General features: G+C 43.8%; 2 protein-coding genes across 3 annotated transcripts; one reads left to right on the forward strand and one right to left on the reverse strand.

The window, feature by feature from the left end:
- Positions 1–15,351: 15,351 nt before the first annotated feature.
- On the reverse strand, positions 15,352–20,771 carry LOC146202554 (defensin-1-like). Of its 2 annotated transcripts, none has more exons than XM_084588225.1 (4): positions 20,695–20,771; positions 17,301–17,380; positions 16,404–16,460; positions 15,352–15,701 (listed from the first exon to the last, which is right to left on the reverse strand). In XM_084588225.1, the coding sequence occupies exons 2-4, from the start codon at positions 17,341–17,343 to the stop codon at positions 15,583–15,585; spliced, it is 219 nt and encodes a 72-aa protein (XP_084444351.1). In that variant the 5' UTR covers positions 17,344–17,380; positions 20,695–20,771; the 3' UTR covers positions 15,352–15,582. The 2 variants fall into 2 exon arrangements, with proteins under 2 accessions (XP_084444351.1, XP_084444352.1); XM_084588226.1 differs by having other exon boundaries at positions 17,301–17,385; positions 20,695–20,767.
- Positions 20,772–41,003: 20,232 nt separating this feature from the next.
- LOC146202555 (defensin-1-like) lies at positions 41,004–50,663 on the forward strand. Its single transcript, XM_084588227.1, has 4 exons — positions 41,004–41,077; positions 48,587–48,664; positions 49,486–49,542; positions 50,320–50,663. The coding sequence occupies exons 2-4, from the start codon at positions 48,622–48,624 to the stop codon at positions 50,436–50,438; spliced, it is 219 nt and encodes a 72-aa protein (XP_084444353.1). The 5' UTR covers positions 41,004–41,077; positions 48,587–48,621; the 3' UTR covers positions 50,439–50,663.
- Positions 50,664–72,089: the final 21,426 nt, after the last annotated feature.

A 72,089-nucleotide genomic window follows, 5' to 3' on the forward strand; every position in this document is an offset into this window, starting at 1 on the left:
ATGTCCCTGTGCATCTTAGTAACCTTTGTAGGCGACACACTTTCGCCGTCACACTTCAGAAAATATTCGTCGCATATATAGAACGACAGTTAGGTGGAGTACCTATGGTAGTAAAATTTCGTATCACAATATTTTGTATTCTTCAACGGATCTACTGGGCTAAAGGCGTGGACTAGTAAGCCTCTACGACGCAGAATTTAACAAACAGATCAAGTGTCGTCAGCTGATTTCAACGACTTCGTATGAGGCACATAGTTGTGACACGATTTTGAATCTATCTGAACAGCTGCTGAGCACTTCAATAATACTGGTGTTTTCCAGTGGAAAATGGTAATTCGATTGTAAATTTCATACAGTACTAAGCGACCGAAAAATTCCGCACTCTCATAGCGGAGATATTTCACAGTACTGGAAAGGAAGCGCTCATACGGCGATGTACTTGTAACTTACGCAACTTTAAAATTAATTATTTGTACCACCATCCCCGTCACGTGATGAAATGGAGAGAATAATTACAGAGCAATTAGAGCGACAATTCAAGCACCCCCGTTGAGGGTGTGACGCGACAGCGTTTCAGACAAGGAAGATATTGTTAACTTTTTTAATTTGCAATTTTGTGTCATATATATGCCGATATTTAACATCTCCTATAATTAGTTTTTCATTCCCAGCATTTTGAAAACCTTGATCTACTTTTCGAAACTTTCTCTTAACTAACTGATCATTTACACACTCTAAATCTGTTCAATTAGCATCACCAAGCACTATCTTTTCCTTCTAAGACCTTTGAATATATTAGCATTTTTTAATTCGTTAATTAGCCCATTACGCACCCTGAATCTTCTAAAGTAGCATCATCAAGAATTGGCTTTTCATTCTGAGAACTTTGATACCTTTGAACAACAAGTTAACAATTACTTCTGTTTATATTTGAATAATTACGCACTCTATTATTGGCTTTCATCCTAATCTCTTTTCACACCCTTGAACACCCCTTTTGTAATTTTTCAGTTATTTAATATGTTCTATAACTCACTCCAAACGTTCTAAATTAGCACCATCAAACATGGGTTTTTCATTCCGATTATTTTGACACCTTTGAGCCCTGTTTTACAAATTATTTCAATAAATAATGCATTAACTACACTCTAAACTCTTTTAGTTAGCATCTTCAAGCATTGCGTTTTCATTCTGAGCATTTGGACACCTGTGAAACCCCTTTATCTAATTAATTGATCAATTACACACTAAACGTTCTTAATTAGCATCGTTTGCGTTTTTAGCATTTTGAAACCTTTAAGACTTATGTTCCAATCTGTTAATTTCTTTAACGCATCAATTATATGCAACAATTTCATTAATTTCATTAATTCGACATAGCCAATGACATACCAATCAACCATATTGTAACGTAACGTTACACAGAAGGCACTCTGGCACTCTGGCACCGAAGAACACCAACAACCAGTCAGGGCAGCACGAAAGCGGAGCACCGTTTCGCTTCGTCGTCTTCTCCGAATCGCCCGTTCAAATCTTCGTCGTCTATGAATGGCATGTGTCAGTGCCCCCCCCCCCCACACACACACACACACTTCTTGGCAGCATCGCGTCGATGCTACAAATGCTGCTTGATGGGATGAGCTGACAGATAGTATGCTAGGTTGGTATGGGATACCACAACACCAAACGGGGCGCCATCAGTCTCAAGATTAGTCAGCAGGGCGATCGTGGTAGGATTTCATCCGGACGACGTGTACAACTTCAGTGAACTTACGTCATCTGCGGCTTGAGGGATCTTGAGTCACGGATTAAACTTCAGGTCCTTGCGTTGAAGGTCAGCCTAATGGGATTGGGTAATGGCCCCAATAAAGGAAAAATCGTCGGCGTTTTCCACTGCAGTGGACTCCAATGGCGCGCGTGACAAGCAATCCGCATATTGGTGTTTATGTCCCGGCTTATAGACAACAATAACGTCATACTCTTGAAGACGGAGGCTCCAACGAGCTAAGCGTCCAGACGGGTCTTTAAGGCTTGCCAGCCAGCACAAGGAATGATGGTCGCTGACAATACGGAAGGGTCGTGCATACAAATATGGTCGAAACTTGCTGAAGGCCCAGATTTCCGCAAAGCACTCCTTCTCCGTTGTCGAATAGTTCGCCTCCGATCGTGAGAGTGTTCGGCTCGCATAGGCGATAATCTGTTCTACTCCACCTTGCCACTGAATGAGTACCGCGCCGAGGCCAACGTTGGTGGCATCAGTATGTACGTCGGTTGCGGCGTCTTCATCGAAATGGGCGAATATGGGGGGTCCGTGTGGCGGCCTCTAAGCTCCTGGAAGGCTTGTTCTTGATCGTCTCCTCAAAGGAAGGGTATGTCAATTCTCTGGTTAGTGCTGTCAGTGGTTCAGCTATCTTAGAAAAATCTTGGACGAAGCGTCGGTAGTATGAATAACGACCTAGAAATCGTCGAAGTGCCTTTTTTGTCGGTGGGGCGTGGAAATTTTGACACTGCTGTAGTCTTCTCGGGATCAGGGAGAACACCCTGTGCACTGACAACATGGCCGAGAAAGCGTATAGTCCCTTGAAAGCAAAGTGGCATTTCTCAGGCTTGATTGCCTTTGAGTGGTTGAAGCACGATGCGCAACCGGTCCAAGTGTTGCTCGAAAGTAGGCGAGAAAATAAATCATCTAAGTATACCAAGCACGACTGCCACTTCAGACCTGACAAAACCGTGTCCATCATACATTGGAAAGTGGCCGGTGCAGAGCAAACACGAAACGGAAGCACCTTAAACTCGTATAGGCCGTCGGGCGTCACAAAGGCAGTCTTCTCTTGGTTTCTCTGATCCACCTCGATTTGCCAGTATCCGCTTTTGAGGTCTAATGAGGAGACATACCTGGCGTCGCGTAGTCGGTCGAGGGCATCATCAATCCTGGGCAGCGGATAGACGTCCTTTTTGGTCACGTTATTTAACTTTTGGTAATCGACACAGAATCTCAAGGTGCCATCTTTCTTTTTGACAAGGACCACTGGCGACGCCCATGGGTTCGTCGAAGGCTGGATCACGCCGTCCGCAAGCATTTCATCCACTTGCATTTAAATGGCGTCACGTTCCTTAGGAGAAACCTGGTACGGGCGCTGGCATATCGGTAACGTGGTCTGATCGATGATGATGCGGTGCTTGGCGACAGGAGTACGACCGACCTTAGAGCCTGTGGCGAAGCAGTCTGCGAAATCGCTCAGAAGAGCCGAAAGAAGATTCCTCTGATCGGGCCTCAAGTCGGGGCTAACTTTAACGGTTTGCAGAGCATGACAAGGTGCGGCCTCTTCTTTAGGGTTCGCTCCGGCGGTGCATAAACGAGGCAAGGCAGTAACATCGTGAAGGACGGCAACAGCCATATCCTTGGCAAGATGCCGCATCTCCTTAGCAAACTTTGTCAGGAGGACAGTAGCGCACCTGTTCTGGAGTTGTATGAGTCCTCGAGCAACGGCTAATTCCTTCTAGAGTAGTAGCGGAAGGTGCTCATCCGCGATGCCCTCGTAATCGTGGAACAAGTCGTGCTTTACATGAACCAGCACACTAGACCGTGCCGGAACCCTCACGTCATCGTCGACTATACGCAAAACGTTCAGACCCGGATGTTCGTTTTCAATGCGCGCCACGGCTCGTTTCGTCGAAAAAAAAACACGCGCTCCTTTCAGGTCAATGACAGCGCCGTTCGTCTGCAGGAAGTCTAGACCAAGGATCAAGTCTTTCGAACACTCAGGAAGCACGATAAATTCTCCGACATACACAAAACCACGGATGCCGACCCGCGTTGTGCACTTGCCTGCAGGTTCAATCAAGTGACTTCCCACCGTGCGAAATTTCTTGCAGGACCAATGTGTCAAAACTTTCCTCAATTCTCGGGCGAGACCACGGCTCATTACTGAATAATCGGCACCAGTGTCGAGTAACGCGGTGACATCCACTCCATCAATCGTTACACACAAATCGGAGGTAGTATGCCGGATGCTGTCGCTACCTGACACAAGCGAAATCTCGTCGGGTCGGCCTGACGATGACGGAGGATCTTCACATATTTCCCGACATCAGCGACCCTGTCTCCGAAGGCCGCTGGTATTAGTTTTCCCGGCTAGGGCTGGGAGAGCGGCGTCAAGAAGAGTTGGGACTTGTCGAACGGTAGCTCGTCGGGGACGTAGACCGACGCTCTTGGTAACCGGACGTGATGGGATACTGTCGCGCTGCAAGGTCGCTTGCAATCTCAGTAGGCCGTTCGGCATTCCGAGGGTAGAGGTCCTCCGAGGCGAAACCCCACATCTTGACGCGGCGGTACGGGCACGCCCGGTAAAGGTGACTGGCTTCACCGCAATGATAGCACAGGGGCCGACGTTCCTGGGGCCGCCATACTTGACTTTTACGGGGGTCGCTGGCAGATTGGCGGAGGGGAGCAGCAAAGCTCCATGCGGCTCCATGCGAGGACCCTGCGGCTCCATTGCTGGAGCTGCGGCGTTGATACTATGGTCCGGCGGGGGAGCCTTACGCAGGACGGACGCGTAGGTGGGTCTCGCGTCGAACGTCTGGTGGCGAACGCGCTGCTGGCGAACGTCAGCAACTTGCCCAGCTGCCATACGCACCTCGTCTCGGACGACTTCAGCCAGTAAAGGAAAAGATGTTGTGTTGCAAGGCATCCGGAGCGCTTGCAGTTCCTCCCGCACGACAGAACGGATGAGATTGCGTAATACGTTCATGTCGCTGCCGACATGCACAGGGGGTGCGTCGGACCCAATGATGTTCACGTAACGGTTGTACTGACGGGCTCGGTGTTGCAGCGTTGTCTCCATGGTCGCTGGCTCGCTGTGAAACTCCTCCACAGTGCGCGGTGGACTGCGCACCAGACCCGCAAAAACTTCTTGTTTAAAGCCTCGCATCAGGTGACGCAGCTTCTTATGTTCTGGCATTTGTGAGTCTGCACGCTTAAAAAGGCGTGTCATGTCCTCAAAGAACATACGCAGGCTCTCGTTCTGGCGCTGACTGCGCGAGTGTAGCGCAGCTTCTGCTCACTCCCGGCGGTCGGCGCTAGGAAAAGTGGCTTTCAAATCACGAGAGAAGGCTGCCCAGGATGGGAAGGAAGCCTCATGGTTTTCAAACCATGTCCGTGCAGACTCTTCAAGAGCGAAGTACACGTTGTGGAGCTTACGCTCATCAGTCCACCCGTTGTAACGAGCGACTCGCTCGTAGGTCTCAAGCCAGTCCTCGGCGTCCCCGAACATGTCGCCATGAAAAGAGGGGGGTTTTCGCGGCTGGTGACACAGGATGTGGGTGGGAAGCCTGCTCTCAGAAGTCATTGCAGTAGGTTCTACGGTCGTCTGAGGATGCGTCGTCCTGGTAGAGGCCGGAAGGGGTCCGAATTCATGAGGCTCTCCACGTAGGCGGCGGCCGAGGCGTTGATGTACAGGGGTAAGCTCCGTAGTGACAGGTTGACTATGCAGGACTGGATCGCAACCCAGCACCTCCACCTGATTTGTAACGTAATGTTACACAGAAGGCGCTCTGGCACTCTGGCACCGAAGAACACTAACAACCAGTCAGATCAGCACGAAAGCGGGACACTGTTTCGCTTCGTCGTCTTCTCCGAATCGCCTGTTCAAATCTTCGTCGTCTATGAATGGCATGTGTCAATATTCTACTAAAATCACAAATTACCATGAACCGACTTTTTTTTTTTAACGCAGCTCCCTGTTATGCCCGACGCCTATGTGAACAAGGATATATAATGGCGCGATCTGAACTGATATTTAACAGGCCTCCTTTATGTAGGCTGCTGAAGGAGCCCAAAAATAATAAAGTTGTGCGCGAAGTATGATGGAGAGAAACTGGAGTCCTGCCTTCCGCTTATTCTCATGTTTTGCACCTGCATACACGACCCCAGTATGGTGAACTTGAAAAGAAAATTACTGTCGTCGACATTTTAGTAAAGACTTCATGCAGAAGAAAAAAAAAATTGTGAGCGCCCAATAAATTAGGCCATGTGGATAAACTGAAAGTCTTCCTGCTTGCGTTTTGGTTCTTTTCGACTTTAACTTGACATAATACATGTAGAGAGCTGTTGCATCAAATGAGAATAGTCCTTAGAACGATAGCCATTTGCCCTCAGCGTCAAGTCAAACTCTTATAAGAAAACTGAACCTTAGAAAAACACTTTTTTTTTTTCAGACGAACTGAATACGACATTAGATCAATTTTGCTGTGAATGGGGTCCTTGAATGGCCTAACAGCTTCTTAGTTCCTGTCTTTTTTACGCCCCAGCTTTTACTTTTGTGTGCGTTGGCTTCGCGTTTCGGGTATCTTCTCCGCATTTCATTTTTCGCTTATCGCAAATGGTTCGTTGCTGCGATAACTGGACCTACGTTGATCACCGTTACGATTGCAGTATATTTATTTTGTTCGCCTCGGTTCTACTACATATCTGCTGCTTGAGGAGCATTTCATTACACAGTTTTGAGTTGCCCCCCCATTCTCTCTGGCACAAAGTAGCGGGATTTCCAGCTTTTTTCTTTTATTATTTTTTACCACTGTGGTCCCCTTCAGTTAGGAAACTTTCGCGTCACGAGCTGCCGTCAGGAGCTTTCTGCGAAAAAATTCCGGCTTGCGAGAAGAATCAAGTTTCTCTTCCCTGTCGCTCAGAGATAAACGAGAGGCGTATCTAACGATGTGAGTAAGGTGATTCCAAAAGCAGCTGCAGGCTTCAAGAAATTCACCGCAGGAAATGAGGGCATCGTTTTCCTTTTCGCTACTTAGGTGATTTACCAAAGTTCGCCACAATGTTGAAAATATTATGGAAATGACATGACACAAAATTTAGGGCCTCCGCCGAGTACTTAAATTTCTTCCAGTAAAAGATGAGAGCCGTTAAGGTGGTTTGTAAGATCATTTTTTAAGACATGACTCAAAAAGCCTTACCCCATTCCCACCTAAATATGAAAGTTTTCTTGTGTTACGAGTGGGGCAGGACTTGACTCAGCTGTGTGCAACCGTTGGTTCATCAAAAGAATTGTTCTTCTAGCATAGGATCTCTGTGCGTGCTGGCACCTAATATTTTCAGCGTCTCATCTTTTCTGTACTCAATATTGGAACAAAACACCCAATCAGTATTTGACTTTATACCTAGGTCCCTGTTATGTAAGCTCCGTCCCCCGGAAATTATGCGCACATAAAGAATTCTGCATAGAAAGACAAACCGTCGACATCTTAATATGTTGAGAAAGTACCATTAATACTCGATTCTGAGCCCCTTCATTTTTTCATTGCGGTGCCTAAAGTGAGGCGCAGTGCTTAGATTCGAAAAATCTAAACTACCTCTGTTTTCGTGTCGATATCTTGACGAGCAAACATCTGGCAAACATATTCCGTAAGTGCGATTGAAGTGCGCCTGAAGTTTAAGCTGTGAGAGCCCTTCTCAAACACATTTTGACTTCCGTTACGAATGCCTAAGAGCTGATACAGCTCTTAGGCACAAGATACTTTCCGTTCTTATACAACCAAATCAGCACGGGCCCACGATGTCTGCGAAATATGCTGAGATCCGCTGAATGGCCGCTGATTCCAGGTCCACGTGACAATAGAACACGCTGATAGAGTAATCGGGGTCGCTTTCGCCCGGCTTTTGGCGTTCAGCGCCGCCAGCTTTCGTGGAGCGTCGACACGCAGCAACAAAAGAAACTCGAGATTAGGCCGCACCTCAGTTCTGCAACGGCTGCGGTTCGACTGAGTGAGTAAGCGCGCAAGCAGCGTTGCCCACGCCCTCTTCCTCAAAGGGAAACTGATGTGATATTCTTCGATTATTCGAAGGCTTTTCATTGTGCCACACATGCGAAACTGAACTTCAAACTAAACAAGATACTTGGCGACGGCCCCGTTACGAGGTGGATCATCATCATCATCATCATCATCATCATCATCATCATCATCATCATCATCATCATCATCATCATCATCATCATCATCAGCCTGATTATACCCACTGCAGGGCGAAGGCCTCTCCCATATTTCTCCACTTAACCCGGTTCTGTGCTAGCTGCATCCACTTGACCCCTGCGAACTTCTTAATCTCACCCGCCCACCTAACTTTCTGCCGCCCCCTGCTACGCTTTCCTTCCCTTGGAATCCAGTTTGTTACCCTCAGCGACCATCGGTTATCCTCTCTTCGCACTACATGTCCTGCCCATGTCCATTTCTTCTTAATTTCCGCTAGAATGGCGGTAACTTGAGTTGTTTCTCTGACCCACTCTGCACGCTTTCTATCTCTTAATGTTACCCCTACCATTTTTCGTTCCATAGCCTCTGGGTTGTCCTCAACTTAAGTAGAACTCTCTTGGTCAGCCTCCGCGTTTCAGCCCCATAGGTGAGTACAGGCAAGATGCAACTGTTGTATACCTTCCTCTTGAGCGATACCGGTATGCTGCTAGTCATAATCTGCGAATGCTTGCCAAATGCGCTCCATCCCAATCTTATTCTTCTTGTTATGTCCTTTTCATGGTCCGGATCTGAGGTTACTACCTGCCTAAGTAGACATATTCGCCTAATGCTTCCAGTACTTCGCTACCTAACGTAAACTGCTGTTCCTTCCCGAGGCTGTTGAACATTACCTTAGTCTTCTGCATATTGATTTTTAAGCCTACCTTTCTACTTTTCCTGTCTAGGTCATCAATCATTATTTGCGGTTCATTCTCCGAGTTACTTAGCAAGGCAATGTCATCAGCAAATCGCAAATTACCGAGGTATTCTCCATCTACCCTTATCCCTAACTTCTCCCATTCCAAGTCTCTGAATACTTCCTCTAAGCATGCTGTGAATAGTACTGGGGAGATCGTGTCTCCTTGCCTAACACCTTTCCTTATGGGAATTTTGTTACTTTCTTTATGCAGAACTATGGTTGCTATGCAACCACTATATATATCTTCCAGCACTTTCATGTACCGCTCGTCTACCCCCCAATTTCGCAATGCCTGCATCACCGCCGAGGTTTCAACTGAGTCAAATGCTTTTTCGTAATCAATGAATGCCATGTATAAGGATTGGTTATATTCCGAGCATTTTTCTATCATCTGGTTGATGGTATGGATATGATCGATACAAGAGTATAGTTTCTGAAAACATGTTTGATCCTTTGCTTGATTGCAGTCTCAAGGTTGTCCTTATTCTATTAGCGATTACCTTAGTAAATACCTTATACGTAACAGACAGTAAACTGATGGTCTGTAATTTTTAAGGTACTTAGAGTCCCCTTTCTTATGAATGAGGATAATGTTTGCATTCTTCCATGGTTCCGATACCGTCAGTGACACCAGGCACTGCGTTTTTCTAGCACGATATCTAGCACGAATTTCAGAGATATTATTACTGACTGCGCTGTAGAAGTAGGCGGCATAGGATAGTTAGAGAGGATACCGGTAAGCTGTCTAAGGAGACGAAAGATTTGATTAAGAAACGCCAGAGTATGAAAGCTTCCAATCCAACAGACACGATAGAATTGGCCGAGATATCATACCTAATCAATTAGCGCAAGGTGGCCAATATAAGGCAGTATAACATGGAGCAAATTGAGCATGCTGTAAAGAACGGCGAAAGTCAGCGGTAAAGAAATTGGGCATAGGTAAAAACCAGATGTATGCGACAAGGGACAAGGCGGGCAACGTCATCATGAATATGGACAAGATAGTCAAAGTAGCCGAGGAGGTCTATGCAGATCTCTACAGCAGCCAAAGTAGTCAGGACCGTAATGAGATTGGCGGTAGGGAAAAATAGTTAGACGTTCCACCAGTGACGAATGACGAGGTCAAGAAAGCATTAGAAAATATGAAAAGGGGGAAATCAGCTGGAGAGAATCAGATAACTACAGATTTGTTAAAGGACGGGGGGGATATCGTGCTAGACTAGATTATACACTTCCTTAAACGCGCCTGATGCTTTGCTACTTCATATACAAAGTTACTAGTGTATAAGGGTCATGATCCGTCCAATCTTAGATTATGCAAATTTGGTTTGGTTTGGTTTTGAGGTCTAACGTCCCAAAGCGACTCAGGCCGAGTCGCTTTGAAGAAGAGACGCCGTAGTGAAGGACTCCAGAAATTTCGTCTACCTGAGGTTCTTTTACGTGCACTGACATCGCACAGCACACGGGCGCCCAGCTTTTCGCCTCCATCGAAAAGCAGCTGCCGAGGCCGGGATTCGATCCCGCGTTCTTGGGCACTATGGTCGAGCGCTCTAACCCCTGCGTCACCCCGGCGGGCAGATTATGCAAATGTCGTCTAATTTGTGTATATTCAAAAAAGTGTACACATGCTCGAATCGGTTCAACGAAAAGCGGTTCGCTTTATCTACCGCCGGTACCGGCGCTCTGACTCTCCCACGGGGCTGCTTTCCCGCACAGGCCTAGACACATTATCAAGTCGCGTAACGCTCTATAGACTCAAGTTTATATAAATTATTTCATAATTCATTCAACATGAATCCTGCTACTTACATTAGTTTTAACCGCTCTAGAGAAATACGTCACAAGCATGATTTTACGAATAATGAATACTCCTGTGCTAACAACACATATTTTCTCTTCCCCCGAGCAGTAATAGAATGGAACGCCCTAGATGAGTCTATAACTGTGCAGCGTTCCTTGGAAAAGTTCATTGAGCTTGCAATCTCATCATTCCTGTCATCAAACCAGACTTGATGACCATCTGCAGTCTATGTTGATCTTATGTTGTTCGCTCGATCGTGTACCCGGTGTATGACAGTATTAGGGAATACTTTAAGACGTGTTTGAATGCATGCTTTGAAGGCCAGAGCTGTTGACTATCTTCCGCCTTCGAATGTTTCGAGCTCGATGTGTCCGCTTATGAATGCTTTAGTTTCTTGTATTTCTTGTCTTTTTAAACCTGATTTCTGGCTCTTGTATTATTGTTTGTTACTTCGCATCTTTCTTGTCTATAAATCCACTCCTGTAACAGTCCCAAGAGGGTTCTAATGGTACGTTCAAATAAAATACAAAATAAAAATGTTTTAAATGATGCAGGTCGTCAAAAGTACGAGTAAAAAGTGCATTGTCAGGTCACTAGAAGGATGATAAAATATCGACCGAGCTGACAAAAAAGTACACTTTCAGCGTCTGCCGCAGCCACCGGTCATTCTGGGTGCAAGATTTCTTTTCACTCTGCATGTGCACGTTTGTAACGAGGAGTCCTCAGACTTGTTATTTAAGAATGCTCCATATTCTGCCAATATAAAGCTGAGAGAGCTTCTCAAGACCGCTTTGTCAGCACTAAATGTTGCTAAGCAGACCTGACATGCGATCTTCCCCGAATAGAGCGAACATTTCGCACTATTGGTCAATGATCATAGCAAGGAATATTTAGCGCGAAACCAAAGGGAAATCCGCGCACCTTTTTGGTTTTCTCTCGTAAGGGCCGTTGCTTTCACCAGACATTTTTTTTTGCAGGGACCCGTCTCTGATGGCTCAAGATTGCTCGGTGTGCGCACTCAGTTATGGGGCGCACGCTGCATGAGGTCCTAGTACTTTGGGAGCAACTTTTATATAGAACTCGACAGGATGCAAAAAGCAAATGCACCGATTGTGTTACATTTTTGAAGGCGAACCGAGTTCGTGCCGTATTGCGTAGCTTCCAGGTCTGGCCTAAACTTGCCTTTCTATGTAAACTAACCTTGTTCGTGCAGCAACTCCAGAGCCTCGCTTTCAAAAGCCATGAAAAGTAATGAAGGGCCTCGTGCACACTACTGAGTTTCGGATGGCTCACGGAAGTTACAAAATTCTGGCATTAATGAGCAAATATAAAGGGATTGATTTGTAATTCGAGCGATTGTTTTTATTGCCTTTTTATTTCCTACAACAAGGCACTGGCACAAGACGTGTGCAGACGTCAGGGAGAAGTTTTCCAAATTTAATTAGATATGGCGAAATTATTACCCTCAACAACCATCGGTTATCTCACCTTCTCCTTATACCCGGCCAATGCTCGCATGCTTCTGCACTATAAACGGTACAATGTAGAAGATAAACTGGCGCAGATTAGCGCAAAATACTGTAAGAAATGGTAAGAAATCAATTAGCAGAATCGACATCGTTGTTAGTGCGAATCGGCTACGTCAATTAGAACCAGGTCCTGTCAAGCCTACAGTCTGTGTCCTCCATAGGGAAGACACGTTGCACATCTATGTCATAGTCGTGACTCATGAGCCATGGTTGTGAAGTTCATCCACTATACTTCCTAGAAGGGGATTGGGTTTCCAGAGCTATTGGTCAGAAGAAAAGATGTAGGAAAGCTCTCAGATATTTAGTATTGTAAAATGGAGTTTTTTAGTGTCGGCGTTACAAATGCCTTGCATTGGCTCATATTCTAGGGTTATCGCTCATATCATAAACTAGTGATTTCCACCAACTTGGTGGCAATCATTACAATCATTACAAATTACAACGCTCTGAGAGCGTTGTAATTTGCTCAACATTCAGGTCATACAATAAAGCCTTTTATTCGATTAAAATGTTCGGGCAGGGTCACTCAAAAATAACTTACCTGCTGATTATAGGTATATGCGTTGCCTAACACTATACCCTCTAACTTGCCTGGCAGTTTTCAATTGCTATTTTTGTTTTAATTAGCTAGGTTGCCAAATCTGAACATTGAAGAAAAAAAATGTAAAGGTTCAACTATCCTTGAATCCAGTTTCTCCAGCTCTAATCACCGGCCGCAGTCACAGTAGCTGCTACCGCTTTAATCATGGCTCGCTTCCGGGCTTAGTAATCTTCGGGGAAAAGAGCTAGTTTGGCTTCTCGTTGTTCGATGGTCTCAGCAGCCTCTCTAGCAGGGCTGCGCTCTCTTTCGTTAACGACATGGCGTATGTGTATGGTGCATTTACCTGTGTTAAATGAACGAGTGGCGCAGATATGGAACTTCACGAAGACGACGATGTTCAATGCACAGCGCGAGAGTGTGCTGAGGTTTTACACGAGGCGTGATCGGCTTTGGCGATAGCATAGTGCTCTCGTGCCTGGCCAGAGCAATGAGGAGAACAGTGTTTGCTGCCAAGCGCGAGATGAAACATTATGCATAGTACGAGTACGTTGTACCATCTCTGGAATGCATGAGGTACTAAGTACAGGAATAATACTTAATAACACGAAACTTGCAAATGAACAGAGTGGAGCTAACGCTTCTAAAGTTTGCGAGTCAGTTGCTTGCAGACACGTAAATCGGTCACCACACAGGCCCTACCTTTCGCTTACGTACAGGGCTCGAGGCGATAACTGATGTTCGAGCTGCAATGAGTGCACGAGAGCATTCGTCATTAGGCGCTTTCGAGACGCGCGTCATGCATGCACCATTTTGTCTGTACCGGCTCAACCATTCGTACGCCCCTTTGGAAATCACAAACAAGAAATTCGACCCGTAAATCTAAACATGCTTATCGTTGATTGGCATTGACGCGCGAATAGCATGCGCTTGCTATGAAGCATGAATGCGACGGGCCGTTTAACTGCACTCGAACTGAAGTCAAATCATGCCGAAAAACTGGCGTCCCGCTTTCTGCCACACCTCCTGCCATCTGCCAACCATATCGGGTGGCAAAGCTGAAAGCGGCAAATCTCCCTTCCCATCTGAGAGGACAGGAGGGAGAGACAGGAAGGCGGCAACCACGAGAAGGTCCAAAAATAAAGATGACTATAGAGTGACCAGCAAATTAAAAAAAGCAAATAAAATCAAGGACACCCACTGATAACGCATTATCATCGCTTAAGGATTCTTAAAATAAAAAGTAACATTTTCTGCAAACACACCCTCTTTGCTATCCACCTGACACAATGTGTGACATTGTGTCAGGTGGATATTGTGTAACGTACATTGTGTAACGTAAATTAGGATGCTTTACGCAGAATAGTTTAAGCCTCTGGTAACGTGCGGGTTAGGTAGACCGACCACCGCCGTCATTCTGCAAACTATATCTCCAGAGATAGCTGAGCAAGTGGCTTTAGGCTTAGCATGTGCCCAGACGAAGACGCGTTTTTTGGTCTGCGACAGCAAAACTGCCATACGAAATTACGATCGTGGGTTGATTGCCCACAGGAGAATCGAATATTTCACCAATCTCCAATCTCACGGACTGTATAGTTGATTTGGACTCCGGCGCACACTGACCTTCCCGGCAACGAATCCGCCCATGGCCTGGCTCGAGAGATCTAGCACAGAGACAGCGGCCGAGCGGGAGGGCGGGGGTTTGGAGCGGGGAACGCAATATATGTCAAACCTTGCAGTACGCAGGTGGCTACTGCGCCAGCCCCTACCCTAAACTGCAGGCAGGCCATCGCCTGGCGCCGCCCCAAGGCTGGGCCATTTCTACGCCTCCTCATGGTGAGCCATATCCTCTCAGGAGAAATTGCAGAATTTTGTATTAATTGTAACTCGAGAGCAACCCTAGAGCATATCATCTCGGACTGCCCCTTTTTTCCTGGGAGGAGCCTAAATCTGGAGCCTCAGCTCGGGAGACCATGCCGCGCTGAACGGACCCTGGGCTCCTGCTAGCCGCCGTCCGATTGGCCTGGAAAACCGCCAGTCAACGTCTCCTGGCCTGCGTCTGAGGCGGGGCCTCCCCCACCCGTTCCAAGGGACGCAGGGCCGGAGCTCCTTCATCCGGTGGCCTAAATAAACAGTTATACTCTATCTCTCTATAGTACAGACGGGTACGAATGTCCAAAGTTGAATTTTTTATATTCTGTTTTGTTTTACGGAATCCATCGGGGGATACTGTTAAAGGCAGGGGGATCTATCGTTGTTTCCTTACTTCTTCCGTTATCAAATAAGACTATGCCTGACGAAAGCGTATGCCCCGATATTGTCGAAATTAGGTTGTAGTGAAAAATTTGCATTAGCTGATAAACCTGGTAGCGTCAACCATGCGCATTTATGAGTAAGGCAGGAAACCAGCTCCGGTTGCCGATTTAGCATTGCCCCATTCCAGTTGCCCTACGTAAGGCGCCAAGAGCAGGAAGGAATGCCAGTTTCCACGAACGTTCCTTCGTCTACACTCATTTGCTAACGCTAGACCACACTACAAGGGTGCCAGCTAATGCAGTGCACTAGCAATAATCCCGCACAGCGTCGTCTTCTAGTGCAAGTACATATTTTGTATTAATATGTGAAACAATATCGCAAGTCTTTCAACATCAGTTTAGATTACTGAGGATTTAGTGACTTTACTAAAGCAAGAGAATTTCATGAACATAATCGGTAGATAATGACGCAGGCCGCGATGGTGTTGGGAAAAAGCATGCACACTCAAGACTGCGAATTAAAAAAAATGAGGCAACTTTTATTTCATTGAGCACCCTAGTTACCTTCACAAACTGTACCAATTTCACCATCTCTCTTCGCGGCGTTCAGTACATGAAAATGCCTCATGGTGAATGCTATTGCATCAAGGGCATCCTTACATTGCGACAGTGACTTAATTGGTCTATTTCCGACAAGCCAAAGTTATAATGAGAGAACGAAGAAACGCATTGTTCTTTGCTTTTTAGTTGTAGCAAGTGCAGGTCAACTTGAAGGGTCCACCACAATATCCTCCGCGGCGGCCGATGCTCTTGCAATGGCTGTGGCATTGATATTGGTTGATGGGACAGCCAAATCCACGGCCTGCAGTAGAAAACGAAAATTCTTACATGAACTTCAACGTTGATTAGAATTTTAATGAGAGCACACGAAGCAACAGACGCATTTGAGATGACGCAGAAATGAAAACATGGGTATTTACAGCGGGTATACAGCCTGCTTCGACCAAACGTTAAACGTTTGATGATTTATTTCGCCCGTAAGCAAGTTATCTTTGTAACCTCTGAGTCTATCAAATACACTCTTTTATTATTAACAAAGTCGTCACTTTGTTCATATGACAATAAATTTTTCACCATAAGAAATACTTTGAAACCGCCGAGGAATACAGTCGCCTTTAATAGTAACAAAAGAAAGATATAAAGCAGGTTCCATCATTTTCAGCAACATTTTTCTTCTTCTTTTTTCCGTTACTGAGCCGCGAACCCGAAATCCACTAAGGGACCTCCAACTGCTTCCGCTCTCGCGAACTATCACTCGTGAGCTGTGGATGCTTCAGTTGGCGGGACAGGGCAGAAATCCTAAATCACCAAGTATGTATGTATATCGGCATATGTATAAGTAATCAGCAGCAATGACACCTCTTCTGGCGGCACAACATTGAAAAAAAAAAAAAAAAAAAGCATATATGCAACGAACTCATTTTTCATACAACACAGTAACTATATGATGAAAACAGGATATATAGGTTTTACGCGACAATTTGACAAAACCAGCGCTGCTTACGGACTCTGACGAGAGCTGCTTGAGAGTTGTCCTCTTCGTCGGCAGTGCTGACGAGTCCTGAGAAGAGTGGTGAGATAGTAAAGTTTTGTCGCGCATCAAGAAAAAACCGTGAAATAAATCTTTTCTTTTTTTTTTTTTTTTGTGCAGCGCCCTTGGGAAAAATCATCTTTTGTGAAATTCTAGTTTAGGTACCCTGCAACATCGAGTTAACGAGTGTTCTTTCGGGACAAATATTTGATGGGTGAAATTGGTTGGAAATTAGCATTGCGATTATCATCTTTGCGTAAGACAAATTTCTGGTTAGGACTCCCGTCAACTTTGGTCGTCGCTTCCTGCTGGCGGCTACTATAACTTTAAACTGCATTACGAGAATGCTATAAATATAAGATGAAACTGCAGAGCGTGTAATGGCGTTTCGTGTTGACAGTCACAGAAGCGACGGCCCACACTATCTAGTGAACAAAACTCACACCAATATGAATTTTAGGCAGGAAGGAATTTGAGCATCTAAAATATTTCATGAATGCCACTTTCTATGGTGAATAATCTCTGTGGGTTCCCCAAGGTACTTCTTGTTTTCATATTTGTGGGCATTCGCTTTGAGCAAGAAGTAATTGTTGATGGGATTTTATACCTTGGTATACTGTCTTGTCAGTGGCGCTGGTGAAATTTCAGTCATTCCTCGTATCGCGTAGCTAAAAGTAATTGTATGCACTGACATGATTTTCTAGTTTCTTTAGCGCAGCGTGGTTGAACTGTACAAGGTAGTTTTTGTTTCCTTGAGCAATGCGCCTCCGGATAGACTGCTAGCAGTTCATACTCCAGCTCTTTTCCTTGGCTTCCGAAAAAGTAGTAATGCAACCTACAGATATGGTATAAAATGCCAAAGAAACTCACCGGCGACAAGCACAACAACGAACGCAATGGCCAGGACTTTCATATTGGCTGATTTGCAGTTTGGGTCGATCGATGAAGATCTACGCTAGAGAATGAGAAAAAAAAAAGTTTCAGGCTTATAAACAGCCACTACATTTTGCAGTATTTATTCTGGGTACCAATAATCCGCTTCTAACCGAACAGAGGTAACGCTAAGCACTTATTCAGGCAACTATAACTGAAAGCTCAACTCAACTTCAGAGCACTGCTTGCGAATGAAGCTTACTATTGTCCCTGAAGACACCTGAAGTTTCCTTTCTTGCTGAGAACAAATGTCAGCAAATGCTTGGGAACGTTTCTGGGTGATTTTTGAAAGCAATGCTTAGATGAGCTATTTACAGCAATGGCCATCAAATAAGAAAATTTCCCTCTATCGTAAAACTGTGCAAAAATATAAAGATGCGATAGGATTTCATGATGATGTTTCTTGACGAGGCACCCGAGTACCTATAGATCTTCCTGATATCACGGTTTCACAAGCGTGGTATATTTAAAGCGAAAAAGGCATCTACGAGTGGGCATACAATAGCTCCCTCGGTTGTACTCAACCGCATCGTTATTTGCTAGATATTTGTGTACTGTGGTCTGCATAACAATGTTTGTACGCTTATAAAAAGGTCGGTGATTAACTTCCCTCCACAACTCTACATGCGTTGCTGAAGACTGTCGTGAGTCTTGTCGTTCTCTCAACGTCGTGTGCGCTACCGAAGCCTGTCCTTTGAAAACCAGTGCTGAATTTAATGTAACAAATGGGGACGATAAAAAAACCTTACCTGCCATTTATGAAAGCGGGATGAACCAAGGTCAATAAATATCAAATCATCGCCGTCAACATGGGTCGAATGGTTACCGAGAGACCTATAGTTTTTCTGGCTGGGTTAGTAGCTTAGTACATTTTTGTAGCTGTCTCAAAACTAAGCCCTCTTGGAAGAGAAAAAAGAAGCAGTAAAAAATTTCAGGGTACATTTCTGTTTCATAAAGCCACGTTTGCTAGTTAGACGCTTTGCTCCTTTTGATGATATCGAGCGGATTAAAGTGGACCTGTTCATTCTGGGTAGGCCCATGAACCTTCTTGAACAGGAATGTGTTGTGTGCATGAGTGCTTCAAATGTCCACACTCTGCCGCGATGGTTCAGCAATAAGCGCCGCCAGCTGCTGAATTAGAGGGCTCAGGATCAAATGCCGGCCGCAATGGCCGCTGAAGGCGGAAACAAGACCCTGTGTACTGTGTGTTTTCAGTGCAAGTTAAAAATCCCCAAAGTGTCAAATTTTCGGGAGCCCTCCGCTGCGGCGTCCCGCATAAAATCAGTCGCTGTGGGACGTCAAGCCATACAAACCACACCAAACTGCATATGCTCGCATTCACAAAAGGAGGAAGCACATGATAGTTGTGATGACATATAATCAGTACACCGAATACATCATTGCCCTATAAGGGAGTAAAAATAGACTAACGTGTCCTCTTCCGGAGTCCCTATCAAGGCAGCGAATTTTTTCACGCTCTGGGGAAGTTTCTTGCCACTACATATGCGGAATGCCACAGCGTTAGCAACATAGGCATAATCTCACTACAACCGGGCTGATTGTAGTGAATGCTGGTAATATGAATGCTGGTTGAACCAGCATTCATTTTATGTAATTCAGATTTGCAGAAGTCAAATATTCGTGGTACTAGAAGTCTTAAGGTTGGCAATTTAGAGGAAACTGTAACATATTTTATAATCTTGGTAACTGGGAGAGCTTTGAATGTTTTGAAGTGAGAACCTACTTCCATGGCTGATCATTTGTATTTCGCATGTTTAGCAATGAAAACATATCCCAGGGCATGAACAATGTGCTGTGTTATTGAGAGGGAGTGGGCTGGAGGACCTGTTACTAACTTCTCACTGCTTTATATTGTTAATCTTGTTTAGAACGTACATTTGAGGGAAGCTAGACTGTCAACTAGAGATACAATACGTGAAGGTTACTTTATTACGACATTAAGGCCTCACGCTATAGTACACAGTTTTGCTTTCAAACTTTGTACTATAGCCAGAACTGGAATATATTATCAATTGAACAGATTCAATTTACACGCGTGCTCACTTCAAAAGTAACTTTTTTTCGCAGTAATTTCTGGTATGGAGCTCCAAAAACCAAGAAAAGCTCAGTATTGATTGCACCACAAACGACGCAAAGGAGAGAGAACTGGCAATTATTTTTCAACTACAAAATGGGCTGAACTAAGGGCTCGTCGGAAGATGCAGTGTATTATCTGTAAGTTCTAATAGGAACCGTGTTACCTCGAAAAGTACACTGGAATAAGAAACTATGCATGTAATAATAAGACAATTCGAGGGATTTTTCTTGCAATGTGCTATCCTCCTCTCCGGCGAGCGAAGTGTTTTAGTCTGCTTATTGGCGGTGGGCATGGCTGCTCCTTAAACAGCCATGCCCACCAGTGGCGCTAGAGCTCTTCGTTTAGGGAAACAATCCGTTGCTATTACAGGTCTGTGAGCGCAGTTTTAAGTAAAGTGGCTTACTGTTGTTTATGAGTTAACGCCAGAATTTGTTTAACGGTCGTTTGACCTACTCGGAAACAATTCACAAGACTCCGCCTGACAACATTCAAAACCAAGGCCAAATTGTCGCAGCATGCAGAGATTGGTTATGACCTAAATAATATTAATAATAAAAGCACCGAGTGTCTTTCATTCTATATACTAACATCCCAGTAATCACTGTTGCCTCAGGGTCTCATAATCTTGAACACCTGACTCTCTTGGACACGTGCACCATCTCCGGCACAAATGTTTAGTCTTTTCAGCGGGTCAGGAGGCTAAAACTTTACCAAACACTTAGGGGGAAAGAAAAGAAGAGCAATAAAAAAAGTCAAGCGTACTTGAAACATTCCTGTGGCGTAGAGTGTTTAAAGAAAGCACCGTGAGGGCCACTGCCCATAGAGCATAGTGCAGGAAATAGCATTTGGCTTATCATTACGAGCACGACTGGAAGCGCCTCCCCAACTTCTGATGTTGCGAATTTAAAGGTTGCCCCTTCCCCCCCCCCCCCTTTTGTTTTCGCGCCAGCTCATAAGTTAATATTGCACCCTATTTATGAACTAGAAAAGCATATATTCATTGGCCAGTTTCCCTATACGAAATTTTGCGTCGCACTTTCCAAAAAACTGTGGGTTAAAGTTTGCCTAATTTAGCAGGTCCCCTCTCAGTCTCCAGCTAGTTACCAACAAAAAATATAGTTAGGCTCCACTTCAATAATGAAATTTCCTAGCTGCCACTAGCGGCAATTGGAAGGTGCCCCTCCAAAAAAAAGGGGCTATAGCCCCGTAAAGTTGATCAAGATCTTAACTTGCCGTGTGCTGCGGTAGTTAGCCGTGGAGGTTCGTTTTTAGCCTAGCAGACGAGCGCTTTTATACTGAAACTGTACGGCGGGCGAAAATGGCTTGGTAGAGGAGATACGCCGAGGTTTTCCCAGCACAATGCTGCTGTTTAATCTGTGGCATTGAACGATATCATGATATCAGAGCACAATGCGAATGCGTGCAAGCCCTACGCTGTGGCTATCAACGAATGCCATTGGTGTGCCGAGGAAGGCCTCTCAAAACATTTTTATGTCTGTGGCGCAAAAATCGTTCGCTGTAATTGAATTCCAGTGAAGTTTTATGCGACAGGTCATACGTTTGGCCGCAGCAGTACGAGCGCTGGAAAAAGATGTTATTGTATTTCGGCATGCCCACAGACATCTTCAAGCGACCTCATAACCACACCTTCAGGCCCCTGCTGTTTGAAGTTAGGTAATATGTTCAAAGGGACTTCGGCAGGGCTGACGACTGGTAGAGTTGGTACTGATTCATCTTAATACCAGCGAAAAAATAAACGCAACACAGTGAACAAGAAATAGAGAACGACGACTGTCCGTTGTGCTGTTTGCTCCTCGTTTCTTGTGTTGCATTTTTCGGGTGGTTTGAAGATGACTCAAAGGGAAGGCTGAATTTATTTACGAAATATTACTGCACATTCATGTTTTCAAATAATCCATTAAATCTATCTAAAAAGCGTCGATAAATTTTCTCCATGGCTAGAGATCAGACTCGCGAACATGCTACCAAATAGAGAAAGCAGCATATGGCATTCTGAATAAACAAAATACGGTGAAAGTCATCGTTTAATTAAAAAGGAAACTATAAATTCCTCGCCGCTTCTCTTTTTTTCAGGGTTCTGCTCATTGTCTTCGTAAACTGCAAATATTAGATGCCGGTTGATATTGCTGTATGGTAAAGTGCTGGGCGACTAAGTAACACACGCCTTCCCTACGCACCATTGTTTAGAGTCATGAAGCTGTCCTGAAGGTCGCAAAATCCCGCCGCTTGTCTTCCAAAAACTCGCATTAGCCCTGCAAAAACATTCACTGCACATTTTGGTCCCCACTTTGCGGTCGCACTACTTCCTAACTCACTTTGCTAAAGCTGTCTTTGTTAAAGCTGCCGTCACAAGACCATAGCGTTTCTGGCGGTGCTGATCGAGGAGCACAGCAGAAAACAAGGCGCCTTAGCTGAGCGCTTCAGGTGACTTATGGCCCCTGTGGGTCTTCAACTGACGCGCTCAGAAATATCTACACATGCTCAATCTTAATGAGTGTTTATTGATTTTGCCTCCATCGAAATACCAAAAAAAAAATGCATTCATAATCTCTTCCAGCCATCCCAAGTGCAGTTTAGGAAGGGGGAAAGAAACTTGTAGAGATACATGCGGCACATATTAGTGTGGCGTAAAACCAATTGGCTTTGCTTTTAAGGCGATAGCCTTTATGACTCGTGACTTGCCGGTGTGTCCTTGCGTGCATCCGTGCGTCCGTGGCAGCGGTCAATCCTCTTTAGAAAGTTTACGATGGTTTCAGCACTGATAGTTAATCAATCAATGATGTAGTAGCAGGTGTGTGAGCATTAGTAAACGAGAATTAGTTAATTAGTGAATAGTAATTAGTTAAATAATGATAACTAGTCAACTAGTCAATTAAAGTTAGTTAATTATTAGGCCTTGAGACATCTTAAACGCACGCATCCCTCATGCGCCGTGTCCTCGTGCGCAAACCTCAATAGACACCTAGTAGCCACCCCAACTGCGCACGCGCAATGACGTCACAAATGACGGTCAGCAGCAAGAGTCACCAAACGAAACCGAGCAGTGGCCAAACAGAGGGCAGCGACAGTGGTGGTTAAAGGCTTTCGCCTCTGCAGCTCTGGTCAAATTGTCCCCTAATGTTTTTTTGTTTAAAGTCAGCCTCTTGCAGACGTACATCTGTATTTCAAATCGCTGCATCTATAAGCCCGATGTTTGTTTAATATCCGAAGTATAAAGTGACTAAATGCCTGCTTGCAGTGTTGGCTAAAATAAATTTAACCTTCGTGGAAGCCGTGCATGTGGTAACATTGCGGATTGAATTTCTCAAGCGAAAAATTATGTCGTGCAGATATGTCAAGGTATATTTAGAAACATGTGAACAAAAATGCACAGGGACAGAACAAGGAACAAGCAAGGACACACTTTGATCCTTGTTCTGTCCCTGCTCTATTTTTGTTTACATGTGTTACTAACAAGCTCATACTACCTCCTTAATATATTTAGAAAGCGCGAAGCTGAATTGCAAAGGTAAACATGAAGATGTTCCTTTATTTTTGCGCTCGATCCCTCCACTGCCGGATATAGGTGCGAACCATTCATTATGAATAATCGATCCCTGTGCCGCTGTCCTTTCATAATACGAAAATAATACAAACATCACTTCGTACCGAAATATTCTTTCTAGATCGTTGTTTCTGGAATAAGTACAGGAAGGAGAATACGCCTTTCCTTCTCATAGAACACAACACGGATAAATGAACATTTGGGCTTATTTCTACAGAAGACAAGGTTAGGACAGCGTTTGAGTTCCATAGCTATTTCTATTCCGCCAGGAGCGCAATAACAGTGTTGGTTAAATATATCCTTCATCACTCACGGTGTCTTCGCCGTTTAGGTATTTTCTCTGGGTGAGACTGGGATAGCTATGCTTATATTTTGTGGGAAAACCGACTGGTCGTAATGGCACTTGCGGATCGGCGTCTTGAATTTCGTCAACTTAATCCCCGCTTTAGCGTCACAAACGGCAATAGCTTTCAAACTAGGGTAAGAAATCGAGAGGAAATATATTTATGGAACGAAGAAAAAGAAAACTGACCTAAATGCGAACGAATATATTATTGGAGATTTTTGGGGCCGATTTCTTAATTACGGGCTCCCATTAGATGCGAAATGTAAGATAGTATCTATAATTATTCTAGCTCGCAGCATCCGAATACTGCGTCAGAAACCGCATAAACGAGCCGGAGTATTGCTCATGCTGAAGGAATTAAAAGTTGGTGATCAGGCTTGTCTCAAAGATTGGAAGACCTGATCACAGTAACCATACCGCTAGTCGCGTGAGGACACTTCACGTACAAAATGATGAAATGAATGGCCGTTGAGTGGAGTTTCCACATTACAGAGAGGAGAGTTCGTATATTCTGACGCATCCTTCAATCGAGGGTGCCTGTGTGACTGAGAAGGGTGCACAGTATACAAAGCGCTTTAATAGGCCCGAACGAAAAGGCTCATTGTACTAGAACTTATTTGCAACAAAATAGAAAATTTAGTTAATTGAAAATCGCTGATTGTGAACAAAAATAACAGGTCTTACGAATGACTACATTCAAGATGACAAGTGCTTGCTCAGCAACAAATTGCAACAGAGCAGATATTTGTGCGAATTGGTAAGCGCAGAATGTGACAATATTTAGGCATTATCAAACAACACGGGATAAGAGACACAGCGCTTAAAAGACGTAAGTTTAAAGAGGGCAGTTCATTGAACAACTTATTAATCATTCTGTACGATGTTCCCTTGTGTGCCATTGTTTGCTAGCCCTTAAACGTTGCCACAATGAACGTTTACCAACATCTTCTGTTATTTGCTCGGCTACAACTGGGGAGACATGTTCCAGTGACTGGTGGTAAACAATAAGGTACAAGTTTAGGAGCGCTTTGTATTTTCTTGAAAGTTGCCTCTCTTTGCCGGAGGTGCGTGGATCATTTTGTTCGTACTTTGTTCGCAATACGGTTAGCGTGGGTTGAGAGACTGCATCACCCTTAAGGGAGGAAGGAGCATTACCGAGATCACAAATTTCATGCGCTCGCGAGGTAAAGTAACCAGCGAACTCTTATGAGAAGGGGTCGTCATCTGCTTTGCTTGCACGTAATTACACTTCAGCAGCCATGCTGTTCAGTTATTTTGGAGGATTGCGCACCACTCGAAATAGGCAGGTACAGTTTTTGCAGCATGTAAACGGACCGAGTGGTCTGCCTGCAGGCCATGATGTGCCAACCGTTATTCATATCTAGCATTCGAAAGAAAGAAAGAAAACTTTATTTCCACTGAAAAGGAGCCCTTCATCTCCCGCCCCCGGCACGTAGGTCGGGGAGCGGGTCAGGAGGGTCCCGCAGGCTGAGGTCAGGTGAGGTTACAAGCACTCTTCACGGACTCAGCCGCCAGGCGGGTCGCGTACGTGCCGCTGCCGCTTGATTTTCCTTCGAAACCAAAAAGATAATTTCTTCGCGCTGCCACTCAGTATCTAGGCTCGACGCACTTGGCCCCTTGGTTGGCCACAACTAAGCCAATATGGCACGGCATGAGAGCCACAGCTTTCTACAAGGAGGTAGCGCAGTCCCTGGCGCTACTGCAATGGCTTTTTTCCTGAAAGTACCTGCTCGCAGTAAACCCGAGAAAGCTTTACTGGGACTTGCTGGCACAATTTGTACAACCTCCAGTATATCGACAACCACCTATAGGGGTGGGCAAGGCTGATGTCCTCAAGCGAGTCAGGAGGCTGCCCGTTCCAACAGGTTCCAAGGATTTCTTCTTCCGCTTCCACACAGGAGTTTTGCCCGTGAAAGCCCGTCAGGAAGAGCGGGGTTTCTTCCTAACATGGGGCGCAAACTGTCTCCTGTGTGGCTGGCGGGGGATCGCTCAACATGTCTTTATGGAATGCAACACGACGCACATCTTCTGGGACGAAGTACGGTTATTTTTCGCCGCGGATTTGGAAGTCACATGGCCAGGCCTCTTGTGTTTCGACGCGCCTTGTGATTGTCCAGAGCTTCGAGACGTTGAGATAGCGCTTGCGTTGCATGCCCTCTGGCGTGCGCGCGTGGATGTGGTGGAGTGTGTGCGTTGGCCGAAACCAGCGTGGCGGCACCTGGTGGACAAAACAGAGTGGACAGTGAGCGCACTAGAGTCCTCTGGCTCCGACGAAAGCCTGCAGGAGGAACTACAGCGGGGCTGCCGCGCATTGATGGTCTTCAAGACACGCCAGTACGAACGGTTTGGGTGCCGTTGATGCTGCACGCAACGTTGCCCAAGTGTTTTTTTTTTTTCTCTCCTCTGTTTTTCCCCTTTGGCTTTCAGTGGCGCATTTCAGGCTTATATGTTAAACTTTTTCTGACCCTTTCTTACCAGACCCCTCGATATAATTCTTTATTGCACATTAATCTCCACTCATGTTTCTTATGGCCGACGTTAACGCGAGAAGCAATGAATGCACTCGGCTATTGGTTGAGTTGCAGACTTGTACATATATATGTAAATAAAGGTTTTATTTTGTTACTGGAAAAGAAAAAAGGCGCGGCGTAGCCGAGTACATTCATCACGTACCACACTTTAGCAGTAAGGAACAGATTACATATAGTGGCACGCGAGAACATGGACAACTGCCTTCCTTGCCACGCATCACTTTTTTCCTAGGCCCTCGATGCTTGGTCATGCCAGTATGGATCTGGGTCCCGGTAAGAATCAAGAGGCACTCCTAGATACAATGCTGGAGTGGTTGACCAGCGCATCCGAGAATAGTGTTCGGGTGTGACCTCCCAGCTACCATGCCAGAAACCGCAACTTTTTTCCCAGTTTATCTGGGCACCTGTGCAGCTGCAAAATTTCTGTACTACATTCGTCACCTCACAAATACTTTCTATATTTGCACAAAAGACAGCGATGTCGTCGGCATAAGCCAGGATTTTCACATGTACTGATTGTAGCGTGAAGCCCGTTATGCATTCATTATTCCGGATGGCCAAGCAAAGCGGTTCAAGGTAGGCTGCAAATAACAATGGCGACAGTGGACAACCCTGCCTCACAGAAGATCGCACTTGGAGGCTTTCAGTGAGTTCTCCATTCACAACAATCCGTGTGGTACAGTTTTTGTATGCCATTCTAACGCCCTCTAATATTATTCGGCCGACATTTGCATGATCTATAACGGCAAACAGAACATCGTGAGAAACGCGGTCAAAGGCTTTTGCCAGGTCTAGTTGTATCATCGCCACTCGGTCATCAAATGAGTCACAGCATTCTAGTATGGATCGTGCCACGTGTATGTTAGTAGCGATACTTCGCCCTTTTATGCCGCATGTTTGGTGCGTGCCTACGAGCATTGTTATAACACCCTGCAATCTTTTCGCTAGCACCTTCATGAAAATTTGGTAGTCGACGTTGGTGAGGCTTATCGGGCGATAAGATCCCACCAACAGGCGCTTATCAGGGTCATCGATTTTAGGAATTAGCACTATGTGGGATGTTGTGAAAGAGAGCGGAACACGTTTTTTCTCATAGCTTTCGTCAACAACCTTCAGCAGAGCCTGGGCTATTGCCGGTTTGAGCACTTTGTAGAAAGCTGCACCCAGTCCGTCAGGGCCAGGGGCTTTGCCTGCTGGCAGAGCATCTATTGCATCCTCAATTTCTTTCACGGAAATCGGCTGCTCAAGCCGTGTTTTAACTTCTTCCTCAAGTTTCGGCATAAGTGGAAGGAATTCACTATAGAAGCCCCGTTCAGTTTTTCGCGACTGACAAAGCATATCTGCGAAATGATCACAGATTGCGTTCTTGATTACACTACTGCCGGCCGAAATACCTGTGCTAGTTCTTATTTCTCGTATTTCCTTTCGGCACGAGTATCGTTTCTCATCTGATAACGCACGCTTTGTTGGGCTTGGTCTGGCGCATTTATTTTTGCGACAAGTTGTCTCGCGTTTCATGTACCTTCGTGACCAAAATGATGTCTTCCTCAGAACAGTAATCCAAGTTCGGCTTGGTCGACTCCTTCCTAATTTTCTTGTCAGTTCGTGTCTCAATGTAGGTGGTACAGTAAGAGGGTATTTGCGAGAAGTGGTGCTCGCGTACAGATTGCTGCATGTGCGCTTTTTCATGGAGTATTTGTGCAATGTTAAGCGGAAAAAATTGTATGCGGACCTAGTGGACACAATGCTTCCTGTACCGATATACCGTTTGTCGCACTGTCCAGGCCCAGGAGATGATGTACTTAAGAGAGTTAAGAAGATGCCAATATCACCACCAGACAAATCATTTTTCTTTAAACTCCACACTAGCACATTATCAGTCAAAACATGGATGCACGCTAAAGGCCTGTTCGTCCCTTGGTCAACAAACTGTTTCTTGTGTAAAAGACCAGAGACGATAGAACACGTGTTTTTGGACTGTTGGGATGCCATTTTTTTCCGGGATGTGCTTCAGAGAACTTTAAAAAAAGAGCTACCTCTAGATGCATATGGCATACGATTTTTACCTTTTCCTAATACAGAGGAGTTTTCCTTTGATACAATAATGCTCCTGGACCTCCACAGCTTGTGGAAAACCAGAATGCAGTTTAACAATGCAGATATACAAGTCAATCCTGTACGAGAACATTTCATACACAGTGTTGTGCGGTTCAAGGAAGTGCATATGACACTCCCCGAGCAGCCACAATGGATTCATGCGCTTGACAGTTTGGTAAAACTGAAAAAGTTTTAACCTGCCGTGTCACACGAAAGTGTGCTGGCACGTTTTATTGCTCATCGTCTTGTTTTGAATGTCCAAGTCGGCAATAAAGAAAAAAAAAAAAAAAGCGGCGTAGCCGAGTGGTTAGCGCCAAACGTTACGGAGCAAGCAGTGACGAGTTCGAATCTAACTGCTACTGGTGTTTCTTTTTTTTTCTGCAATCGGTTTTTTTTTTTTTACCTTTTGTAATGTATTGGTGGTGCTTCGTTATTTTTAGTTTTTACTTTTTACTCGAGGCCCTTTTCTTTGCCGGGCGACCAGCGCAATATATCGACGCTCTCCTTGGTATGAGCGGCAAGTATGCCCTTTTGTTTACGATGCCTGCTAATAGCACGTTGGAGTTCTTGTTGCCGCAGTATGTTGGTCAGATGTGCCATGATTTAGGGAACAATTGAATGATAATGCGTTTTTCCTTAGGCACTTAGCATATATATGTTTTTCGTGGCGTACGTAGCTGCAGTCGAGCGGTCCGGTCAGCGTTAACGGGAGCTCGCAGTCAAAGCGGCGACGGCGGCGATATGCTGGCTCAGAAGTGTGAACGAAGGAGCGTGTCGGCGGCAGCGGATTTCGCTCGCTCGCGCCTCCGAATGCTCAAATGTGAACGAGCCAGGCGCATCTGCTGCTCCAAGCTCGCAATTCAGGCGCTGCAGGTCCAAACTTGAAACTATCCAAGCACGCACGAAAAGCCTGAGCTTGAACATAATCGAAACTGAAGTGGGCGCCTGTGGCGCCTCCAAGTATATTTTTGTATTTGCCTTCAACGTTTAAGTTGTCTTTTCGCAGTCGTTTACGTATGATAAAAGCGTATTATTATATTCGAGACAAAACCTACGACCGCATTCAAGCGGGCAACGTGATTCGCATTTGTCAGCCTCCGGGATCCCTAGCGCGTCACGTGATTTGTAGTTGCAAGTTTCGGCTGTGGCGGTGATACCCGTATTTCTGTTCTTCCTCTTTACTACCTTATAACAGCTCTGTTTTCAGTAAGAGCGGAATTTTTGTAATCAGGAATTGGCATTCTATCTATGCAAGCCCACTTCAGTTTTCTCTTTATATATAGTGTTCCTTTAACACCTGCTGTCAGGTAATGGTCGTCTGGTCCTCAGTCAAACTGCCGAAAAAGCCTTTAACCTAGGAGGTCATCCAGGTTTGCTTAGAAAATTGGAAAATAAACATCGTTGAATTGCATATGAAGGATTTCAATAGGCCACAATTTTTGTTATTGGCATTGGCAATGTTTGCATCTATGGCATAAAGAGGAATTCGCGTTTTCTTTTGGAATGCTGAAAGGAGAGATCTATATTTTTGAGGGTTCGATACGTAACGTCTCGATCTCTGCAATTTTCTACCGCGAGCGACTATTTTCCTTCTTCCACAATGTGGCATAACTAGTTGTTCCATTCCTTTGAGATCTATTGTTTATGCTCGAGACATATAGCTCCGGCCTTCTAGCATCGGCATTGTACAGAAGAATATGTCTAAATACATTCCCCACTCTTCGCACCATCTTCGTATGCTTTATTTCTGACCTCAGCGGCCGCTTTTCGGTGGAGGCGAGAAGCTAGGTGTCAGTGTGCTGTGCGATGCGAGTGAACATTAAAGAACCCGAAGTAGTCGAAATTCTGGAGCCCTCTACTACGGCGTCTCATAGGCTGAGTCGTTTTGGGACGTTAAGCTCCATAAACTAAACTCATTTGCTTCAACTATTTGTATTTTCGCTAGTTTCTGACTATCCTGTATGAATGTTGACCAACCCTTGTAGCGTCATCTGTTGTCAGCGTGGATGGATGCCAGCATATACGAGGTATTCAAGGGACGTCACTGACGCTATTATGCGTTGCAGTGTGCAGCTTCAGCAGTACAATCCGAAGCAGTTCACGATAAGGAGATTAGATATGCCTTCGGCCGTGCTACCTGCAGCACAAGATTGCGGTCAATGTGACATAGGTACATATTCCCTATACCAAATGCGATTTATGTATACAACGATGCATCTAATATTGCTACGTGCCGAGTAGTCAAAGGCTTCAGACGCGTTCACAAATGGCGTTCGCACCCTGAACTCTAAGCAAGAAAGCAAATATTGCCCTCAGCGCTGTAGAGAGCGTATACAGTCACGCCCATGTCTCTGGAAGGTGGTAAGTGGCAGCAGACATGGCGTAGTACAGATTGGCTGACAGGTCTCGTGCCGCCGCGAAGCCACACGATACGGCCAGATTTAGGCGAAGAACGTGAATTCTCCCGCACTATGTAGCGTCTTTTTTTGTTAGCTGTTTTTATCTTGGATCATGAATCAATTAGGTTTGAAACAAGTCGTTCTCAAGCACAGGAGTTCTCTGAAGACGGGTGTCGAACCCAAGACGTTTTGATCGCGAGCCTGTTGCTCTACCTCTAGGCGACGCACGCACATTCGTACGACTTGGTTAAAGCGGGGCTATATCTACTTTCATTATTAATTTAAACAGCCCGAACAAGAAGGAAAAGGACAAGATAAAAGAAAGCCACAGTACAAGCGCTGACTCACAACTATGCCTTTACTCCAAGGCCCAGATAAAAACAAACATGACGAAAACGAAACAATCACCTGAAACAACCCTTGGGTTCATCTGCTGCACAAAAAGCCACTCAAAAAAGACATTTGCTTGAAAGAGCAAGTGAAGTCTTGCTGACACACTTATTGTCTGTTGAAATAAAATATGATTCAACTATTTCTCCAGTCATCTTTTCTTTGTGGCGATACAAAATCCTAACCTGGTCAAACATAGGAGTGCACTTCTTCTCCTTCTTCATTCTTTCACATGAATAGCAATATGACACCAGAAATGATTTGTCCTTGCCACTTTCCAAGTTGTTCCGGTGTTTCAGTAGTCTCTTGTTAATACAGCGTCCGGTTTGTCCTATATAACAGGCTCCACAAGAGAGTGGAAGCTTGTATACAACACCAGTCTTGCATCCAACGAATGGATCTCAATGTTTCACCCCACATTCTTGCTTCTTCGATTCTCTTTCCCTTTGAATAGCCGGGCAAATCCTCTTCATCTTGAGCGGGGCGGTCAGTGCGACGTCAATACCATACCTCTTGCCTACGTTTTTGAGGCCATGCCGCAAGTCAGCCCAATAGAGAGTTTCTTCAGTGCAATCACCGACTCTTCATTTGTGTCATCGACCTTGTCACCACCACGTAACATTATTTTTAGTTTTTATGTTATCATTTTATCCCACTAATTAGCATGGAGTATTATTTTACAAGTATCTGTTATATATTACCATCATCAATATTTATAATTTTACAAACCCTTCTAAGCTTGCATTAGCAATTCATTTACATGAAAGGAAAGGCGCAGTATATCTGTCGTGCACATTATGAAGGCTTGGTTAGACGTCGTGAAACAATGCATTTGCACTAAAATAAATGCTAAACTTGCCGCGGAGTTGGCCATGCCGATGGCAACATAGTAACACAAAGCCTAATGAAAGCAAAGCGGAGCTGTAGCGCTTTCCGTATCACGTGCCTGAGCCGATAGGCATGCGCTTCTATGACCTTCCACATTTTTTCGGACACACGTGCCGTGCGTCAGCTATCTCGGCTACGTTGATAGAATCCAGGAAAATAACCTGATGAGGCCAACGCCCGTTGGTACTGCTTCACAAATAGCGTCAAATGTGTTTATCGCGATCCTAATGCTTGAAGCCAGCACATTTCTTGGTTGACCATGGAACAGTTGCAGCGCTGCGCTGAAACTACGGTTTGCATCTAGCAACAAACGCATATGGCGTATGCAGATGCCGTCACCACCAAAGATTGTGGCAAAAGAAAACCTGCCTCAGTGTCCTTGCCGTGTTTCGGGCTGCTAAGAACAGCAGCCAAACGAAAGAGCCAGTTTGAAGCAGCGAAGTGACACTTCAAGCGGTATTGCCATGTTTTGTCGTCACATGGGCTCGGGCATTCGGCTATGCTCATGTTGTGCGCGTTGGTCTGGTATGACGGCGTGAAGCAACCGCTAACTACAGGCGCAGCTTAACCTTTTCGGGAAGAGAAGCCAATTATGGAGCAGTGAAAAAGTATCGTAGGGCCTGGTTCTTGCTTGTCGCTCCCTTAAAATTACTTATTTACTAGTTTCTCCCAATGCAGCACTTCACCTCTTGAATAGTTTGCGCAATAAAAGACTTTCTTGCAGGTTTTTTGTCATTCGATACGCCTGGCTCGAGAGTCTCCCCAACGATCCTCAATTTTTCCTTCGCGATACGACTTTCATCATCGTCCGCTTCTAAACAAACCCAGCTGTGACCTATGACATGCGGATGTTTTATCATGACACCGCGAATAATTTCTCATAACCATAAGCATAGGTTGGTTGGTTGGTTTGTGGGGTTTAACGTACCGAAGCGACTCAGGCTATGAGAGACGCCGCAGTGGAGGACTCCGGAAATATCGACCATCTGGGGTTTCTTAACATGCACTGAGAACGCACAGCTCACGGGAGCCTTGCTTTTCGCCTCCACCGAAAGCGGCCGCCGAGGCCGGGATTAATCATAAGCATAAATAGGTACACTGCCCAAGAAAGCTCCCTTCCGCATCTCTCTAGTTAGCGTGGTCGTGTGCCAATTACTGCAATAACTACTATGAACGAATTTTTTTCATGCAATATTCTATGCAGAAAGGCTATCTACATTTACGCGTGTCTTTATCGTTATCAATTGTGTGACAACATCCTGTGGCAAAAGTTTCAGTTTCACGTGTACAGTCAGGCAGGCTTGTAGTGCCTTTTATCCTGCCTTCACATCCTTACGAACTGCGATAACAGATCTCAGACAATGATGGGCGTTCGCCTGCTTCGCAATGTGTATAGAGCAGCTGTTTCCGCAACTTAACAAAAGATTAGTTGCAGCAGAGTGGCACCACCGCTTCACACACTCACCTCAACAGCCAGACGAAATTCCACGACATTACGCCGGGAAATACGGTGATCACATACACTCAAAATGCACTTACGTTGCGATAAACACTGCCGGCGGGGCTTTCTTTTCTTCGCAAGATATTTCACGCCTGATCAAGGGCGTTTCCAAGCTCGTCGCTCAGGTTTTGCTGTCAGCGCAATCTCGAACCGCACTGTCTAATAGCAAGACAGACCTTGCCTATAGCAGCTGTACATACGTATTTGCGCTCTGCTTCATCTAAGTCGGAAAAAGCCTGTTATATGAACTGGCTTCACAACAATAGAACTAGTAGCAGCTTTGAAGCAGCCTTCATCACCAGGTCATCATTATGATTTATGAACTGCTAATTGAACGAGATCTTTAAGGACTTCAACGCAAAATTCTATGTGAAATTCCCAGTTGAGAAGCTGAGTTCCAGTTGTGTTTGACGGCGGAGGTGGTTTTAAGTTTATTTTTTAAAATAAATAAAATACAAAGAAAATAACATACGACGGCTACGCGCGCGAAGCTTCCCTGGCCACTGCTTTATGTAATTATGCCATCGTTGCTTCCTTTCGAGCATGGTGTTTATTACAGTGAAGCAATGTTCTATATGCAATAAATGTGTGCGAACTATTACGACACTAATATCAAGTTAACACGATCGAGAATGCGTCACGACTAAGCAAATCCACTATAAAATTGACCGTGCAGAACATATCACTTAGAGGGAGTGCCACTCCGGTTAGAACTCAGTCTGTGCACACGTTTCGTTGGAGAAACAATCATTCTTATTATGTCTTCTTTTGCTGAAAGCACAGATACGCAATGGTGGCCCTTCATGCTTGTTATTCAGAGGCTATGACGCCCACTTAGAAAGAACATCCCTAACGGCTCATTGAAAAATGACAGCTGGCAAGACATCTTATAAAATGCAGTGTCAAATTCAGCCTATTTTTTAGTGTCCAAAGATAGCCCATGAGCACTATATTGTTGCAGTTAATGAAGCAATGCTCAGTTTCTGGGACGCCGCAAAAGCGGGAATTTACTCCAGACATAAAAACTCTGTTACTTGTGTCCAACCACAGTTTAACAGCCAAGGTCTCAGTGTGCAATTTATGAACAAAGAGAGTGTTTGTACAAGGCGAGAGAAGCAATCTTACATACACTAAGTGCTATGGCATGCTGCGTTAAACCAAATTACACAGAAAAGCACACCAGCAGAAAGAAAAAAATACAAATTAAATCCTTTTACACTCGTTTCCGCGACATAGAAACATAGATGCTCGTATTAGAGGGTGTGAAGGTGTATGAAAAAGCATGAATTGCGAAACTATCTGCCGGCAATACTGGCGGACTAGGCCAACACCTCCAGCGCCTTTAATCAGGAAAAGGTTATCACGCCTACAAGGATCAAAAGACGAATTCCACACAAATGTGGCGAAAACTGTGTGAATACGCTGGATATATAGCCTTGTGCAGTGAATAATTAAGAGTTTTAGGGGCGAGAAACTGTTTGCAGATGGCCGCCTTTACAAAAGTAGAAAGACTCTGGGGGTAAAAGCCTGGCGTAGTGCTGAAGTGTTTGCACGCAGTCGTTCCACAAATTTGCGCTCTGCTTATACTCCCTCAAAGGGACTTCAAGGTACCTGGCTGGTACCTTGGAGTCCATACTCAGCAGGTGTCGATCGCCACATACCAAAGCAGAGACCACAGCTCTCAAAACGATTAATCCGAGCCCCTGATACCGGCCCAAAGTTTTCCATTAAATGAATAATTTAATCGATGCTTGGCTTGTCAGCGCAGAATAACGCGAGGTCATCTGCAAGAGCTAACACCCTCAGTTCGTTACCCATAATTCGAAAAGCATTGATGGCTCTGTTCTTTAAATACTTATGCATGGTGTTTCCATGTAGACAGAAAAAAGGAAAAAAAAGAGTAGGGACAATGGGCAATCTTGTTTCACAGCGGACTAAATGGGGACTGGTTGTGCGAGATAACCATTCAGAATCAAGATTGTAGAACATTTTTTGTAACAACGACATGTTCCAGTTGAAAGAATTTAAAATGAACACCGATCAAAATAGAAAAAAAAAAAGAATGAATAATACACTTATTCAAATTCCTTCGCAATGCCAATTTGCAGCATTGCTAATTGGTCCTGAGCATCACGCAGTACTTCAAACCTCTGAACTTCCCATGTGGATTGGAAGGCATTGACCGGCCCGGCCCCTCAGCCGACATATTTGACGAGGTCCACTTGATGTAGCCATTGAAAGCTGTAGTCAGTTTAAGAGGACTTAAGCGAAAATCGTATGATCAACATGAGAAAGCGCGTGAAGGCGTGTTGTAAAAATTGTGTTGAGTAAATGCATCATCGATAATCGATATATATATATATATATATATATATATATATATATATATATATATATATATATATATATATCATATTGAAGAAGTAGTGCAGCCGTCAAAATATATAGGGGTACTGCAGTCATACCTACTTTAGCTGCCAACGTTAAATATATTTAATCGTTGTTTGTTTTAGGTTCAAATAAATTACGCTAGATTTAAAACCTCTAACGTGAATATGCGTTCCCAGTATTTTTAAAACGTACCCCGATTGAAGAAGCTCGGTAGCACAAAAATTACTGTGAAGGAAAAAGCCACTTGTCACAGCTCTGGTTTTGCGACGAACGAGGCACTTAATTCGCTGTAATCATGATCGTGCAGCGTGCGACTATGTTCCACTGCAACACATTATCCCTACTATGGCCTGAAGCAGTACTGATATGGCGTGGTGGTACTCCTGGAGACTGCTCCTTTGCGCCTACTTAAATCATATTTTTTTAATATCGCGGGCATAGAAAAAACATAAAACGTTAGTTTTGGAAGTAAACAATTTAAGTGGCAATTTCTCAATGTGCCCTAAAGCTCTTCTCAAAATATTTGCGCGTAAGCTAAATATTAAAAATGCTGACCAATTTAGCTTTTGCTTCGAAACTACACGACGCGTATTTTCCAAATTGCTGGTTACCTCACACTTCTCGAATTACCGTTGCGCATTTTGCCTTTCTTTAAATTCTGATGCATATCTTCTAAAACGCAATGTTTACATTATTGATTACTATTCGAAAAAAAAAAAAAAGACGGACCTGTAAGGATTGCAGTCAATGGAGGATTGCCACAATACTTACTTTTACTCTGCATGAACGAATTGCCACTTCAAACAATCAGACCACTGATGTAGTGCAACGCAAACAATTACGCAATGCTATTCTCGGTCGATTAATACCCATTTGTAGCCGCCAACAATATTGTTTTTAATCATTTTTCTCTACGTTCATGTGAACCGCGAACATACACTCAAAACAAAATGGAAAAAGATGCCTTGAAATGAATCTAAGCAGAAGGCTAAGATTCGCAAAGTTAGGCTAGGGCTGACGAGCAGCTTTCAACTGTCATTCGACATTTGTTCATATTAGTAACACAGAAAAGAAATTTAAAAAAAAAATGATTTATAGCCTATCACACTGAATCGCGTTCATGCGGTCTATTACGCGTTTTCTGTTATGTTCTATAACGCTTTCTATTGCGCTATGTTCTGATCTAACGAGAAGGCCTGCATAAAGATTGCCAATGTTCAGGTAAATCGTAAACTTCACCTGAATATAAAGATTTGCGCACTTAACCATGGCTCTCCTTGCCCTGCAAGATGATGAACCCTGAAATCAACTGCAGCGAAGTTCCGTCGTCCAGAATTCATTTCAACATACAAATGTTTTATAAAAGGGCACAAGAAAACTGCCTGGTCCGTGGGTCATATAAGTTGAATGCCCGAGGTTAGGGTGTCCGGAGAGCTGTATACTTTCAGTAACGAAGTGCCCAAGAGGACATTTAAAAAAATAGACGCCTTCGCCTCTGTCCCTTAAAGCACGTTTTTGGGGCTAGATGATGCATCTCGTTAAGGAAAATGACTGCCAAAAAGAACACGCACACAGGAAACTGGTAAGAAGACGCGGACCGAGCCACTGTCTGTCTTCTTCACAGTTTCCTGTGCACACCTTCTTCGCTTGGTGTTTTCTTAAGTATACCAATCTCGGCCCGGATCAATTCAACTAGTCTGAGTACTGGTCCACGCGGGCAATCCCAACAGTGAAGCTGTCCACTCAGCTCGAGTGTCCCTCAACCGAGGAGGGCGCGTTATGGATTCAGGCTGCCTCCGAAACTACCTGTTCACATACAACGAAACCTCCTCCACTTCAGAGAGCCGACTGCGGTATTCCCCGCAATACAAATCCCTCACCGAACTAGAACAGGTTACTTGGAGGCCGCTCCAGGCCCGCACGTCATATCCCAGCCTACTTTTCACTCCTCCATGTGGGCCAGTATACACTCCGGAGTGCACCCAGTGCGGCACCATATAGCCGATTCCCATCAGATCCGATACATATGTGCTGAATTCCAACCCTAATCTCTTTGGTAACTCACGCAGAAGGTCGCTCTGTCCAGCTCAGATCGGGCCGCAAAGAAGCGGTCATGCAAGTCGGCGAATGCCACAGGCCACCGGTCGCTGCTAGCGACCACGAGCCAACCAAACAGTAGGATGTGAAAAAAAAAAAAAAGGCTTCCTACTAATAAATGTCTTTACCACCGCCTTTCTTTAATACACCTATTTAGCTTTCTCAGAACTTTGTAGATGGAGAAAAATGCTAGTGATCAGGGAGAAATATGTGCGCGAGTACGTCGTATTTCAGTTCGCTTCCGGCTCGAGGCTATATAAGGTCAAGGTCATGCATCAGAAAAAATCCACTAAATCACAGATTGGGGCCGTTAGTGGAAATTTATTCACGACAAAATCTCCTAAGAGGGCAATGTGATAGCAGTGTTTTCTGGATACGTTGTGTATGGATGGAAGTAGATAAAGACGGAGACATGCAGTGCTCAGTATGAGAGAGTTGCAGGAGAAAATGCGCGAGTGATCGGCAGCAACGATAGCTTAGCGCTGCCATGCAATGGCCAACGAAGCTGATCTGTTTGCCCTGCCGAAAAATCGAAGCGCAGTGGCGGCCATATTTATTTTCTTTTTCAGATTCACAGGCTTCAGACATTCAAATAGACAACGAATTTTTTTTCTTTGAGTTTGGAAGCTTTGGGGGTGCTACAGCTCTGGAACTCACGCTGTCGGTCTTACTGAGCTCTCTTTTGCGCAACTCAGCGCTCAGAAAAACAGTAATCATGGCTGCTCTTCATATCGGATTCCGTAGTCGTTTAGCCAGATTTAGACAACGACGAGGAGCTGTCGTGCTGCAGTATAAAACACTAATTTCAATCGCCGTGGCTGGCGCCCTCCAGGAAAATAAATCAACGGGGGTGAATCTAAAAAGGCGAACGTTTTTTGTTGACATGCTGATTTAGAAATACATCTGAAGAAGGCTGAATTTAACCTACTGTGACATCAAGAAAGGCAAAAATGGCGCTGTTTTCCTGTGAGTAAGCGGGTGTTCTATTTCAGTCAGCATGCGTCACTTTGGGAATTCTGAACCCCTGCGTTCCGGTGAAATAATTCAGCCATTTGGCTGCTTGTAATCAAAGTAGAATAAGCCTTTAATTTATTCGCAGGCTCACGGGCCAGCAGTACCAAATTTCGTTGGATGATTTGCCCCACTGTAATTTTCCTTGTTAACGGGAAATAAAGAAAAAACAGTTTGTGTCATAATGTTAGGATTGATCTTTTGGTTATTCGGAATGGGGAGTACTTGCTACCACAACAGATTTATTGAATTTCCAGTGTTGAGAAATTGTGCTTTTTATATGTTCTATATCAAATTTCGTCCACTTTCCTTCTAAATCCATCGGTACCATCAGTTTGCATCATGTGGAGCTCGTGGGAAGTGCGGTTCTCGAACGAAACAATGCCGTCTTGATTGAAGGCGGCCTCTGTACGCGGGCATAGATACTAAAGCCAAAACCAACAAGTTGCAGCATAAACGGTTAACATGCGTGACTGCTTAAGCTCTTTTCCCTCTCACAGATCTCACATCGCGGTCCCCTTTCTGTGGGAATGAAGTCAATTCGAGAGGCTAGAGGAGATAATTATTACAGTCGCTGCGCTGTAGAGGGATCGAAACTTATGCCGCACAGTTAGTTTCCTATGGCACAAAGTACTTCTGCACAGGAACTAGTTTCTTGCTTTTGGTATTCTAAGTAGGTCAGTAGTGATCCAACGTGAATCATTTTTACGCGTACAATTATTAATCAGAATGCTATCTAGGGTTACGCTTCCCTGAGTGACCTGCAAGTATCAGGGACCTCCGTCGTCATCGCTGGTTCTGCAACAAGTAGTACACACACTGTTGCCCCTGAAGTCATTTTTGGCTATTTACAAAATAGTTGCAAGGAACGTAACATGCATAACTTGTATGAACTACATGTCCTGTTTCCCCAGACAAATTGCTACATATAATTATGAGAATGAAGCTTCTGAGAAGCGCTAGGGGAGGTTATTACAGTCACAGCTATTACTAATTCAGACGGTTATTCCTCGATATCTAGTGATTTCGACGTGCAGATTCCTTTTCAGCTCTCTGTTCAAGGTTGTTTAGTACAGTGCAGCAAATTGCTTTTCGAGAATATTTTTTGCTTTGTTTTACTAACCTATCTCACTTTTCTAAAAGGTAAGATAGAACGCATAACGCATGAAGGCACTCTAGAAATGCCACATTCAACTGGGTAATTTTATATCTGGTTTTTTAAATCTCGCATGTTTATTCATAATCACCGTCGCCAAACTTAAAAAACTCAGCACAGACTCAGTAAACTTGTTGAAATGGTGGTTCGATCTGCAAACTGTGGCTACCTCCCTCTACCCTTGTTCAGTGTTCCTTCATACCGTGTTATCCTTCTTCTTCCCCTCGTTCTACAGGGACAAGTGTACTCATATTGCCACGATGCCAACCTTTTCTCACCCTTCCTACGAACATAGGATCCGAAACAAACAAGGGGACCTTTTTGCAGTGGTGGTTTTGTGTACACTACGGAACAATCGCGATGTGACGAGTCTGCGGTCGCGATGTTGTCGTGAATGAGTTCGGCGTTTATTCCGTTTATTCTTGCGAATCACGTAATTTCGCTCATTTTGTAGCTGAGGATAGAGCGGCATATTATATCGAAATTTTATCTGTACCATCTTATGTTACTCTCAATAGTTAGGTTGCAGACAGCAAACGTGAAACATTCACCGCTTTCTGTCCTTTAATATTTCGAAAATAAATTCAGGCTTTCCTTTGAGCCATCTTAAAGCCACCTGAAAAATACAACACCAGAAACGAGGAGCAAATAGCACAACGGACAGTCGTCGTTCTCTGTTTCTTGCTCACTGTGTTTTTGTTTTTTTTTTTCGCTGGTATTATTTTAAATCAGCACCAACTCTACCAGTCGTCAGCCTTGCTGAAGTCCATTTAATCACATTACACAACTTCGAACAGCAGGTCGGCCTGAAGGTGTGGTTAGAGCTCGTTTCAAGATGTCTGTGGGCATGGCGAAATACAATAATATCTTTTGCCAGCGTTCGTACTGCTGCGCCCAAAAGTACGCCCTGCCGCATGAAACCTCACTGGAATTCAATTACGGTAAACGATTTTCCCTCCACAGACGTAAAAATGTTTTAAGAGGCCTTCGTCAGCCCACCCATGGCATTCGTTGATATCCAAAGCGTAGGGCTGGCCCGCATCCGCATTGTGCTCTGATATCATGATATCGTTCAATGGCAGAGATTAAACTGCAGCATTGTGCTGGGAAACCCCGGCGTATCTCCTCCACCAAGCCGTTTGCGACCGTCGTATATTTTCAATATAAAAGCGCTCGTCTGCCAGAAGAAAACGAACCTCCTCGGCCCACTACCGCAGCACACGGTAAGTTTCAATCTTGATCAATTTTACGGGGCTAGCCCCCTTTTTTAGAGGGGCACCTACCAACTACAGCTAGTGGCAGCTAGGACATTTCATAATTGCAGTGAACCTAACGATATTTTTCGTCGGTAACTAGCTGGAACAGATGTTTGGTTTGGGCTAGTTGGTAGCAGTTTCTTGAAGACATAGCGCAAAAAACACGGGGACAACACATATGTAGCGCCTGTCCTGTCTACATCTGTGTTGTCCCCGTCTTTTTTGCACTATGTCTTCAAGAAATTAGCTGGAGACTGAGAGGGGACCTGCTAAATTTGGCAAACTTTAACGTCAGCTTTTTTGAGGGTACGACGAATAGATTTCGTATGAAAAAACTGGTCAATGAATATTTCCTCTTTTAGTCTATTAAATAGGGTGCAATAATAACGTGAGGGGTCTATGAGCAGGGGTGAAAAAAAAAGAAAGAGGGGGGGGGGGGGGGGGAGCACCACCTTTAAAGTCGCAACATAAGAAGTTGCGGAGGCGCTTCCAGTCGTGCTCGTATTGCTAAGCCAAATGCTGTTTCATGCGCAAATCTCTATGGGCAGTGCTTTCGTTAAACACTATACGTCATAGGAATGTTTCAAGTACGCTTGGCTTTTTTTTGCTGTTCCTTTATTTCCCCCTAACTGTTTGGCAAAGTTTTAGCCTCTCGACCCGTGGAAAAGACTTGACCTTTGTGCCGGAGATGCGTGCACGTGTCCAAGAAAGTCAGGTGTTCTAGACAGCGAGACCCTGAGGCAACAGGGATTACTATGATGTTAGTAGATTGGCAGATACCCGGTGCTTCTATTTATAAAATTACTCAGGTCATAACCAATCTCTGCATGCTGTGACAATTTGGACTTGATTATAAATACTGCCAGGTCGAGTTTAGTGAATTGTTCTGAGCAGGTCAAATGACCGTTAAATAGAAATTTCGGCACTAACTGATAAACAATAGTAAGCCACTTTGCGTAAAGCTGCGCTCACAGAAATATAACAGGAAAGTATTGTTGCTTTAAACGAAGAGTTCTAACGCCACTGGCCAACAAACAGACTAAAACACTTCGCGGGAGAGGAGGATAGCCCATCGCAAGAAACATCCCTAGGAACGTCTTATCACTACATACATAGTTTCTTATTCCCGTGCACTTTTTCAGGTAACATGGTTCCTCGTAGAACTTACAGGTGGTACATTGCACCTTCCGAGGCGTCCTCAGTTCAGCCCATTTCGAGGTTGAAAAATAATTGCCAGTTCTGAGTCTCTCATTTGCGCCGTTTGTGGCGCAATCAAGAGTGCGCCTTTCTTGGTTCTTGGAGCGCCAAAATACAAATTACTGTGAAAACGTTATTTTCGAAGTTCAGTTCAGTTCAGTCGTTCAATCGTGTCCGACTCTTCGTGACCCTATGGACCATGTCACGCCACGCTTTCCGGTCTCTCACTATCTTCTTAACATCACATAACTTCATGTGCAGTGCCTCGAGGATGCCATCTAACCATCGCGTTCGCTGCCTACCCCTTCTCCGGCGACCCTCAACCTTTCCCAACATCAAATCTTTCTCCAGCGACTCCTCTCTTCTCATCAGATGACCAAAGTAGCTGAGCTTTAACTTTAGAATTTGACCCTCTAATGTGCAGTCAGGGTTTATGGTCGACAATATCGACTGATTTGATCTTCTGGCAGTCCAAGGAATTCTCAAGAGTCTTCGTCAGCACCACGATTCAAACGCGTCAATTCTTCGGCGGTCAGCCTTTTTCACAGTCCAACTCTCGCATCCATACATCACAACTGGAAAGACCATAGCACGAGTTATACGGATCTTGGTTGGCAGACTAATGTCTCTGCTCTTTACTAGGCGGTCCAGGCTAACCATTGCTCTCAATCCTAGAAGCAGGCGTCTCCTAATTTCATGGCTGCAGTCTCCTTCCGAGGTAATCTTGGAGCCCAAGACGAGAAAATCTGTCACAGCTTCCACTTCTTGTCCGTTGATGCTCCAGGACTTGATAGGGCAAGACGCCATGATCTTTGTCTTTTTGATGTTCAGTTTAAGCCCAAACTTCTCACTCTCTTCTCGTACGCGCATCAGAATTCTCTTGAGTTCCACTTCAACTTCTGCCATTAAAGTGGTATCATCCGCATATCTAAGGTGGTTGATACGTTTTGCAGCAATCTTCACTCCAGCTGAAGACTCGTTCAGACCGGCACTCCTCATGATGCACTCTGCATATAGGGTAAATAGGCAGGGCGACAGTATGCAGCCTTGCCTCACTCCTTTCTCAATCGGAAACCAATCAGTAAGACCATGCCCAGTTTTGACTGTGGCCTCTTGTCCTTCATACAGGTTCCTGACGAGACAGATGAGGTGAATTGGAACTCCCACCTCTTGGAGATCTTGCCACAATCTGCTCTGATCTACGCAGTCAAACGCTTTCGCATAATCAATAAAGCAGAAGTAGATGGGCTTCTGGAACTCTCTTGCTTTTTCCATGATCAAGCGAAGGTTGGCAATTTGGTCTCTAGTTCCTCTGCCCTTGCGAAACCCAGCTTGCATGTCCGGAAGCTCCCGATCCACATACTGCTGCAGCCTTCCTTGGAGGATTTTCAACATCACCTTTCTAGCATGCGAAATAAGCGCGATCGTGCGGCAGTTGGAACAATCTTTGGCACTGCCTTTCTTTGGAATAGGGATGTAAACTGACCTCCTCCAATCCTGTGGCCACTGCAGGGTTGTCCAAATCTTCTGCAATAATGTATGTAGAATGTTAACAGCGTCATGGTTGAGGTTTTGAAGCAACTCAGATGGAATGCCATCGATTCCGCTAGCTTTGTTCTTAGCAAGGCTGGCTAAGGCCCATTCAACTTCACTCTTCAGGATGCCCGGCTCGAGATCAGTAATCACAACCGTCTTATGTTGGGTTTGCACATTCGGGTCCTTCTTGTACAGTTCTTCTGTGTATTCCTGCCACCTCTTCTTTATCTCTGAGGCTTCAGTGAGGTCCTTGCCTCGTTTGTCCTTTACGCCCAGCTTAGTACAGAAGCTTCCTTTGATAGCTTTGATTGTCTTATACAGAGCTCTTGTGTTCCTTAATTGGCTGTTGTTCTCAACTGCTTGGCACTGTATGTTCAGGAAGGCATTCTTATCTCTCCTTGCTATTTTCTGAAAATCCGCATTGAGAACCTTGTACCTTTCTCTTTCCCCCATAACTTTTGCCATCCTCCTTTCCTCAGCAATTTGCAAAGCCTTTTCAGATAACCAGTTTGCTTTTTTGCATTTCTTTTGCTTTGGAACTACCTTAGTAGCAACTTCTTGTATTATATCACGAACATCAGTCCACATCTCTTCGGGCTCTCTGTCTTCTAAATTTAATTCTTGAAATCGATTCCTCACTTCCACAGCATATTCTAATGGAATTTGATCCAGATCATACCTGAAAGGCCGTCTAGTTTTCTGCGTTTTCCTCAATCGAAGCTTAATTTTGGCAACAAGAAGCTGATGATCTGTGCCACAATCGACCCCAGGCCTTGTTTTCACTGCTTGTATAGCGCTTCTCCATCTCTGCCGGCAAAGAATATAATCCATCTGATTCCTCTACAGACCGTCCGGTGAAGTCCACGTGTACAGGCGTCTCTTGTGCTGTTGAAAATGAGTATTCGCTATGGTTCGGTTGTTTTCCTGACAACACTCTACTAGCCTCTGCCCAGCTTCATTTGGCTTGGCAAGACCGAACTTGCCTATAATTCCGGATATTTCTTCACTCCCGACCTTAGCATTCCAGTCTCCTATGAGAAAAACGACGTCTGATGATGTGGTGATGATGATGTGGTGATGATGATGTTCGAAGTTAGCACACGTGTAAATGAAATGTGTCCAATAATTATATATTCCAGTGGCGGCTAGTTACAAACATGATGAATAAACAGCGCTACAGACTAGGACAAAGGTCAAGAAGCAAACGGGACGGGGGCTGACTCGCAACTGAAGTTATTGAAAAAACACACAGTATAAATATCCAAGCCAAGCCGCACTAAACCACACATTAAACAAAAACCAAATCATGATGATCCAGCACACACCCCACGTTCAAGAAACCTAACCTCATTATGTGTTAAAGCTATTGATGACACATTTTTCACTTAATCCCATGATATGCCCACTCAATGATTTCACGGTTAATCAGTGCCGGATGGGCATCCAAAATTCATGTCTGTGCTAGAAAAGGATGGCAGCCATAACACCCCTCACAATGCACAACCAGATTAGAGCCTCTACCAATCTCTAATGATATCTCGTTCTCTCGTGACCCACATACACTTTATCATAAGATAACGGAATCTTGTATATAACTCCAACTTTACAAGGGACGTAGGAAAACTCATGCTTAATCCGACACGTGTTTCTTTCCCCGTACTTTTGTCGCTGCTTTGTTCTTAACTATGCTACATATTTGTGACAGTTTATTTGGTGCTGAGAAAACCACATTAACATTAAACCTTCTGGTTACGTTTTTCAAATTGTGTGATAGACCATGCACATATGGCAGGGCCACATATCTTTTTGTATCTCTCTGTCCAACCCCTTCCTGCTCCTGTGAAGCTGGGCCCGACTGTTTCACTCTTTTAATAGTTTATCACATATTCCTAATATGACGCGAACAGGAAATCTTGTATTCGCTAGCCTAGATAGTTGTTCATTAAAGCTTATTCGCAAATTATGAAAGCATGATTTTAACAGAATTGCCCTCTGGGCTGAACAAAGTGATTTTGGCAGGTACCCCTGCTTACTAACCCAGTGCCCGCCCTGTTTCACGCACCGCCCGTCCTGTTTGCTTCTTGATCTTTGTCCTAGTCTGTAGCGCTGTTTATTCATCATGTCACCGTACCAACTCGCCCAGATGTCTCTTCTATTCTAGTTACATAGTTTGTAAGCGAAACGGTGCACTATATATGGCGTGAGGCGCTAATGTCGTGATGAAGTAACCCTCACGTGCTCAGTATCTCTAGTTGATAGTCTAGCTTCCATCAAATGTACGTTGTAAACATGAATCACCCTATAAAGAAGTAAAACGTTAGTTGCATGTCCTCTAGTCTACTCCCTCTCAATAACACAGCACATTGTTCCTGCCCGGGGTACATTTCCATTTCTAGACATGAGAAATACAAAAGATTGGCCACGGAAATAGTTCCTCAATTCAGAAACATGAGAAGCTCTCCCAGTTACCTTGATTATAAGAGATGTTTCAGTTTCCTCTAAATTCCCATCCTTAAGACTTCTAGTGCCACTAATAATTGACTTCTGCATTTAATTTACATCAAATGAATGCTGGTTGTGGTGAAAATATCCCTCTGTTGCTAACGCTATGGCATTCCGCATATTTAGTGGCAAAAATCTACCCCAGAGTGTGAAAAAAGTCTGCTCTGATAGGAACTACGGTAGAGGACATGTTATTCAATTTTACTCCCTTATGGGGCAATGCTGTATTCGGTGTACTGATAATATGTCATCACAACTTGCATATGCTTCGTCCTTTTTTGCATGCGTGCATATTTAGTTTGGTTTGGTTCGTGGGGCCTATAACGTCCCACAGCGACTCATTTTATGAGGAACGCCGCAGTGGAGGGCTTCAACAATTTTTATTCTTTGGGGTTCTCGAACGTGCACTGAAAACGCACAGTACACAGGGTCTTGTTTTCGCCTTCAGCGGCCATTGCGGTCGGAATTTTATCCTGCGCCCTCTAATTCAGCAGCCGGCGGCGCTTATCGCTGAGCCATCGCGGCAGAGTGCGCACATTTGAAGCACTGAGGGTGTCTGTGCACACCATATCTTCCTGTTCAAGGCGGTGCAGGCAGCTGCGCAGAATGAACAGGTCCCCTTTAATCCGCTCGATATCATCAAAAGGAGCCCTGCGTCTAACAAGCAAACGTGGCTGTATGGAAAAGAAATGTCCCATGTGATTTTCCACTGCTTCTCTCTTTTTTTTGTTCCCCCAAAAGGGTTTACTTTTGAGACAGCTACAAAAATTTTCTAATCCAGCCAGAAAAAATGAAAGATGGCTTAGCTCTGCAATGCCTGGATATACGTAGCGAAAAGCGCTGACTACCTCGGGATAAGAAGAAATTTTTTCTCCAGTCTACTGCGCCGTTCGCCAGCAGCTAAACTCTCCCTAGCTTCCATGTCGAGCGCGTTAAAGTTCACTGGCGTTCTATAATTCGTTTGGAAGAAAGGAAAGGCGCAGCATCTGTCACTCGAGGAAAGCAAGAAGCGCCGACCGGCGGCGTTGGAGCGCACTCGTTCCCGCTTGTTTCTCATAGCTGACGGCAGATGGGTGACGTCACATCTTTGACGTCATCCTAATTCAGTGACTTAACTATATTAGTCTTTGGTACTTTCAAATTGCGCGCCAATCGCAGTATCTTTCACTCGCTGAATCCCGCTATCATCCTCACGGTAGACAAGCGGAATTATGAAGAGCGTTTCACGACCCGGGGTGCGGCACTGTGGTGAAGCGCTCGGCTGGGGATCCAATGGATGTAGGTTTGATTCCTGCATAGATGATATTGTTTTAATGAAGAGGAGTCGCACACCTCTTAAGCGTTGCTATAAACAACGCCGGCAACGCTTGGCGAGGGGGCTGCGCAGCTTGCCTTGGCTGTGACGTCACGGCATACGGCATACACGAAGCTCGGCTCTGACCCTCGTAGTGTCAAAAACTAGGTCTCTTGGTACCCATTCGTCCCATGATGACGCCGATGGATATTTAATGACCTTGGTTCATCCCGTTTTCATAGAGGGCAGGTAAGGTATTTTATCGGGCCTACACGTTACACTAAATTCAGTAGTGGTTTCTAAGGACGTCACTCTTCGGCAGCGTACAGAATCGTTGAGAGAACGATGATTCGTGACAGTCTTCCGCATCGCATTTAGAGTCGTGGAGGGAAGTTCATCATTCATGAAAAGCAGTTATTCACGAACCTTTCTATAAGCGCGAAAAGATCGTTATGCAGATCACAGTACACAAATATCTAGAAAATAACGATGCGGTTAAGTACATCCAAGGGAGCTATTTATGCACACTCATAGATGCACATTTCGCTTTAAATCTATCACGCTTCTGGAACCGTGATATCGGGAAAATCTACAGGCCCTGTAGTGCCTCGCCGAGAAACATCCCGAAATTCTATCGCAGCGTTGTCGTTTGCCTAGTTTTACGATAAAAGGAAATTCTCTGTTTGGATTTGAGGGCTATTGCTGAAAAAATTCACCTAAACTTTGCTTTCACAAATCCCCTAGTAACGTTCCCAAACCTTCACTCACATTCGTTCTCAACAACAAAGGAAAGTTAAGGTGTGTTTAGGAACACCAGTGCGCTTCACTCGCATAAAGTGCTGTGAATTTGAGTCGAACTTTCAGTTATAGTTTCCTGACTAAGCGCTTAACTTACTGGTCGGGGAATGGATTCGAACATTTTTTTTTTCTCATGCTCTTGCGTACAGCTACATCAACTGGCTCAATCTGCCAATCAGCCAATATGAAGGTCCTGGCCATTGCTTTCGTTGTTGTGCTTGTCGCCGGTGAGTTGTTTTGGTATTTTGTACCAACTATGGGTTGCATTACTGCTTTTTCGGAAGGCAAGAAAAAGAGCTGGAGCATGAACACAAGAAAGTCTATCCCTAGGCGTATTGCTCAATGAAAAAAAAAAGAAAAAGAAGCCTTATAAAGTTCAACCATGCTGCCCTAAAGAAGCTGGAAAATCATGTCAGTGTATATAGTTAGTTTTAGCTGTGCGATATGGAGACTTGGGAGGAATTTCAGCAGCGCCGCTGACAAGATAGTATACCGAGGTATAACAGACCATCAACATATTATTCCCGCTCAAACAGAATGCCCTCAAAACTGAAAGCACGAAGTATCTTCGATAACCCCCCGATATTAATAACTCGAGAAAGTAGCATTTTAGCAGCAACGAAATACGGGGCCTAGGCTCAAATTTCTTCCTGCCTAAAAGCCATAGTGGCATTTTCTTGTTAACTAAAGAAAGTGGGTTGTCTCTCTAGTCACTGTCAACACGAAACACCGTTACACGCACTACAGTTTCCTCTTGGATTTATTAGCATGCTCGTATTAAGCAGGAAGGAACGACCAAAGTTGAAGGGAATCTCAACCATAAAATTGCCTTACTCAAGAATGCTAATCGCAATGCTAATTTCCATCCAACTTCATCCATCGAATGTGTCACGAAAGAACAGTCAATATTATCCCGATGTTACAGGATGTCTGACCTAGAATTTAACAAAAGAAAATTTTTCGCAAGGGCGCTGCAAAAAAAAAAAATTTTTTTCGCGGTTTATTTTTGGTGAGCGACAAACTATTACCATCTCATTACTCTTCACAGGACTCGTCAGCACTGCCGACGAAGTGGACAACTCTCAAGCGCCTCTCGTCAGAGTCCGTAAGCACCGCTGCTTTCGTCAAATCGTCGCGTAAAACCTAGATATCCTGCTTTCATCATATACGTCCTGTGCTGTATGAAAAATTAGTTCGTTACATATTCGCGTGTTATTTTTATTTTTCAGTGTTGTGCCGCCAGAGAAGGGGTCACTGCTGCTCAATAAATATACATATGCTGATATACGTGCCTACTTGGTGATTCAGGACTTCTGTATAGTCCCGTCAACTGGCTCATGCATAGCTCTCGAGTGATTAGTTCTTGAGAGCGGAAGCAGTTGAAGGTCCTTTCCTGGATTTCGGGTTCGCGGTTCAGTAACTGTAGAAAACAAAAAAATGTCTCTGAAGATAATGGAACCCGCTTTATATCTTTCTGGTTTGGGTTTTTGGTTTGGGGTTTAATGTCCCAAAGCGACTCAGGCTATCAGAGACGCCGTAGTGGAAGATTCCGGAAATTTGTGTTACTATTTAGGGCGGCTGTTTTCCAATGCGGTTTCAAAGCATTTCTACTGGTGTAAAAAAAATATTGTCATAAGAACAAAGTGACGACTTTGTTATAATTAGAAATATATATTTGATGGACTCAGAGGCTACAAAGATAACTAGCTGACGGGCGAAAAAAATCGTCGTACGTTTAAAGTTTGGTCGAAACAGGCTGTATCTGTAACCACTCATGTTTTCATTTCTGAGTCATCTCAAATGCCTCGGCTGGTTCGTGAGCACTCACTAAAATACTAATAAATGTTGAAGTTCATGTAAAAATTTTCGTCTTCCACTGCAGGCCGTGGATTCGGTTGCCCCTTCAACCAATATCAATGCCACAGCCATTGCAAGAGCATCGGCCGCCGCGGAGGATATTGTGGTGGATCCTTCAAGTTGACCTGCACTTGCTACAACTAGAAAGCAAAGAACGATGCGTTTCTAATTCACTCTTTCATTGTGACCACAGCTATTCGGATACATACCAAGTGACTGTCACAGTATAAGGATGCCCTTTACCCAATAGCGTTCACCCTGAGGCATTTTTCTCTACTGACAGCCCGGAAGAAAGATATGAAAATGCTACAGTTCGTGAAGGTAACTACAATGCTCCTCAATGAAATAAAAGATGGCAAATTTTTTTAATTCGCAGTCTTGAGTGTGCATGCCTTTTCCCAACGTCATCACTGCCTGCGCCATCATACACCGAGTATGCTTATGAAATCCTCTTGCGATGGTAAAGTCATAATATCGACAGTAATCTAAACTGAGGATGAAAGACCTGTGATATTATTTTACATATTAATACTCCGGGTTAAGTGGAGAAATATGGGAGAGGCCTTCGCCCTGCAGTGGGTATAGTCAGGCTGCTGATGATGATGATGACAGAATATATAATTGCAATTGAAGCCAACGCTGCACGGGAACATTGCTAGCAGCACTGCATTAGCTGGCACCCTTGAAGTGTGGTCTAGCTTTGGCAAATGAGTGTAGGCGAAGGAACGTTCGTGACAAATGCATTCCTTCCAGCTCTTAGAATCTTATCTAGGGCAACTAGAATGAGGCAATGCTAAATCGACAAATGGAGTTGGAAATTGGAGCTGGGAGCAGTTCCCCAACTGGGAACTGGAGCTGGTTTCACGCCTTGCTCATTATTGCGCATGGTTCACGCATCGGCCGATGCTGCCAGGTATATCAGCTAATGCGAATTTTTCACTAAGGCCCAATTTCGACAATATCGTGTTGTACGCTTTGTTCAGGTGTAGTCTTGTTTGATGGCGGAACAAGTAAGGAAACAATGATGGATCCCCCTGCCTCCCGTTAAACAAAAAAGAATATAACAAATCATTTAAAAAAACGCGAAGAAAATAACATACGGAGGCGAAAACCATTCGAACCCACGGCTACGCGTGTCAAGCTTCCCTGGCTATTGCATTATGCAATTAGGCCATCATTGGTTCTTTGTCGAGCATGGTATTTATTACAGTGAAGCAATGTTCTATATGCATGAAATTGTGTGCAAACTATTATGGCACTAATATCAAGTTAACCCGATGGAGAATACGTCACGACTAAGCAAATCCTCTATAAAATCGATAGTACAGAACACATCACTACGAGGGAGTGATACTCTGGTTAGAACTGAGTCTGTGCATACGCTTCCTTAGAGAAACAATCATCCTTATTATGTTGTCTTTTATAGGAAGCACAGATTCGCAATGGTGGCCCTTCATGCTTGTTCTTCAGAAGCTATGGAGGCCACTTAAAAAGAACATGCCTAACGGCTGATTAAAACATGACAGTTTGGCTAGACATCGTATCAAATGCGGTGTCAAATTCAAGCTATATTTTAGCACCCAAAGATAGTTTATGAGCACTGCATTATTGCAGTAAGTGAAGCAATACTCAGTTGTTTCCGCGACGCTGCAACAGCGGGAATTTACTCTAGACATAAAAATTCCTTTGCTTGTATCCAACAACATTTTACCACGCAATATCTCGGAGTGCAATTTATAGAAAAAAAAAGCATTTTTACAAGGCGATAGAAGCATCTTATCTTTACTAAGAGGTACGCCATGCTGCGTTAAACCAAATTACACAGGACAGTACATCAGCGGAGAGAAAATAATACAAATGAACTTCTTGTACACTCGTTTCCGCGACATTGAAACATGAATGCTTGTATTATAGAGTACGAAGGTGTATGAAAAAGCATGAATTGTGAAACTATCTGCTGGCAATACTAACGGACTAGGTCAACACCGTCAGCGCTTAGAGGCCGGAAAAGGTTATCAGCCCAGCGGGGTCAAAAGACGAATTCCACCCAAAATTGGCGAAACCTGTGTGAATGCTCTGGATATATAGCCTTGTGCAGTGAATAATTCAGAGTATATATTTCATTTTAGTGGCACTTAATTCGCAGGTGGCAGCCTTTAGAAAAGTAGAAAGACTGCGGGGGATAAAAGCCTGAAGTAGCGCTGAAATGTTTGCACGCTGTCTTTCCACCAATTTGCGCTATGCTTATATTCACTCAAAGGGACTCCAAGGCTGGACTACAAGTCAATTTCACAACACACTCAGCAGGTGTCGATCGCCACATACTAAAGCAGCGATCACAGCTCCAAAACCGATTAATCCGAGCCCCTGATACCGAACCAAAGTTTTCCGTTAAATGAATAACTTCATCGATGCTTGGCTTGTCAGCGTAGAATAACGCGAGGTCATCAGCATGAGCTAACACCCTCAGTTCTTTACCCATAATTCGAAAAGCAGTGATTGCTCTGTTCTTTAAATACTTATGCATAGTGATTCCATGCAGACAGCAAAAAGAAGTATGGACGATGGGCAATCTTGTTTCACAGCGACTGAACGGGGACTGGTTGTGCGGGATAGCCATTTGCAATCAAGCGTGTGGAACAGTTTTTGCGACAAGGACATGTCCCAGTTGAAAGACTTGAAGCAAAATTGACAAGGGTAAAAATAGAAAAAAAATAGAACGAATAGTATTCAAATTCCTTCGCAAGGTCAATTGCAGCATTGCTAATTGCTACTCAGCGTCACGGTGGTGCTTCAAACTGTGCAGGTCCCATGTAGATTGGACTGCATTGACCGGTCCCTCAGGCCACATACTTGAGGAGTTCCACTTAAAGCAGACATTTAAAGCTGCAGACGATTTGAGAGCAGTTTAGCGAATATATATATATATATATATATATATATATATATATATATATATATATATATATATATATATATATATATATATATATATATATATATATATACGCAATTCATAGGGAAATGAGGGGCCCGTTATTATGGAGTTTTAAAGGTGTTGAAGGTGTACGTGTCCAAGGCAAACGTATTTGGCAAGAATTAGTCTTATGTTGATTATCACAATAAAGTATATTAAATGCAAAGCGGAAGGAAAAACAACGCGCGTTGGTTTTCCGGCCGCTTTGCATTTAATATTCTTGATCCCGATAATCACCATAAGTCTAATTTTTGTTAAATACCAACAACAAAACAGGGAAAAAAAATCCCCAACGTTTGCCTTGGACTCGTACACTGTCAGCTCCTTTAAAAAATATATGTATGTTTATATATATATATATATATATATATATATATATATATATATATATATATATATATATATATATATATATATATATATATATATATATATATCGAACATAAATACCCAATTTAGTTGCTAACGCTAAATAATTTTATACGTTGTTTATTTTTAGCTTCAAATAAATTACGCGAGATATAAAAGCTTTAACATAAACATTCGCTACCATTATCTTTGAAACGCATCCCGATAGAAGTAGCTCGGCCGCACAAAAAGTATTATGAAGGAACCGGCCACTTGTCACAGCTCTGGTTTTGCGACGAACGGGGCACTTAATTCGCTGCAATTATAATCTTACCGCGCGCGACCATGTTCTACTGCAACAAATTATCCATACTCTGGCATGAAGCAGTGGTGTTATAGCGTGGTGGTACTCATGCATACTGTTCCTTTGCGCCTACTCAAATCGTATATATATATTTTTTTAATTTAGCGGGCATAGAAATAACGTACAGCGTTTGTTTTGGAAATAAATAACTTGAAATAAGTGGCAATTTATCAATGTGCTTTTAGAGGTCTCAGAATATTTGCACCTAAGTTAAATATGGAAAACGCTCACCAATTTAGCTTTGCTATAGCAAGTGAAGTATGCTTCGAGAATATGATGCATGTGTTGCAGACCACTGTTTACCTCGCACTAGTCGAATTACTGGTGCGCACATTGCATTTCTTTAATGTTTGATGTATATCAGCTGACACACAATGTATATTACATTCATTACTATTCGCAAAAAACAAAAACAAAAGTAGCTGTAAGCACTACAATCAATGGTGGCTTGCCACACTACTTACTTTTATCCTGCATGAACAAACTAGAACTCAAAACAATGCAACGCAAACAGATGTGCAATGCTATTCTCTGCCGAATAATGCACATTTGTAGCCACTAACAATATTGTTTTGAAGCCTTTTCCTCTACGTTCATGCGAATAGCAAACATACACGCAAAACAAAACGGAAAAAGATGCATACTTGAAATGAGTATCAGCAAAAGGCTAAGATTCGAACATTTAGCTAGGTCTGACGAGCAGCTTTCAGATATCAATCGCCATTTATTTATAACAATAACACAAAACAGAATAAGAAAAACTTTGACTTATAATTTATTGCACGCTTAATCATGTTCATTCGGTCGATTACGCGTGTTCTATTATGTTCTATTACGCATTCTATTGCGCTATGTTCTGATCTAATGAGAAGGCTGACAAAAATATTGCTATGTTCAGGTAGACCATAAATTTCACCTGTTTATAAAGTTTGGAGCATTTAACCATGGCTCTCTTTGCCCTTCAGGATGATGGGCCCTGAATTCAACTGCAGCGGAGTTCCGTCGTCCTGAATTCATTTCAACATAGAAATTATTTATAAAAGGGCACAAGAAAACTGCCTTGTCGGTGGGTCATATAAGTTGAACTCCCGAGTTTCGGGAATCCGAACAGCTGTATACTTTCAATAAAGAAGTGCCTAAGAGGATATTTGAAAAATAGATGCCTACGCCTCCTTCCAGTAAATCACGTTTTTAGGCTTGATGGAGTAGTCCGTTATGAAAAATGACCCTGCTAAAAAGAACACGCATGCTAGAAACTGGTAAGAAGACATGGTCCGAGCCACTCCTTCACTGTCTCCCATGCACACCTTCCTTCGCTTGGTGTTTTCTTAAAAATGCGAATCCAGGCCCGGATCAATTAAACTAGTCTGAGTACTGGCGCGCCTGAGCAATCGCAACAGTGAAGCTAGGTGTCCACTCAGCTTGAGCGGCCCTGAACCGCGGAGGGCAAGTTATGTATTCAGGCTGCTTCCTTGACTACCTGTTAACATACAACAAAATCACCCTCCAATTCAGGGAGGACCCTACGGTAGTCCTCGCAACACAAATTCCTCACTGAGCTAGAACATGTTTCCTGGAGGCAGCTCCAAGTCCGCTCGTCGTGTCAGTCTTCCTTGCACTCCTTCATGCGGGCCAGTGCACACTTCGGAGTGCACCCAATGCGGCACCCTTTAGCCGATTTCCATTAGATCCGGAACATCTGGGCCGAATTCCAACCCCAATCTCTTTGGTAACTCAGCACTACTTATACATGTAGGATTCACCAAAGAGCCAGTGGGTCTTGCAAGGAAGATAGCACTTTTTTCTTGATAAAGCACTCATAGCGAGCAGTTTTTTTTATTCCCTTTGGCCCAAGCCAAGAGCTAGCGTCAAAATACAGCTCCACTGTGGGCATAGTGCAGCCATCCTCTCCGCCTGCATGATGGAAGAAAAAAATGCAGAGCCGAAAAACAATCAGATAACAGTCTGCGCCAGTCCAGCAAAATGCCCAGTTTTACACAAACAAATCCAAGACAGTGCCTAAAAATATCTCCATATCAAGAATGTACTTTTCTCAAACTCCGTTGGCGCGATACAGTTGCAAACATAGGTTCTCGGAGGCAGTCTGCAAGCTACATTCATACACACAAGAAGGGCAAATGGGCGCACTGTGCTATGACCGGACTTTATTTCTAACTCAAACGAAAAGGTTAACCTCCCTGCTTTTCTATTTTATTTTCTCTCTCTCTCTCTCTCTCTCAAACGGCCGAAACGGGGCTACAATCCGTCCTTTGACTCAAACATGCCCTTATTAGAAATGCTTAAAAAGCACAGTTGTTATACATATTTCACACAAGAACTGCACTAACTGCATATAACCTGAGCGGTAGATTATGGTGCCTTATAGGGCTCAGCGATGAAAATCAAAAGTGGTTTACTGCACATAGCATCAGACACAGTGATGTGATAACGTCAAAAAACTAATTATTCTACTCCATAAAGGCTCATTTCATGCTGGAGATGTCGAAACAGGTGTAATTTTAGGCTCAGTGATAAGGTGGACGCGCGACTATGCGCTGCTTTGCTGTACATCCAGTTTGAATTTGGCTCCCTTTATACTCAAGAATGGAATCGAAACTATGGTGTCGGCGAGCGTTGCAAGCTATTTTCTCTAAAGAAAAAAGAACTGAAAGAAATCACTAAATGAAAATTAGTAAGAATAATGCCGTGGGCGACACTTTCCATTTTGCTTCACTTTATCGCAGTGTGAAGTGCTGCAGTTAAACGTGCGAGTACTCAGGACTAAATAGAAAAGAAAGAAACTGTGAACAGGTATTACAGAACATCCGGCACTCAAGAGAAACAACTGTTATGTCAGCCACACTACTCATTTTACTAGGCGTACACGGAGTGCATCCGCCATCAAAACGCGTGACGAACCCGGCACCATCGCTGACCATAGACGCTCGCTTCACCAACTAAGCTAACAAACTTTCTTTAACTTCTGTGTTTTTCTACAAGCTGTAAGCTTTCCTCTGCAGCCGTATATAGGGATGCGCGAGGGGGAATCCGCGCGAGTGGAGTAATTGATGGCTTATTAAAGCGAAATCTTTACTAGCCCCATTACACGAAAATCCGGACGCCGGCGTGGGAACTCGATGGTACTCCAAAACGACTTCAGTTGTCCTTAAAAACAAGTTTATCAAATCAAATCTTAAGAAGATTTGGGCGCTTAATGTAAGAGCACTGACGCGAAATTATGAGTAAGCGTCACAGAAATGGTAAATGTTCTGGCAACTGCTCCTCTGTAAATATAGAGGAGCCGTTGGTTCTGGCTTCACTGATGGTTTTGTACAAAATTCATTGCCTTCATCGACGCAACGACAACGTGATGCACAACATCTTCACTCCACCCAGCGCAAACTCTCAGCGATATCATGAAGACCCAACCTTATCAAGGGCCGAGCCCCATTTTCGCTTTTATCGGATGGTTCCATCATTCAACGTTCGCTCGCTTTTTAGCTGCTGAAAACTTTTTGTTTGTTTTTGCACAAGCAAAGCTTTAGGTACGAACACGTATGCAATATAATAATTGATAAATCGATCACTCACGCTATGAGGGCTGCCAAGATAAACACTAAATGACTTTTGGGAGCTTACGACTGCCACTTACTGGAGCACAGATAAACACCGATGATCTATATATATGAAATGATAATCACCGAAAAAAAGAAAGGTTTTGAAATAAACAAAAATGCATACACATAAAAAATACAAACCGAGCAGCCAAACCCTTACTTAAAAGCAAGGCCAGAACTGTTTTCTCCACTTTCGACGTCTGTGGGGCTTTGTCGTGTGGCCAGAATTGCTTTCAAACTATTTTACTTAAGCAACGTGTTAGGCTGTACGCTGCGGCTTCAAAACTTAAACACTTTTAAATGTGCTTCTTTACTCTTCTTGCGACTGAGTCATTAATGGGACAAGTATCAGAGGTGGGCATTTGACCTCAAAAACCTCGACCTCACCTCAAACTCAAAAAATATTTGGCGACCTCACTCAACCTCAACCTCATCAATTGAGGTTGAGGTCCCCCAGGCGACCTCACCTCACTTTTCAGGTGACCATTGGCGACCTCACTCAACCTCACCTCAAACTCAAAATGTGAGGTTGAGGTCGGGCGCTCGACCTCAAAAATAAAAATTAAAAAAATCATTAAATTAAACCGTAACACAAAGCAAATATACATTTCTCAGTAATCCTGGAATATATAGGCAAGCCAGAATTTTGTCGTATGAAGGCTGTATTTTACTCTTAATTTTATACAACAATATCCCGGATTAAAGCAGAAAAACTCCGGAGACTACATGTCCATGCTCTGCACAAAAGTGGCAATCCTTTCCCCCTCCTCGCCTACCCTTTTGTGGTCGCGGTTTCATTCTAAGGCCTACATGGGTACCACGTTACTACGCATAGGCCCATAATGCAATACAGTTTATCCCATCCGACCCACGTGAATAAGATTCGTATTAGAAATAAAACAAGCCAGTTCTTACTATATACTGGAAAGACAAATGCTGTTGACCCTAGTGACGATGACAACAATGGCGATATGCTCTTTTTCTTAATTCGAAAAAAAAAAATTCATGATTGCCAAGCTTTTTTTTTTAATACACTGTGCATTGTCTTGCGACCGAATACATTAAATTAAGAAAAAATAGGAATGCAGTCGTGTCTTGTTAGTATGGACGCTTTGGTTTCCGACCAAAACTGTCCATAAAGCGAGTCATCCATAATGACGAGTTATGAATAAAAACGAAAGTATATAATTGAGAAAAAAATATAATTAATGGCTGCTTTTTAAAATAAATTTGTAATTAAAAACAGCCGAGCTGTCGATGCTACCCCCTTCTCCATGAATTCGTCGACCCGAAGCGTCATGTCTGTTCTTAAACCTTGTCAGCCATCCTCTTGAGTAGCTGAAGTCAGCAATGCCTTGACAGAGCATAGAATAATATTTCTCACTAAACATCACCCTGTTTTACTGAACAAAAATCCATAATGTTGCCGAGGCAGCGAGCCTTCTTTTGAAGCATTTCGTCGCTCACGACAGCACCATTCGCTCACACATTCCCGGGATGACTCCATTTCTTCGAACTGTGCTTGGCGCTGTCGGACTGTGGCTGACGCTGCGATGCCGATGTTGAGTCATTTGTCGGAGTCCTGTAGTATATATGCTACCGTGGACCTGGCAAGGCTGAGGCCTAGTTGAACTTGGGTCCAGTCCTTCACGGCTTGGATTGACTGAGATGGCTTTTGCCGCTTGTATGCACAGATTTCCCGCTTCGCGCCCAAGTTCAGCTCCGTTCTTTTGCGTTTAACTCCCGCCATGCCGAAAGTCAGACTAAAGTTGAGGATTACAGGCTCCTGATTCTTTGCACTCTTTTTGCCTAGTTAACCTCCCTGCCTTGCCGTTCTTCTGATTCTCGCATTTTTTCCTTGTACTGTTTCTGTAAGGAAGTGAGGGAGTCAAGTTTGAACGCTACTATGCAGAGGGCTATTGAACAGCCCTCTCCTGTGCCGTTTGTATGTGTCCCTATGAAACAAACACTGCAAGCTGAAGTACAGTTCAGAACGACGGCTAGCCTATTACGAAAAGCTCAGACCTTGTCAAGGCCGCATAGTTGACTCAAGGCGAAGCCGACATGCGGACCTCCCTGGGTGCAAAATGGGGCAGTTCGGCAGCCCAACAGTGACGAAAACCAGAAGCATGAGAAGGAAGGGTGTCCAAGACGGGACGCCCGGTCCTAGTTGCGTGCTTGTCGCTTTCTTTTGTCGCTCTACTTCGTGAGTGCGTCTTAACCCTGGCCGAAAAGCGTTAACGGCTTCATGGAACACACTTTGTGTTCTGGGATAGAAAACTTCAGTTCCCACCCCCACTTTTGGCGCTTGTCTTTCTACCCATTATTTCTTTCTTACGCTTTTACCGGCCTCTCTGCTCACGTTTAGCAGAATTCATTGCGACGACATGTCCTGTTTTCCCGACTGCGGCCTCTCTTTGCGGCGCTGCCGCTGCACCCAGAAATCTCCCGGTTCCCTCCTTTCGGGGGTCTTTCTTAGCTGACCGTCGGTTTGCTCTGTACGTTCCTTTTTACTGTTGCGCCCCCCCCCCCCCTTCCCCTTCCTAAAACGACGACACACCCGCTTTGGTTCTTTCCAACTCCACAGGACTCGTTCAGGCATCCGGCCATATCGGCTGTCGCATAGGTTCCCGGCCCGCGCACCCTCTTTTAACTTGCGTTCGGACTCCCGTGCTTTTTTTCAAACGATGTCCATATTAACGAGACAAAAATGCATGGGCCGAGTGGGCTGTGTGCATTCTTCCCCTGTCCATTGTTCAGACAGCGAGTTTCCATATTAACGAGGCATAAATACATTGAAAAAGTTTCGCCCCCAGAAAAACTACCCATAATTCGGGTCGTCCATATTAACGGATGTCATATTAGCGGGGCATGAATTTTCCATAACAGTCACTCATGAAACGGCTTGTCGTGAAGACTAAATCCCCAACAAAACAAACAAAAGAGGAAAAGACAACAGCACACCAAATAATCATAAAACTCGTTGGCCGAGTAAACCTTCAGAAATTATCAAAGAGGAATGCTGTTTATGCTATGAGGTCTTGTTTAGAATTCTGTGATCCTGTGGCGTATTGCAAGAATTGGCGAAATTGCTTCTTCGAACACCACGCTTACATTAAAATTACAAGGGTCGGAACTTCTAGGAAAGAGGGTTAAACGTGAACCACTTTGCTGTCGCGAACATCGGCTCGCCCGTCAAATTTCGCCGGAGCAAAATGTCCAACTCCCACCCGCCTAAAAGAAAAAAAAAAAAGAAGAAAAAAAAACGATATAAATACTTGTACGTCCGAAATGAATACTGGATATCATTTCGCCAACAAGTCTGGGACGAGGTTCTTTGTGGTATTCACTTGTTTTCCTTTAAAGACTGAACTAATAAATTGCACGGTGGTGTCTCCAAAGCTGCTTCGCCTCATGCACCGTAGGTGCATCCAGAGAAATTGTTTCCCCGTTAGTGTCGTACAGTTACAGCACATAAACGTAAAATAAAGACAAGAACAACAGAAAGGAGGCGAGCAAGCAGCCCGGAGGGACCGCGCTTCCTGCTGTGCACGCGCTTCTGCCTTCGCCGTCCGTCTCTAGGCATCTGGTTTTGCTCATGCTGTGTATGCCGAACTGTCACCAATACACACCAAAGACAGTGGCGTATGTGTGTGTCAGCTCCGCTTTCAGAGACTACATCCCGCTTTCCAATACTTGCAAAATAAAAAAGAGAAAAACTAAATGACCATGCCGGTAACGGAGGGTTTATTTATTTATTTATTTAAAATACCCTCAGGGTACAGATGTACGTTACAGAGGGGAGAGGTGCATACAGGATATATATATATATATATATATATATATATATATATATATATATATATATATATATATATATATATATATATATATATAGTATATACATATCAAACAGGAGATTAACACAATAAGCGTACAAATCTCTGAAAAACAAAGCACATAAAAAAGAACAACGAGTTATATGAGTTGTGCTATGGGCCTCTGAAAAGATGCCAAAGAAAGAGCCAAATGCAAGGGAAGAATTCTGTTCTCTGTTCGGCAGTGCTAGAACTTAAATAACATAGAAGAAAATATATATAAAGAAATATCATGTTGACGAAAGTAATAACAAATGTCGCACATTAAAAACACAAGAGAACTGCGCTTCCCAGAGCGTATAGAAGGCTTGAGACATCGACTTAGCACTGCATTCCTCAATGCTAGCATGTAATTGGTTTCATTCACATATATTTGAATAGATTTAAAAAAAAAAAAAAAAAACGAATGTCTGAAATTAATATTCCGACATCTGACCACAAAAATTTTCATCCGATTGATTTTTCCGTCTTTAGCAGACTGCAGCATAAAAGAGACACGCTCAGTTTGCCACGCCAATTCATCCGTCTAGACACCAATATGTCGAGCCGGAAACCATCTCAATACTTTTTATCTCATAAAAACATGTAGCAGAACGCTTTTCTCTTTTTTTTTTTTTCTGCGCCGAAATAAGAGATTTCAAGAGAGACCTGATATTATGAAGGTAAGAATCCCTTACTCTCCTCCTTCCTCTTGCATCGCTTAGTTTCACTAGAATTTGAGAAACAAAGGCCTTAGCGGTGCAAAAACTTTTTTTTTTTCATTGGGGCTTAAATGCATACAAGCCCCATAAACTTTTTTTTCTCATCTATCTAGGCAAATGGTCAACATGCGCAGGCTTCTTTCCTGTATACCAGCTGCGTCTTATAAGCTGTGCCGTCCATTTCATCATCTTGCATATTTTATCGCTATATTGGTTATATAAGGAACGCTAGCACCTTCATCCCATTGCAGTTATTCGGGGCCACCTATGAATCTGTCAGAAGGAACAAGCAGCACAAGACCAAAGAGAGGTTCTTCTTGAGATTATAAGAATATAAATTTACAGGACCGGAATATAGAACGATGGCGTACAATTCGAAAGGGAGGACCTCGATAAAATACTCAGACGGTATTGTGCTGGTTTTCCGGGTTTGTTGATGTTTTCCTTTTTTTTTTATCTGTTAGTATCACATTCTCTAACAATTTCGCTGCACCATTTCCTGTTAAGTTTCCGTGTAATGTACAGCGGGATCGAATGTAAGGAAGCAGCCGTGACGTTAGCGCCTGGAAACGGGCATGCACTCGACAAGCAGTCCTGCTCCGCAAAGACAATTTGCTTCGCTTTTTAGTTTTCTTGTTTGTTTGCGGCATCCGACAAAAGCACCGCGGGTCACCGTGAGTTATGTGCTTTGCGCGCTCCTGGGTGTTTGAGCCGGCGGCAAGCATCGGCACAAACAAGTAAGAGGAAACGGGGGTGGCGGGCGGGGGGCACGAAAAGTTCGTGAAGTAAAAAAAAAATCTGCTTCCAAGAAGACCAGAGGGAAGCGTCCTCGGGCCGCAGCATCCGGTTGTCCGAACGGGGGGTAACCGAACACCAAGAGTCGGCGGGTCCACCGCGGCAGTACGCTCGAACTCCGCGAAAAAAGGGGCGCTCTTCGAAGTAAGCCGCGGCAACAGCAAAAAGCCTGGACCTCACAATTTCGACCTCACACAACGACGACCTCACTCAACCTCAAACTCACGCGTGAGGTTGAGGTCCAATTTCATGACCTCACTCAAAAAATTTCGAGCTGTCGCCAACCTCACCTCAACCTCACCTCATTCCGTGAGGTTGAGGTTATTTTGAGGTTGAGGTCGACCTCATGAGGTCGAAACCTCATGAGGTTGCCCACCTCTGACAAGTATAAGCTTCGGCTTTTTTTGAGAATAATCAGTGATTACCTGCCGATAGGAAGAAAGTTTACACCAGAAATTTAGGTGTCTGACTTCTATATACTTGGTGTTTGAGCGACGACTGGTTAATTTTTAAAAAAAATTTTTTGATGTATAACGGTCGCTTTTGTAGCGAAGTAATACAAGCATTGCCACACATCAGAAAAAGAGTTAACCAAGTTAACAGTTTGCTAACAAACGTTTTATAGAAAACTTCTTAATTATTACAGTTAAGCACCTGGTCACATTTAGGGATTTGTAGCTGGTCGCTTGTATAGCAGCTATAGCAGTGCTCCAAGTTTTAACTGCGCGATTACCCTCTTCATTGTGGCTCAGTACATTGTGCAGCGACCTCTATTCATCATCAGTGCCTGAGAAGCAGCGCTCTGTAGTCAACGCGTTGTGAACCCTACCAATGTCCATTTACTCTTTCTTAATTCAGCTAACGAATAACCAGCCTGTACTCGTTCTTTAACCTGCGCTGTTGTATTCATGTCTCTTAGTATTACGCTTACAATTTTTCTTCCCACAGCTCCCGGTGTTCGCAGTTTACTTTCAAGATTTTTAGTTACCATCCATGGTTGTGCCTTGACAATGACTGGCAAGACGTAATTAATAGCCACTTTCTTCTAGAGGTGCACAGTTGAAAATAATTTTCCTTTCACTTCATTATGGCCGGTCAGCCTTTATTAAAGTTGGACGTGAAAATTGTGATCCATCGACGCGCAGTTGCTCATGGGAAGAAATTAAACCTCACCGAGGCTAAGGGTCACAGGCGCCCAACCAGCCCACCTGAAAGGACTCAACAGCGCAGATTTCCAATATGAAAATAGCAATCAAGAAAAACATTGGTCTATTTTTACATCAAGTGCCTAGTTGCGAGTATACACTATCGTTTTCACAGTATTCAAATAAAAAGGAGGATCTAGCATGGCCACCTTTCTATACAACTACCCCTGGCCAATTGTTTTGTATTGTATATATTCCTAAATTCGATGGCAAAAACGTCGCTGCTTTCTGTGATGAAAAAGGGCGGAAACACGCAGCCGATTTCAGCATCCTACACGGGATCAGGCGCATCAGCCTATCTCCGACCCCTCGCCTCCTACAACCCTAATTGACAGCCAAATACGCAGCTCATATGTAACCAGCACTCTTGAAGGTTACTATCTCTCACACAAACTGGTTTTCATACAACCAGTACTCAAAATTCATCCAGTAATCATGCGACCACACAAATAATGAGGAAGCACAGAAGAGGGAAGGGTTTAAAATAAAAAAAAAATAATATCCACTTTATGCTGAAATACAGCTAGGCGCCAAACACAGAACTAAGTTGAAAAGCGTGCTTAGATCAGCAACGCCTATGACTTCTATTAGCTTGTTGCATCTTCAAAACTACAACATTAAGTAAGGAAATCATTGTTATTTGAGCTATAAGCTAAAGAAACATCAATGAACTTCAAAGAACTTCCTGAATGTCTTTATTATACTGATTTATGTCAACATCGTCAGGTCGACGAATTAAAATATCGTCAGAAAGAGAAGTGCAAGAAAACATCGCGAAAAGTGTAGCGTCCAAAGAGCTAGAAGTATGGTGTCCTTGTAGGCCTCTGTTATAGGCACACATTGCCACCCCGTCCGTATGTCCCATTATTGGCTCAAGATAGTGGTCCGTAAAAAAGCAAACTATAGAGCCACGAATGTCATCCTTGCTGTAAGCACAGAACACTGGACCGGTTTTTCTCATGCGAGGATTATATGCTTTCTCAATACCTAGTTTTGTTGAAATGTGTACCCAAAAATTGTTTTCATCATATGGTGCGTCGTTATCTGCCATAAATAAAAATCACACACAACTGTGCAAAGCTGCCTTTAAACAAGCAACATTTTTGCAACAAACACTGGCTCATAATTTCACGAAGTAGGTTCTTTAAATTCGTATATTGGCCAAGTACTATACATATTTAACTGTGCTGGTAGTTTCTTCGGCGACGGCCGAACGTGGCTGCTTGACTGCGTTGCAACGATAGCATCGCAAGTACACAGATAGACAGAATACCCAGAAAACATGTCTGGCCGCCCTTTCAGCAGCCTGTTATGTCAGCTTTCTCTTATTTATGGGCACTCACCCGCATTATCCCATTTCTATTCAATGCATTCGCAGTTGAAATGACGCATTGCTAATCTTTCATTTAGCGATTTAAGGGGATGCAACGGTGTTGTGTTCCGGGACTGGTGGCCTTCTCCTGCAAGTGTTAGTGCCACGAGCGCCCCGGCCTGCCCGCTGTGGTCCGGGGTGCCCGCCTCGTCGAGGCAATGGTGTTTTCGTTACCAGAAGGTGAACCTTGTTATGAGAATTTGACGGGTTTGTGAGGGTCGCGAAGCGCGAATGACGCCTACCCCTCTCCCGGCTACGAAACTTGGAGTTCGACAATACCAGTTGTTGGGCGAGTTGGTGTGCACGGTGACCCATAACAACAGCGCGACAGCGCTCTGTGTTGTCGTCCTTTCTTCCACGTCCCGTCTGTCGCGCTGCTTTTATGGAACTTGGAGTGGTCCCAGTTCGGTCACCAATGCCGCTCTTTTCCTGTAACCTGCGGCTGGGTCACGTGACCACTGTATTCGAAATGATACCGGCAACAGACAACAGAAGTCTTCTTTTGGCAGTAGAAGAGAACAGCTGCTCAGGGAGCCATCCACATTATAAGGGTATGGGACCCCTTTAATTCCTTTTGGGTGGCTAATCTAATAAAAGACCCGTTTTAACTGTTTCTTCTCATTGAGTCGTTTTATTTCGTTAGTCCGCAGCCCTTACTTTGCAACAATGGGTACTGTTGGCTGCAGCTTTATGCATCAATAGCTACTGCATATTTTCTCATTGAATTTTTTTATGTTAATTACTCATCCTTCTGGACTTGAAACCCACGAAAAATGTTTACTGTGGCTTTGAGTCTTCTTTCGTCTCAAACGTAAAACGTTAGGGGGTTATAACGGTAAATGTACCTTTTCTCAGTAACAAAAATTAGTGTGCACATTAAACTTTGTATGCGAACTTTACACTTTATAAACTGAACCTACGAACACTTGGTCTCTTCCCAACATGCGGGAAAAACATATTGCTCTCTTGTTGTCAACCGTACTGAGGAACTTCAGATGCATTAATTTATTCAGACTGCTGGCAACAGACGGCAAAAATATATGGGTAAATTTTAGCCTACATGGATGAGCAGATTATAAGAAAAGTACAGTAAGGTTGAAAATGTTTTTAACGTCATTTTGAGAAATTTGCAATTTTATTTTTGCACTTTTAAAGCAATGCTTCAATAGGCAACTGGAGAATGAAAGGATGCTCTCTATCAAGACAGTTCTGAGACATTTCGATACATCTGGCGTTATGTCTAAATGTCTATAAAACAGCATTAAATGCTTCCCTCTCATAACTTTAGTGAGTCACAGCTTCTTAAGCGGCAATTTTTACGGTGGCGGACTCAACAAATGATTTAAGGCAGGAACCGAGCTTAAGTTTTGTCAATGATGCCTTAGTGTTTTGCGTCTTGTCGGGCAAACACTTGCTCAAAGGCCGGACAACCCCAAACCCTTAAATACATGGTCTGTTACATTTAGAACAGCAGTTCGCAGGCTCTTTTCATGGGAATATACCTCAAGGTTACCCTTACTGGAGCTGCGGTTGTACCCACGCGTTAATGACACTTCCTTTTGGACAGTTCTTGATTTTGCTTCTCGCGCGTATCCTTCATATATTGTTTACCGAATAACTTCGCCTCCCACTTCTTTGTGACCCAGTTTTTGCCAAGGCTGTTGCAACCTTGAGTAAAAAGTGCATTTGCACTCCTCTCTACTTTGCTGGTTGAGCATCTGTGTGAGTCGGATTCGAGCTCAAAAGGCTCCGGGTAAAAAATGACTACAGAAAGTGACAGCCAGAGTGCGTATCGGCCCTGGCGACAGCACTCTGAGGTCCTTACCAGGCTGACGGGCGGGCAGGCTGTGTTCGAATACAGGGAGACACGTGACGCCACAGCTTCCGAGGAGCAACTGATCAAAAGTAGACAGCCTAAAATGTAATGCAGTATTCCTTTAACAATTCAGCATTGATCGAATATTTAGGTGGATCTCCCAAGTTGGTGTAGATTTCTAATAAGAGAGTAATTACTGATTGACATCCACCCAAGCGTAGCCATACGGCTTCAAAGGAAAGCTACACAGCTTTCTCAGAAATTTCGTAGTTAAAGAAAAATTCGTCCGGGTCCGGGTATTGAACCCGGGACCAATGACTTTCCGGGGCAATCGCTCTACCAACTGAGGTAACCAGGACGGTCGGCAGATCACATATGGTAGGGCGAGAGCGAATTGATCAAGCTTTCTTCTGTAGCCGTAAGTTGCGCTTGGCTGTATGTCAATGAGCAATTACTTTCTCATAACTTCAGCGTTGTGAATTTATTGAAGAGCACAAAAATGCATCAAAACAAAAAATACGATTGATGTGCTTTAAAGCGATTGCTGTTGAAGTCTTCATATAGGGCGACCTATGCATTCAAAGTACCAAGAAAAATTTTCGAGTATCGGAAAACTAATTAAGATCAAAATGGGCATGCTAATCAAATCAAATCAAATCATATTTATTTTCCAACAAGTGGATGGTCGCCTGGGCTAAAAGCTGTACAAACACCTTGACAGAGGCCCAGGAAACCGGAACACAACAGAGCAGGAGCAAACAGCAGATTCCAAAAGTTCGTTAACAATATGACCATGACATCCAAAAGTGTTATACTATGCATACGTCACTGCAGCACGATATGAGAACAAAACAAAAAAGTTGATCAATGATGAAAACAATGGAACAAGCTCAATGCAGAAAGTTCGTAAAGGTGAGTATGATATTTAAAGAACACATGCATGAATAGATTATATATGCACGAAGTAGGTTCTTAACCGCTTAAGACTAAACCCAACTGTGTTTTTGTTTGTTGAGAAAAACGGGAAGATTATGAGCCAAGGATTGTACTTTGTATTTTGTTCTAAAATGTGGTAGAGACCACGTGTCAGTGCATCTAGTGTTTACTATTGCAGTGCGGTGTTCAAGAGATGCAAGTTTTACCAAGAAATTACCCATACCTGTCGAACCGAAATATGCTAATTGTAACAAACTATATTATAAATATTGTCCACACGGATCATATTAAGTGATGTTGTTAAGGGTTGAAGATTTGATGTTGGTTCTAAGTTTGCGATGAGACGAATAATTTTTCTTTGCAACACAAGAAGCTTGTTCATATTTGTTTTAGTTCTTGTTGCCCATACTAGAGTACAGTAGTTAACATGAGAAAGGAACAGAGCATAGTAAATTTGTAGTTTAGCACTTATGGGGAGCAATGTGCGACAACGTGAAATTACACCAGTAACAGTCGAGAGCTTTCTAGAAATATGGTTTCTATGAGCGTCCCATCTAAGATGCGAAGAAAAGTATACACCTAGAACCTTATGCTCGTGAACTATCACTATGTGCTGGTCTTGAAAAATGAATTGATCTAGGGGAGGAACTACTTTATTATTAGCTCGAAATATAATGGCTTTGGATTTAATTGGGTTTACCGTGATTTTATTTGCTTTGGTTCAGGCTGAGAGTTTACTAAGGACATCATTAGATTTTAACACTAGTTGGCTGATATTATTCGCAGAAATAAGTAGGGTACTATCACCAGCATAGATCACAAATCGAACTGAGGTGTCAATGTTGACAATATCATTTATATAAGTGTTAAATAAAAGGGGGCCCAAAACACTTCCTTGTGGTACGCCACATACTATTGTAAGAAGGATGACCTTTCTTTATTGATGCATACGCACTGGTGCCTATTTTCCAGGTAAGATTGCAGTAGAGTCAAAGCTGTTCCACGAATTCCATAAGATGAAAGTTTATTAATGAGAATACTGTGATCGATGGAGTCAAACGCTTTGCTGAAATCGATAAATATTCCTGCTGTCAGTAAATTATTATCAATATTTGCCAAAATTATTTCCTTCAGGCTTAGCAAAGCAGCCTACGTAGAGCGACCCTTTCTAAAACCATACTGTGAGTCTGTTAAAATTCTTTTCTTGTCAAAAAAGTTTGCGATACGAGAAAAAAATTAGCTTTTCTAATCCCTTAGAAAATACTGGGAATATGGAAATTGGCCTGTAATTAGATACAAGATTATGATCCCCTCCTTTAAATAATACAGACACCCTTGCACATGTCATAGCAGTGGGAAATATACCAGACTCAAGTACCAGATTGAAAATATGAGCTAAAGGAGATGTTAAGAATTCTAATGCGTATTTAACGGGTTTAATTTGGATACCGTCGGCATCTAACGACCTACTGTTATTTAGGGCCATGAATGTTTTGTATATCTCGTTTTCATTAGTAGGATCAAGAAATATGCTTTCAACACTGTTATAAGCTAGGGAAACTGTATCTGATGAAGTACAAATTGGTAGTGCAGCGTTTACAAAGTAGTCGTTGAAGTGATTTGCCAAGTCACGATCTTTCGAAATTCGATCGTCTTTCGATCTTTCGATCGTCGAAATTCTGGAGCCCTCTACTACGGCGTCTCATAGGCTGAATCGTTTTGGGACGTTAAGCCCCATAAACTAAACTAATTTGCTTCAACTGTTTGTATTTTCGCTAGTTTCTGACTATCCTGTATGGAAGGTTGACCAACCCTTATTGCCATGTGTCCTTCTCTATGTAGCGTCATCTGTTGTCAGCGTGGATGGATGCCAGCATATAGGAAGTATTCAAGGGACATCACTGGCGCTATTATGCGTTGCAGTGTGCAGCTTCAGCAGTACAATCCGAAGCAGTTCACGATAAGGAGATTAGATATGCCTGCAGCCTTCGGCCGTGCTACCTGCAGCAGAAGATTGCGGCCAATGTGACATAGGTACATATTCTCTATACCAAATGCGATTTATGTATACAACGATGCATCTAATATTGCTACGTGCCGAGTAGTCAAAGGCTTCAGGCGCGCTCACAAATGTCGTTCGCACCCTGAACTCTAAGCAAGAAAGCAAATCTTGAACTCAGCGCTGTAGAGAGCGTACAATCACGCCCACGTGTCAGGAAGTGGTAACTGGCAGCAGACATGGCGCAATACAGATTGGCTGACAAGTCTCGGTCAGCCGCAAAGCCCCAGGATACGGCCAGATTTAGCCTAAGAGCGTAAATTCTCCGGCACTATGCAGCGTCTTTTTTGTTAGCTGTTTGTATCTTGGATCATGAACCAACTAGGTCGGAAACAAGTCGTTCTGAAGAACAGGAGTTCATTGGAGACGGGTCTCGAACCCGGGACGTTTTGATCGCGAGCCTGTAGCTCTAGCTCTAGGCGACGCACGCACATTCGTACGACTTGGTTAAAGCGGGGCTATATCTACTTATTAATTTAAACAGCGCTAACAAGAAGACAAAGGACAAGATAAAAGAAAGCCACATTACAAGCGCTGACTCACTACTATGCCTTTACTCCAAGGCCCAGATAAAAACAAACATGACGAAAACGAAACAATCACCTGAAACAACCCCTGGGCTCATCTGCTGCACAAAAAGCCACTCAAAAAAGACATCTCTTTGCTTGAAAGAGCAAGTGAAGTCTTGCTGACACACTTATTGTCTGTTGAAATAAAATATGATTCAAGTATTTCTCCAGTCATCTTTTCTTTGCGGCGATACAAAATCCTAACCTGGTCAAACATCGGAGTGCACTTCTCCTTCTTTATTGTTTCACATGAATAGCAATATGACACCAGAAATGTTTTGTCCTTGCCACTTTCCAAGTTGTTCCGGTGTTTCAGCAGTCTCTTGTTAATACAGCGTCCGGTTTGTCCTATATAACAGGCTCCACAAGAGAGTGGAAGCTTGTATACAACACCAGTCTTGCATCCAACAAATGGATCTCTATGTTTCACCCCACATTCTTGCTTCTTCGATTCTCTTTCCCTTTGAATAGCCGGGCAAATCCTCTTCATCTTGAGCAGGGCGGTCAGTGCGACGTCAACACCATACCTCTTGCCTACGTTTTTGAGGCCATGCCGCAAGTCAGCCCAATAAAGAGTTTCTTCAGTGCAATCACCGACTCTTCATTTGTGTCATCGACCTTGTCACCACCACGTAACATTATTTTTAGTTTTTATGTTATCATTTTATCCCACTAATTAGCATGGATTATTATTTTACAAGTATCTGTTATATATTACCGTCATCAATATTTATCATTTTACAAACCCTTCTAAGCTTGCATTAGCAATTGATTTACATGAAAGGAAAGGCGCAGTATATCTGTCGTGCACATTATGAAGGCTTGGTTAGATGTCGTGAAACAGTGCATTTGCACTAAAATAAATGCTAAACTTGCCATGGAGTTGGCCATGCCGATGGTAACATAGTAACACAAAGCCTAATGAGAGCAAAGCGGAGCTGTAGCGCTTTCCATATCACGTGCCTGAGTCGATAGGCATGCGCTTCAATGACCTTCCACATTTTTTCGGACACACGTGCCGTGCGTCAGCTATCTCGGCTACGTTGATAGAATCCAGGAAAATAACCTGATGAGGCCAACGCCCGTTGGTACTGCTTCACAAATAGCGTCAAATGTGTTTATCGCGATCCTAATGCTTGAAGCCAGCACATTTCTTGG

Source organism: Amblyomma maculatum, chromosome 1 (genome assembly GCF_055883805.1).
Source record: "Amblyomma maculatum isolate TAMU_Amacu chromosome 1, ASM5588380v1, whole genome shotgun sequence".
Lineage (NCBI taxonomy): Eukaryota > Metazoa > Arthropoda > Arachnida > Ixodida > Ixodidae > Amblyomma > Amblyomma maculatum.

Bases quoted from the DNA above. Each gene is read 5' to 3' on its own strand.
- LOC146202555 (XM_084588227.1), top strand. From the start codon at position 48,622: ATGAAGGTCCTGGCCATTGCTTTCGTTGTTGTGCTTGTCGCCG. The intron at 48,665-49,485 runs GTGAGTTGTTTT...TACTCTTCACAG, and splicing joins CGTTGTTGTGCTTGTCGCCG to GACTCGTCAGCACTGCCGAC. The intron at 49,543-50,319 runs GTAAGCACCGCT...CTTCCACTGCAG, and splicing joins AGCGCCTCTCGTCAGAGTCC to GCCGTGGATTCGGTTGCCCC.
- LOC146202554 (XM_084588225.1), bottom strand. From the start codon at position 17,343: ATGAAAGTCCTGGCCATTGCGTTCGTTGTTGTGCTTGTCGCCG. The intron at 16,461-17,300 runs GTGAGTTTCTTT...CACTCTTCTCAG, and splicing joins CGTTGTTGTGCTTGTCGCCG to GACTCGTCAGCACTGCCGAC. The intron at 15,702-16,403 runs GTAAGCAGCGCT...TTTCTACTGCAG, and splicing joins AGCAGCTCTCGTCAGAGTCC to GCCGTGGATTTGGCTGTCCC.